The sequence below is a fragment of the Myodes glareolus genome, chromosome 8 (genome assembly GCF_982192425.1).
Source record: "Myodes glareolus chromosome 8, mMyoGla1.1, whole genome shotgun sequence".
NCBI lineage: Eukaryota > Metazoa > Chordata > Mammalia > Rodentia > Cricetidae > Myodes > Myodes glareolus.
The window spans coordinates 64,898,616-64,970,704 of NC_142033.1; positions in this window are offsets into that span (position 1 = coordinate 64,898,616).

Sequence of the window (72,089 nt, forward strand, 5' to 3'; positions counted from 1 at the left end):
GAAGGAAAGACCGGTGTGCTCCCATTTCCATGCACAATTCTAGGGTTTGTCCTTCAGATGTGCTGGATATTGCACTGGGGAAATACCATTTATGTGGATCATTGGATTTCCTGTTTTTAATCCCTGCAAGCATTCTGGCAATCTTCAGACCTAGCAAAAAACCACAGTCGTGCCGTGTAGAAATCCTAACTTGCACAGGCCACCAAACCCTACTGGGAAATTTCTCATAACCGGTTCTTTCTCACAGTCCTCTAGGTCCAGGTGGGACAGTTACCCTGGCTGCAGACCAGGGCTGTGCGGAACGACCAGGCAAACTGAAATCTATCACGTCTTAGGTTTCATCCTTCAGGGTTGAGTCTAATGTGGTATAGGATGTCTGAGCCACACCAATTTTTCCAGAGAAAACTTGAGAGAACTGGTGTTCAGAACTGCATCAGAATACTCCTGTACCGAGGCTCTGAGCCTATGGCCTTTTGCTCATCTCACCTGAAAACACTGATGACTGGAGGCCTGTGAAAATTCCTCTCGATAGCCTTCTGCATAACTTCTTTCTAGTGAGTTTTCTGCAAATGTATTTGGAGATATGGTGTAAAGCTTCGAGATAGCAATGACATATATGATTAACTCAATGTTTTCAACAGAGTCACCCTAAGTATGAATGTGCAAATGTTTCTAATGCAGAACATTTGGCCCGGAAAATGAATGTCGTCCTGAGAGATCTTTATGCACAATTAGCGCTCAATGGTTAAAGGTTTAGCATAGAGAACAGGTTCTGAAAGAATCATGGCTCCCAGGTGATCAAAATTAGGAAGTCAGACTGGTACTGATGAGAGAATGTTCAGGACCAGTGTCCGGTTCTTTGCTATGGATTCTTACTGCTGACAGCAGAAGGCCCTCATGGCTTGTCCTCATCCATCACTGAGAAGGTGATAGAGAATTAAAGCCTCACTCCATTACACACTTGCATAAAGGCCATCTTTCTGGAGGAGGCTTGTTTTCTGCTCTAGCTGAAATCACAAGCCATATCCATAGCTTCTGTTCTTCTTGTTTTTTAATGGACCCATAAACAGGCTACGTAGTTACTCATTTACCCAGAATGTTACCTCCTCCCTGTTGAATTGCAAGCTTAGCAAGGGTGGTGTCTGTGTCTGTGTGTCTGCGTATATATCCTTATATACCTACATCTATATACATATAAGCATGTATGTATATTTATTGTGCTTTGTGTGTTTCTGTTTGTATTTGCTCCATGAACTACACTCTATCATCTTAATTAGCTGGCAAACCCATGAAGGCATCACACACAAACCTGGGAGAAGAATGTCCTCCCTGGGCATCTCAGGATCCTCTGAATCCAGACAGCTACTGCACTATGGACAATGAATCTTTATCCTACTATTGCGATATTTGAGTTTCCGATTGGGAGAGTCATCTGCCAACAAGATGGCCGTGCTCTTGGAGCAGTAGAGGGAAAGTCAGGCTCAGACATGGTGTTCAGGTGCAACATAGAGAAGGCAGCATGTGCACAATTAAAAGTCAAAATCACTTTGTGATTCACAGGGCCTGAGAAAAGCAGACTGTCTACCAGGACCAAGGAAGACAAGAGAGCACGTAATGGAAAGCTAGGAGGGAGAGGACGTCTAAGCCTCGCCCGCTATTAAATGCATGGCTGTTGTCTTCCAGTCCTTCTGAGGGTAATTGTGGATTGGTTAAATTGAAAATAATATTTTAGAAAGAATGTAATTGGCAAACCACCATATTTACATGATCCTGGCATTGACCAATAGATTTTTTTGATGGTTAGCCGCTGGGGGACATGGTGGGTTTTAGTTTAGTGAGCTTGAGAATCAGTGAGTCATATTGCAAATATCACCTGAGGAGGGTAAATTTTAATCAGTCCAAGGATACAGTTTCAGACAAGTTTCACCAGACCCGAATATAAATGCCAACCTAATGGCATAAGTGCTTGCACACCTAATAAAATTGCTTCTTCTATGCACATAGAGTAATGTACCTTAGACTTTGTGTGTGTGTGTGTGTGTGTGTGTTTGTGAATGTGCATACATGTTCATAAGTGTATGGGTGCTTCTGGAGGTGTCTGCAGGTGCATGTGGAAGCCGGAGGACAACATCAAGTGATGGTCTTCAGTGCCATACACCTTGTCTTTTGTGTACATGCACGTTACCTTAGTGTTGGGGCAAAGAAACAGTCATATCCCTGGAGATCATTGGTCAGCCACTGGAGCTAATGGATTAGCTTTGAGTTTGGTGAGAGACATTTTCTTAGAAAACAAGATATGGAGTGACAGAGGAAGACACTCAGCATCAACCTCTGGTCTCCACACTTGTTCACACATGCAAAAGCACGTGCACACATGCAATGCATAGGCACACACAACATGGAATTGAGGCTTCCAGATGAAAGGTGACATACCGAAGTCACTTTAGCTGTTAAGATGAGTGGAAATATAAGTCATCACATGTGACAGACAGAATGACAAATGGCCATAACTATCTGAGAGTTAGACATGGCTCGACTCTCTCTATGAAACTCAGGCTATGGACCCTGGTTCACATTTGATTTTCTTTTCATTCCTCTGACCCAAGATGGAAAATTCTTTGATTTCTATCACAGCCTTATCATACAAGCAACATTTTGCATGATCATCTTTAAGTGTCCTGACCCATCGATTATTCTGCACTCGGTCTTTCTACTGGCCTGAGCATTAGGGCTTATGACCACAAACTCCAGTTGGATGCTTCTCCTTGACAGGGTTTCCACAGCAAATTTTCGTACACTGTGTGGTTTCAACCACACGAACTTGTTTCTCATAAGTCTAGAGGCTGTAGCTGGAGATCAAGGCATTCATTCACTGGTTTCTTCAGGCCTCGCTCCTTGGCTTGTGGCTGTCTCCCTTCTCTACGTGCCCTTGTGTGAGCACCTCATTCTCTGTAGCAAGAGCATTGATTCTCATTAAGACTGTCTCTGCCATTGACTTAATACCTGCCCCAGTAACTTCATTTTAACTTCCTCATCACCCATTTAAGACACTCATCTTTGAATACACTAGCATTCTGTGTTCTTAAGGGTTAGTCTACAGTATGTACATTTTAAGAAAGAAAAATTGAACAAATAACATAGATGAACAGAAACAAAAGTCTTGGAAACCCATGACTATTATAGCTATTTTGAACTTAGTATCCATCAGTAGCAGAGAGCTTGTATGTTGTTTACAATATTGTCAGAACAGCACAGAAAATTATGTCCTAGTGGGTTTGTTTTCCTGTAAATGGTAGTTCAGATAGGGTAAAAAAATTTTTTCAAGACTGCATAGCTAGTAGGTGGCACCAGGTGGGATATGCATTCCAGAAAGTTTCCTCAAGGTAGCAATGTACTCGAAGGCATTCTTGCTAAAACACAGTGCAAAGCATGTCACTCATAACCCCAGTATTCTTAACCCACAATGGTCAAACCCCTGGTGGTAGTAGAGAAAAGCTAAGACCAAAGGCTGCCCCGTGACTCTCAATGCTACGTATCAAATCTGTCCTTAAAGGCTTAAACCTCAGCCAGGTCCTGGAAGGATTTAAAATAGCAACCCACCACGGGCCTGAAATCACAAGGCCAACCCTATTGCCTCTCAGAGGGCCATCCCACATCCCAGGAATGTGGCCATGATAGACGACAAATTGGTATAAAGTGAGAGCCTATGCTCAGAGGGTGCAGAGTAAATGATGGATATTACACCATTGTTTATTTGGGCTTCCCAAGTGCATTGGAGTGAACAAGAGCATTGCTTTCCCTGACAGCCGTGGTCATTGTGGTGAAAAGACTTATGTTCTGACACATGAATGTTGCCTCTGTGTATATACATTTGTGTGTGCATGCATGTGTGTGTGTGTGTGTGTGTGTGTGTGTATGTATGTATGTTGGCAATATTTTGTGTGCTATGTAGGGTGATAGAAGATACATTTATCTTGCAAAATGAAATGAAAATTTCACACAAGTTTTGCTTACACGCAATTGCCATTCCAAGGATTTCAAATTCAAATGTAGAATCGTAGACTCACTAAAGGGAAGCTCTGGGACTTTGTTCTTAATACTAATTTCCACCTGAACTGAAAGCATTGCTATAACATCCTGGAGGTAAAGTTAACACTCCCACTAGTGAGGAGCTTATTACCTGGGAAGGGTTATTTGTTTCTCCTATGCACAGATTAAGGACTCAAGAAAAATGACATTTTCAGGAGGACACTTGGTGCTTTCTGGCTAGCATGCCTGGAGTTTTACTTATGTTACTTTATTTAATCTTCATCTTAGCATGTGCAGGTTGGCTCTATTGCTGTTATTGTTGCCAGCAGCAAAGTTGACTATAAACTGAATACATTGTTGTGTTATTTTATATAATATTTAAGCTCTCAAGCAACTGAGAGGTAGATACTCTTATTTCTTCTATTCGATGCATGGTGAAAGAAAGTCTCAGAAAGGTTATACAACTTGCTCATAGCCACACAGCTTGAAAGTGAATTTGAGCACAGACAGAAGGATTCAGAAACTATATTTCTTACTACTATTCACTTCTGCCTCTTTTCTTTATGGTGGGTAACAAGAATATTGAACCTGAAAGCTTTATTAAGCAGTCATAGTCACACAGTAGAAAAAGCAATGAGCTGGTGACTGCAACCTGGTTTTATCCTTTTGTTTCCTGTGTCTAGTGTACATTAACATATGTGTGCAGCTGTTTATGTGGGTGCTAGAATTGAACTGAAAAAGAAACCATAGCATCACAAACTTGCAGTTCCAGTATTCAGTAGGTAAAGGCAAGGCTTGTCCCTTCAACAAGTTCTAGAATGAGAGAAATTCTCCAAACTTTCCCAAAACTAAGATAAAAAAGCAATTGAAAAAGACATCAAGCACTCACCTTTGGCCCCCATATTCATACTCACTTGAGTGCATTTGTTCATGCTTTTACGTGTGGGGACACACACACACACACACACACACACACACACACACAGAGAGAGAGAGAGAGAGAGAGAGAGAGAGAGAGAGAAACCCTCAGACACATCCACAAACATTGTTAGAAAAGACTCCTTGTTATGAGAATTCTCAGTGAACTGAAAGTTCTATCAGGACAAGAGCAGCTCTGAGCTAAGAGGGCAGAGGCCACAGCTCTGGACTTTTGCAGGGCATAAGGATTAGAATATACCACATGAAAGAATTTGTGCTTTGTCTTATAAAGTGGAAAACCTTTGGCATGCTTTAAGTAGAAGATCTTTTCTGGAAGCAGGTGGGAAAGGCAAGAGTTTGGACCATGTGTGACACATATGCTCTCAAAACAAACAAACAAACAAAAACTCAATGGGCAGCAATATGGGCTGTGGTGTACAAATGCAATTGGTAAGACTTCCTAATTGAGTTGAGGGAAGTTGGGTATTGTACTGAGAATTTTGTTTGGGATATTTTGTTAACTCCTTGGAACTTTGTCCAAGTAGGGAAAATGTAGGAGAAAAGAAGCATGCATGTGTATGAGTGAGAGAAAAAGAGAAGGAAATGACACATAAAGAGTTGACTGTACTAGATATATAGGTATAATCGGGAGGGCCTTGGTCCTGCCTCAAAGCAATGTGCTAGACTGTGTTGACTAGCTCTGGGAAGCCTTACCCTCTCTGAGGAGTGGACGGGGGTGGGGCGATGGGGTAGGATGGGGGAAGGTGAAGGAAGCAAGAGAAGGGGAGGAAGTGGGAAATGGATTTGGCATGTAAAATGAGAAAAGATAGTTTTTTTAAAAAATAAATTAAAAATTATAGAAAAGAAAGAGTTAACTGTAAAAGTCACTCATAGGAAGAGGTAGAAAAAAGGGTTTCAGATTTGAAACACATAGATGAGAATTTTGAATGGAAACATGGGGGAATATTACTTGAATCATGTGCTACTGGATAATAGAGAGGCTGTGAAACTACAAACAAAGCAGTTAAGTATTGCTCATACCATGAGCAAAGGTGTCAAGACCACGATGGGGATACCTACAGAAACAACAGACCTGAGCTATAGTGGGAGCCCCCTGACTCTGGACTGACAGCAGAGGATCCTGCATAGGACCAAAGTAGGCCCTCAGAATGTGGGTGACAATTGTGTGGCTTAGGCAGTCTGTGAGACCACTAACAATGGGACCATGATGTTTCCCTTGTGCTTGAAATGGCTTTTGAAGCCTGTTCTTTTTGAAGGGATAACTTGCTCAGCCTAGATTTAGGGGTTAAGGCCTTGGTCCTGCCTCAAAGTGATGCACCACACTTTGTTGGTGCTCTCTAGAAAGCCTTATCCTCTCTGAGGAGTGGAGGGGGTGGGGTGCAGGAAGGTGGGACCAACAGGAGGAGGGAAGGAAGTAGGAACTGGGATTGGTATGCAAAATGAGAAAAGATTGTTCTAAAAAATAAACAAAACAAAACAAACAAAAATCTATTTTTAAAGTTCTAAGTTAATATGATCTAAGTCACAGTTGGATAGGAAGAGAAAACCCCAAGCTAGTGCTGCCCATGATGGTGACCATGAATGCTAATTATGTACTACGTACTTCTGAAGATTGAAGAAGAAGATTTAAAAACTTCTCAACGCAAAGATTTGATAAAGTTTTTAGGAGAGAAATGCCTTCAGCGTGACATTGCACAGTATTGAACTCTGTGCAATGACTACATGCAGTGAACACTCATCAGCACTCTGATAATACATACAAATTTGATGTTCTTGAAATTAGGCAAAACCTTACACATAAATAATAAATAAAATTCTGAGTAATTATTTTCTGATTAACATTTTGTGCTGAAGTTAACTGGTTTGTACTTCTAGATGGCACTGGCCCAGCAACCCTAGGTGCTTTGGGACACTTGCATGATTGATGGAGGATGGTTCAGGGCCTTGGCTCCCACTTTAAGAAGATGAGAGTAAGAGAAGTCAGAGTCAACAAGGGACAGACAAGAAAGATACTTTCATTGATTGTTGACCGAGATTTCTGTCCTACCTGGTTCTTCAATCATTCAGTCCCAAAGGAACACACAGAGGTCTACATTAATTAATAAATGGATTGGCCTAGTAGTTCAGGCTTTTCTTATTAACTAATTCTTACATCTTATATTAGCCCATTAATCTTGTCTATGTTAGCCACATGGCTAGGTACCTTATTCAGCGAGGCAGTCACATCCTGCTTCTTCTGTATCTGGGTGATGGCTGCTCTGAAACTTCCTTCTTCCTAGATTTCTTGTTGTTTCACTTCTATTTCCTGCCTGGTTACTGGCCAATCAGCATTTATTTAAAATGCAAGTAACAGGGTACAGACCATTGTCCCACAGCAATTGATGAGAGGGAGTCACTCAAGGTACTATGAAAGACTGAAAGGAAAAAATTATTTCTCTATTAAAAGGCAAGTTCAATAATGATGAGTGGTTGTGGAGGAACAAATTATTGTGTTTCTATACCAGAATATACTTGAAAGAGAATGAAAAGCCAAGACAAACAGTAATGATCTTACACTATTAGTTACCCACTTGATTAACTGAATATTAAATATGTGTGTGCAGGTCTTTCCATAGTTACAGACCTAGTTATAGAGCATGACCAGGAATTATTTTAGCATTGACAGAGAAAAATGGGGAAGACTTCAGAGATGGGTTAAAAATCGGGCAAAGACTAGCAAAGACTAGTGACAGTGCTGATTATGATATAGGGTGTCCAGAAATCCTTAGGAAAAAAAGAGGAGATGCCATAAAAGAGGAAAAGAAATAGCAAGAAGAAATCAGATGTCTGAGAGATAACTGCTTATCTTGGAATGTCTGAAGTGATGGAAATTGTCTGTGGATTCTCCAAAGTAGATCCAGAAGTGAGAAATTGTTTAAGTGATATCTTTAAAACAAAACAAAACAACAATCAGCTGAAGATGAAGTCTCTGGAGAAAGACGCCCCAAAGAAGACTTACAGTTTAGGAGAACTTTCAAGTGAATGTTACATTTCAGAGTTGCTTGCAACAGGGGTGCCTTCCTGTTGCTGTAATTATTGCTGGAAGTGGTACAGAGAAGGGCACAAGTTGTACCAGTAACACTGCCCATCAACATGTGAGCAGGAAAGTGCGGGGACATTTGAACACCACTGTAAGTTGGAGCTTAAGCATACCCAAAGATTTGCATGGCAAAAGCTTAGTTCCTATTGTGCTGGGATATTTACAAGTTCAGGCCTGCTGTGAAAGTTTTACATTATATATATGGCATCTCCCGGAAGTGCTTTATAGTACCCTGGCCTCTCTCATGCTCTCTTTCATGTCCTGGCCACGAGACACATGATTTTGTCATACATTTCTATCATAATAAACTGCCTTGTCACAACCTCAAAAAGCAGGTGGGGCAAATGATTTTGTCTCTTTTTAAGTTGATCATCTCGGGCGTTCTGTATTCATGAATACAGCTCATTCTAATATTAACAAAGAAAAACACAGAAATGTAAATCTATATCATGCTAAAATAATTATTTTTTCCTTCCTTCTTTCCTTCTTTCCTTCCTTTCTTCCTTCCTTTCCTTCTTTTCCTTCTTCTTTGTTCTCTACCACCACTATGACCACCACCATCACAATCACATCATCATCAACATCACTACTATTTGAAAGACGTGTGTGCTGTTGGAATACTGCCAATATACTGTACTTTACTGATCTTTATTTATAAAGATTGGTCAATTTTCTAAGCTATAGAAATATAACAGAGGTTAGGCGCCTTATGAAGAAGAAAGTTGTATTTGGCTTATGATCCTGGTAGCTATGGGATCTCACACTAGGAAGAGATCCCTGGCTGCATTATATACATGGGGGGGACAGAAAATAACCAGCCATATGAAAAATGATTCACATGACAAGATGGAAAAATAGTCTGAAAAATAAAGTTTTCCACCTTAGAAACCACAGAGACCAAATTCACACAAACAGATTTTATAAGGGTGAAACATTAGTAACAAATACAGAAATCAGTGAAGTTTTTAATGATACTTAATGAAATCAAGCAGAAAAATCCTTTTTGTATCTTCTAAGATAAGTTAAAATTTTATTCCCCTCTCTAGGCCAAGAAAAGAAAAAAAACAAAAACAGATTGGATAAAATTTAACAATTAGTACAAATTTGAGAGATTATTTCCTAGAAGAAAATAGCAAAAGTATTATAACAGATGCTATGAACAACTCTGAACCCTTAAATTCTATAATTTTGATGAAATTACTTAGAAACCACTATCAAAATTCACCAAATGGGTTAAAGAGAATGGTTCAGAAATTAAGAGCACTGACTACTCTTCTAAATGACCTTGTTCTGATTTTCAACACTTACATGGTGGCTCACTGTTTTCTGTAACTCCAGTACCATGAGATGAAACAGATAACTCAAATCATGTTGCAGTAATTTCCACCAAATAAAAGACAAGAAGATAAACAAACACATCAAAAGATGCTTTGTATCAGAATGTGGTTGGTTAACCCCAAACATTCATGCCACTATTGCACCACTAAGCACATCTTCCCTGACAGGTCAGAACTGTAGCACATGGAGCTCACAACTTTCGAAAATCATTGTTGGCTTTTCTCCCACATAATCCTGCATAGTGTTTTCCCACACTATAAATAAACGCTTAATCAGTCACTTCTCAATTGGATTTGAGACCAGATTCATAGAATAGAATGCATGCTGACAAATGTTTTTAAAATTTATTTATTATTATTTTATTGCATTAGTGTTTTGACTGGACGTTTGTCCATGTTACAGACTCAGATCCCATATAATATAGTTACAGACAGTTGTGAGCTGCCATGTGGGTGCTGAGAATTGAACTTGGGTCCTTCGGAAGAACACTCAGTACTCTTAACCTCTGAACCATCTTTCCAGTTCTAAACTGTTTGAAATTGTAAACTTTATCATAAGTCTATAGCTAGGGAGATCACAAGCCATAAGGAACAACTACTGAATGTTTACTAAATAGTCACAAACTAAATTCCCTATAAAATATTTATATTTATACACATAGAGTAATACTACTTTTAGTCTGGGTTAGAGAAGTTTCTTTTTGTGTAGAGGTAGTTTATAAAAAAAGTCTTACAATTGATAAAGTTGCCGATAGAAGTAATTTTGTGTGCTGAGCTTTAGATAACATATGTGTATTGCTTCCATTAAAGCCTGTGGAACATCACTGAAGAAGATGTGGGAAGACCATAAGGGTCAGAAGACAGAGAGCAAAGAGTGCACTGCAGCTCTATTTTCTGGATGCAATGTGACCGTCAGAATCATAACTCACAGCTATGGCTATGGCTGCTTGCACAAATCTTGCATACAAAAGTCATGGGATAGGAGAGTAAACACTTCGTAAATAAAACAAAACAAAACAACAGCAAAAACAAACAAACAAAAGCAAAGCAAAATAAAAAGCCCTCAGAAAGCAGCAAGAGTGGGAGAGGGATGAGAGATAGCACTGGAGAATATGATCAATGTGCATTCTCCATCTGTACATAATTGTAAAACTATAAAAAGCTGCAGAACAGAACATTTTTGGATATGAGGAAAAAACCAGATGCTCAATATTTTAAGGCACTAGGAAAAATTGACTTAACACTGAACTAGGAGAAGAGTTGACTGTGTTAATGGTGCAAAAGAATTGAAAACTGTATGAGTTGTTCGTGGATATGTGGAAAGATATGCCTGCTGTGGAAAATGTAATAGCAATTTGACATAAAGTTAAACACAATTTTCAGATGACCCAGAAAGTTTCCGATTCAGTATTTATCCTAAAGTTATGCAAACTTCTGTACACACACACACACACACTCACACACTACATAGGAATGTTTTATAGCAACTCTGTTTACAATTTCCTCAAACAATACAGCTCAAACTAATTTCTAAAGGTGAATGGATAAACAAACTGTGGTACATCCATACAATGGTATAATTTCAGCAATAAAGAAGAGTGAAGAACATACCCAACAACTTGGATGAATATCATCACAGGCTGAATGAAACAAGACAACGCTTAAAGTTTATATACTTCATAATTATGTTTGTAGAATTTTCTCAAAGAACAAAATTTTGGTGACAATGAATGAATCTGTGATTGCCGTGGTAGGTTAGACAAACATTGTGTGACCATAAAGACCCACTTTCTGGTGATGATGGACTACTTCTGAGTCTTGATTGTGTCTTAACTGCGTCTTTATAGGCATTAAAGTCCACAGAATTACACAGCAAAGTGAAGTCAGTATGGAAATATAAAGAAGACGGAGGAGAGTGACAGGGTGTGGGATCCGCGCAGAAGCTAGAAGTGACCCTCCAGCAGCAAGAACGAAAGTCTGGTGGGTCTTCCCGGACCTTGTTTTCCGCCTAGGCACAGATGTCCAGTATCAGGATGGAAACTGCTTTGGATCTACAGTGTTAGTTTATCTTCCTCTTTGAACATGGTTATTATCTCTGAGCAGAAGCCCCACCTCCCACTGTCCTAGCGTTTGAGGGCTGCTGAGCTAAAGCAGCTCACAGTTCCATATGGGGAAGGATGAGGCCTTGGCTGGACTTAGAGCCATAAAGGATACAGAGTCCAGGTGTTCTGTGAGACAGCACGTCAACTCACACAGTGATGCAGTGCAGTGGGCTCAAGAGCCTCCCCAGGTACACGTCGACAGGACGGTATTTTATGAACTGGAACTCTGTGTTATAAAACATGGGAGGCAATGAGGAACAATTAGGCATTTGGTTGCATCAAGCGACAGTGTTGAGAGAGACCAAATGGGCATTGGCAGCTTTTGTAATATTTTCCTAAGCTATGTGAATAAGCTATGAGTATTTTTCCTGATGCCCAATTTGGATTCGAGGCAATTAGGTGAGCTTTTAGTCAGTCATCTAATACCTAGGGAGGCAATCCTCTGTGGCACTGCGAACAGAAAGAAACCACAACATTTTCTCTTCAGCTCTGATAAAAGTTAAGAAATATCTGTGGCCAGTCGCCAAACTCATGTCGTCTAACCAACAGCAAGATAAGGTCCGTTCTTCAGAAACAACAGCAAACTTCAGCCTCAATAGTACTTTCCAGGTCTCCCATGACAGTAGAAAGACCAACATTTCCCTCTAGTGGTGACTTGGATATAATAACTTGCTTTTAATGAGTAATTCTGTTATAATTGTTTAAATGTGTCAGAGGAAGTATATACTTTAGGACAAGATCACTCTCGGAGGTACACACTGACAGCATTTATTGACTTTAGTATTGGTGATTTAAATGCAATGTATATTAGAAGAGATTCAAAAATATTGCACCAAATTCATTTACTATACAGATATGATTTGTCCACCATTAAAGGAGAAAACATGAGAAGAATAAAACCTTGCAGGCAGTGTTACAACTTATAGATATAAAAGGTCTTGTTTGATTTTTGAGACAGAATCTCACATAGCTCAGAATGGCTTCTAACTCATTATGCCCTCATATTTGTTCACCACCTGAGAAGATTACAGGCATGGAATACTATGCCCACTTCATGAGATGCTGGGGATCGACTCTGGGCATTGTGCAGACCAGGCAAGACTTTACCAACTGAACAAAACCACAACCAGCAGCACCCTAGTTTTGTATGTTTGCTTTGTCTTACTCTTATAAAGAAGAAAGATTTCCTTGATTGTCAAGGATCTACTAATTGCACGTTCATTTTAGGGTAAGAATATCTGTGATGTTTTCACTAATTCTCTAGTGCCTGCTTCTCTGCTTCCATGTGACACAGTTGTTCTCTAGAAGTTTCTGCTTCAGATGTCTTGTCAATTGTTAAAGATTTATGTCCAAGATCTTAGAATAATCTTTTTTTTGTTTCCCTTGCCTTCAGATAAACACAGTATTTCTCTGTGTTCTTTCTCTAAGCGTTGGCTTTGCTGCTCTATACATCCTATGTGAATCTCATCACTAATGGCAGCACGTTCAAAGTCCGAGGCTCTTGAGGTTTGTTTCTTCTTCCCTTCCCTCTTCTACTTTCTCTTTCTCCCCTTTCTTTTTCTTTCTTTCTCTAAGGAACTTCTGGCCTATACATTATCTGTTCCTTTTAAATATTAGGAGATAATGGGTGGCTACAGATTTCTAAATATGTACATTGACATATGTTGAGATGCTTCATGTATGTCCTGCTGGTTTTCCTTTATTCTGGTTCTCTATTTTTTCATTTTTGATCATATTCTTTCCTTGGCACCAACTACTCTCTGATCCCCCTTACCTCCCTACCTTTCCAAATTCATGTCCTTTCTCCCTCTTTCTCAAAAATTAAAAAGTGAATATCAAAGGTAAGAAAACACCAAAACAATACCAAACAAAAATCATATAAAAACTTTGATCATATAAAAACTTTGAGTCTGCTTTGTGTTGGCTAGCTACTCAGATAAGGAGCTTGCTCCAGAGTATGGTTGATATACCCATTATCACTCCATTGGAGGAACCTAATTTTCCCTTCCCAGCTGCTATCATTTGCAATAGCTTCTTGATTAAGAATGAGACTTTGTGTCTACTTTCTCTTCTCCATACTTGGATTTTGTCTGGTTTGAACCTGTGCAGGTCTTGTATATGTTGTCACTGATCCACACACATACACACACGCACACACACACACACACACACATACACACACACACCACATATATCTATCAATATCTATATATTTCTATCATCTATGTATCTTTATTTGTATCTATATATAGATATATATCTATATAGATATATATTTGTGGATCACTGTGTTAATTTCCATCTTCTATAAGAAGTTTCCTTGACAAATGTTGAGCAGTGTGCTAATCTATGAGTATAGCGGTATGTCATCTGGAATCATTTTAGTGCTATGTTCCTTTAGCAGAATAATAGTGCTCATGAGTCTTTAAATCATGACATTCACTCTGTAGGGCTATCCCTGATGTCTCTCCTTGGTAAACCCCCAAATTAGTACTTTTAGGATTTCTTTTTGGACTTGATCATTTCTTCTGACCTTAAGATGACTCTTTCTAATATATTGGCTACACCCAACTGCCAGTGCCCTGGGAGCTCCACGTGCTCCCAGGACAAAAGTGACAAAGCCTAGTATCTCACAGGTCATCTGTATACTTCTGCTTATCTTCTATGCTTCATTGCAGCACCCATACTCATTCCTAACTGTGACAGTCTCATTTCCCTTGAGACTTCATTTTACATTTTCTAGGCCAATAGTTCTACACCATTTTCTTCACGTGAATGAAGAGCATGCTTTCTCTCTGCTCCCAATACACCAGGAGTTACAGGTCATGGCCAGTTGCCTAGCCATTGGGGATTCCATGGAATCAATTAAGGTGCTTCTCAGCTGTTCTACTGCCAGAATGAGGAGCCATTTGTGTGAGTGTCATAGTTAGTTGTCACAGCGTAGGTATCTGCTTCCCAGCTTCTGATTGCAGTGCTGCTCTCACCACTTTGTCGTTACGAGCCCGTGTCTTTAAAAACCATTAACTTTTCTCTGTAATGCTTTTCTTTGGGGATATTGGGAAAGGGGATTGTGGTGAATGTGTGCATGTGACTTGTATTGCAGTGGGTGGAGGCTACATTCTACCCATCCATGAACTAGAAGTCTTACGATTGTTTTTCAGAATATTCCTGTCCATTCTTTTTGCCAAAGCATCATTAATGCCATTTTCTAAAATTCCATGGAAAATATTCAAACAGCAACAACTACTTAAATACGGGGGGGGGACTTTTATAAAGGAAAATGAATTTTCAGAGCCTCCCAGTTTGTGCTCAGCCCTGTGTTCTTTTCTTTGGCATTTGTCATGTTTTGCTTTAAGAAGGTAGTATAATCTTTGTTTCCTAAAAGAAACAGAAGGCAGCAAAATGAAGCACATCTATGAAGTAAAACTGGAGTATTTGGTCTGCCTGAAGCAGTGGCCTATCTTGTTACACTCCAGCAAACGGAGCTCAGCATTTGGCTGAAACCCTGCAAAGTACCTGAGACAGACACAGTTCCCACAGTTACCAGATTCTTTCTTGTCCCAAACTCATGCTTGACTTAAAGAGGGAAAGACATGGCTGAGTGTGAGGTCTCCGATTGGGAATTCTAACTCACTTCTGTGACCTTGGGAACATGACTTTACTTTCAGGACCACCATTTCTACATCAGTAAAACAAGGTCATCAGAATAAATGGTCTGTTACATTCTGATGATCTGTTTTGCAGATGGAGAGCCGAAGGTGCTGAGAGCCTCCACAACACACCCAAGTCAGCAGGGAAGTCAAATGCATGGCCACCCTCTAACTCTCTGTTTATACTGTGTGAGAAACTTCCCAACAGATAGTTGGACAGCCTTCCAAATGCCAATGGGCATGAAATAGGGTTTTCTCCTGAGTCCTTCTTCAGGACGGAATGTCTCCACACCCCCTTCAAGGGCAGCAGGGCCTCATCTAAATGTTAAGGTAAATAAATACTTCAAAATGTGGGGTAGGAAGAGAAGTCAAAGCGCGACTGGGGAGAGGAGGTGGGGAACATGGGACCCTTCACCATATGGCTTCAGGGTTTCTGATTATTTTGTGAATGTATGGCATGACATATTGGTTTCTTTAAGGCCATTCTTATACACATCTTTCATGGTTATAATTCATGGGGATTTATATAATGAGGTAATTGGTGGTAATGACTGATTCAGGAAAAGAGAAAATTTCAAATTATTTATGATAATAATAGTTACTTATCCTTGCATCGTAATACCAAGGCAAAATGTTAATAACTTCCATTTGAGAGATGGAGGAGACCAGCTGCTGTTTTAAATATCTAAGAATCTTAGGCCTAATCAGAGAAGCAGTATTACTTTAGCTAAGGTGTGAGCAATATTCTTTTTTAATGCAAGTCTTTACCACTAATTCTTAATTCAATTTTGTCACACTGATACTTCAATATGCCCTCATTGTATTAGTTCATGGTGATTTAGAACATTATGGGTGTTGTCTGTAGAGCTGGATATTTCTTTTGTTTCTGAGTATTTGGTCTAAGTTCTGAGTATTTGCCCGGTGTTCTAAACAAAGTAAGCTTTAGATCATTTATGGGGGATATGGCTACAAGCACCAGAATGTTATAATCCTAAAATCTGTTTACAAACAATTATGAAGGTTAATTAATAATAATTAACAATAATTAACACATTAACTATTTAATATAGTATCAATATATCAAGATAGTAATTATTTAACATATTAATTAATATATTAATAATAGTAATAAATAATAATAATAATAAATATTAGTAATGCTATTGTGCCTGGAGTTAGAGGACAAACTTGGCTGTCATCCCTTAGTATCCGTGCACCCTTTTTATTTGGTATAGTGTCTCTCATTGACATGAAATTTATCAAATCGGCTAGGCTTGTTAACCAGCAAGCCTCAGGGACTCACCTTTCTGTCTGTTTCCAGTGCTGGGATTACACGTGCATACCAAAGTACCCTGCTTTCTGTATTTGAGTTTTGGTGATTAATAGTACTGTATTAAAATAATGGTATGAGTTGGTGAGCTTGATGGGTATGATGATATAAGCAATTTTAACAGGAGACAAGGCTTATTCTGACACTTGATTTAAAAGGGTTCCCTCTGGGGGCAGGGCCTGCTTTGTTTTGGGCTGCCTGGAAGACAGAACCTTGTGATCAAGAGCACAGAGCACAGCAAATCTGCTTAGCTCCTAAGAGCCTGGAGTCAGAACACAATGGAGAAAGGCCCTGGTCCCCATGATCTCCTCAAGGACATATTCTTTCCCCAGTACTTATCTCCTAAGGGTTCCAGCCCTTCCAGTAGTGCTGTGGGATGGGTGATCAGTCATGCCTATAGGCCCATGTGAAAAATTTAAGATCCAAATCAAAGCATACTAGACACAAGAAATAATTTCTTAAATGTTCATTTTTATTTTCTAACTTTTTTTATTCATCCCAATAGTTATTTACATGTAGGTTAACTATTTATATACTATAAAGGGACTAATCCAGTCAATCATTTTATAATCAGGTTAAGTGGGTCTAACTACTGCCATTCTCTGGATCGTGGAGAGATGAATGAGTTTCTTTTGGTTGATACTTAACCTTTAGGAGAGTTGAGACACAAATTCAAACAGACCCACCCTGGAGCCCAGAGCATTGCTTCTCACTTGTATTCTCACCTTGAGGATTTTGATGTGGAATCACTGAGAAGGTAAGTCATATTACTGCAGTTTGCCAAATCTCTCATCAGTGCTATAGACCAGTTGTTCCATTCATCTTAGCAAGTATGTGTTAAGTTATTGGCGGTTTCCTTGGTTCTTTGGTTTCTGTCTTCAATTTTGGCATGGGTAATGGTGGTGGTGGAGAGAGTAAATGATATGCACCTGAGTTGTTTGTGTTTTTAATATTTCAGTTTGTTAGACATTCATTTGTTATTACTGTGTGTGTGTGTGTGTGCGTGCACACACACACACACACACACACACACACACACACACACACTGATGTGTACTCCATGACATGCTTGTGGAGATCAGAGGGAAACTTCTAGGAATCAGCTTTTCCCTTCAACCATGTTGAATCTAGGGCTTGAATTTAGGTTATGAAGGTTAGCATCAAGCACCTTCACCGGAGGGGCCGTCCTGTCAGCTCATCAAGGTTTTGTTTGTTTGTTTGTTTATTCTCAAATGGGAGTTCACTGTAATTTTTAAGTGCGATCCCAACTTCACAACCTTTTCTTACATGTTAAAAATATATGGTTCTCATCCAGTTTGTCATGAGAGAAAAATTCAAGAATCTATCATTTCTAAGACTAGTAAGAGTAGGTAATTCTTCAATCTCACTGTTTCTCAGAATCATTAGTTCAAAATGACATAAAATAAGTCAAATAAGATAACTCACTTTCAGTAGTTAATCATCATTTTCATAGTTAATTGCAAATAAATATTCATTAAATTATTAAATGGTTGGATCAGAAGGATATGAGTTTTAACCATTTATTAAATAGTTTCAGACACATTTTGTTTACTTTTAAATTGTTAAAAACATAGGGGTACTATGTGGGTAGAATGATGTCACATATGGAAAAGAATAAATCTCAATGTCTGTTTCATTATTAGTAATAATAGTTGTTTCTCATTCATTTACCAAAATGTAATCAAGTCCAGGGCTTACCCTTAAAGTATTAAACCTTGATCCTAAGTGAGCCAATTGCTTACAAAGGAAATCTGTTTAGACTCTCACTGAAATCTTTTGCCTGGGATGTTTTCTTTCCCATTTCAATTGCTTGCATGGTGTTAGGTCAAATGAAAGAGAGGACAACAGGCTTCATGATTTTCCTCTGAGGAGGCAGCTGCAGCAGAAAAGATGTGTCAGGAAACAGGGTGATCTGTTTGTGTGGCCACAGGTCTGTGATCCCTGACCTGTTTTCACCCTCAGCAGTAGGTATGTGTGGCCCTTTTGTCCCCAGGTGGAACTACTGAATGGTGAAAAAAAGAAAAAAAGAAGCACCCTATACATTGAATTCTTTCTTCTGATATTGTTGATGGCTTAGAAACCAACCATGGCAGATATTTTAAATCTCCTCTTTCTTCATCAGACTCCATTTTCATGTCTCCTGTCATGCAAAAGTAAAGAGGATTGTCCTGAAATCCCGACTTCTTAGAGGATTTGGGATGCGCTTGTGTATCTGCATCAATAAGAAAACAAGCCAAGGAATGTGGAAACACGAAGCCATCTGGCTGCAGGTCCACTCTCACACCGGTTCTAGGGGTCACCGAGAGCCCTCTGAATCTCCAGCTCCGGCAGGAAACATTTTGATCTCATCCAAGCAACGCCTGGACATGTGTACTCAGCTACATGACTTGTCTCTGAACCAGGTGGCAAGAGAGTTAAATTGAGGAGCATGAGGGCAGTGTTGAGAAACTGATTTTAGCGTCCTACAAGCTATCCAAGCTGTAAGTGCTGTGGTGAGCACACTTCATTACATGTCCATTTCTACACAAATGAGCAATGTTTTTATTTAAATACACTCTATGTGACTTTTTAAAAGTCCAACAATGTCCCATGAAGGCTATAATGTCATTAGTACTCTAATTTCAAAAAGCAATTAGGTTTTCCTTCCAGTTTTTGATTCATTTTTGTGTACTGATTCAAATTTTACATTCCAGGATTGTAAAAAAAAATATCAAGGCAGTCATTCCAGACAAGATTACAAAAAAATGAGGAAAATTTTTGAAAAATTAATGTAGGGATGGACACAGTGATGAAGGAAGTTATAGTTTGAAAAAAAGAGAGAGAGAGAAGATAAGTATTGATGACAAGACAGTCAGTCTGTTTTTCCATGAGTATTTGCCATAGGAAGCTTCTAGTAAATAGTGTGGGTGTATTTTCACACAATTCAGAGAGCCTTGGTAGAATCAAACAATCAAATAAATGAATACATTTTGGCAGTGTAGGATAATGTGTTAAAGGAGGTTCCAGTGGATACAAACCAATACAGATTCATAGACAGAGTGGGAATTGATTTCTAATCTATATGAAGAGCATTCAAGGGACAAGTGAGATATCTAAACATTGGATCATGTGGACAGCAATGAGGCATTAGTGCAAGATTTACAGATAAAGAACAGATCTTCAGAAAATTTGTATTGTGTTAATGAAAATCTATTAAAGTATAACTACATCTCTGATATCCCATGAGTGAGACATACTAATAGTTAAAATAAAAGCAAAAATAAATCTCTGTGTCATCATTAAGTGTACATTGCTAGACAAACCTAGCAAACTAAGTCTGCCTTTACCCCTCCCCTCAAAAAGGAACGAATGTGTTTATATTTGTTTGTGGAAAACATTAAGGTCATTCCCAGTGGAAAATAAAAAGTACTGGATCCCCAAGTGCGGTGAGCCTTTTAATCAACCACCCAGGTGTACTTCTCTCTGACCCTCCCACCTGGTGAGAAGAAAGCTGAGGAGCACAGGGGTAGGTAATCACTTAAGCACATGCCCCAAGTTCAGAAGAACCTCTGATGGACACACACCAATATAGACCATCACTAAATGACTAGGTATGTTAGTAGAGGCAAAACTTTCTCACAGGTAGCTAGGGGTAGTACATCATATTGTTGTAGTCTGAATGTCTGTCTCCTCTTATTTACTATCCTAAAATCAGAACCCCAGTGAGATAGCAAATAGGACTTTGAAAGGTCATGAAGACAGAGCTCTTATAAAAGATTAATGTACTTATTGGCACAAGAGGACTCATTCATCCTTTCTCCTACGTGAAGACCCAGGAGGAAAGTTCCATCTATGCCCCAGGGAGTAGGAGCACAGGAGGCTTTCACTCTATTGTTTTCTCCTTCTTAAATCTACCACTCTCTTAAAAATTCCAAGGTTGTATCAAACCTTCCCTTCTATTAGACTCAAAATATCTCTTGAGAAAAAACACATTATCAATTAAATTACTTTTCTTATTTTAAAAATATATTATTTAAAAAATTAAATTGTAATAGCGCAATTTCCCCTTTCTGTCTTACAATCCTGATATGAGATTATGCTGTGAATACCATTGGTTAATAAAGAAGTTACTTTGAGCCTATAGCAGGGGAGAACAGAGCTATCTGTAGAAAACTAAACTGAATGCTGGGAGAAAGCAGATGGAGTCAGAGAAGCCATTGTAGCCCCCTTCCAGACAGATGCCAGATGGAACTTTATGCAACAAGCCACAGCCGCATGGTGATACACAGATTAATAGAAATAGGTTAAATTAAGATGTAAGGGCTAGCCAAGCCATTATGAAGCTGTAGCTAATAGGTCAAGCAATGATTTAAATAAGTTTCTGAGTTTCTGAGTGGTATTTCAAGTCTTGACAACCAAGAACAAGCAAACAATCTCCCACATTTACCTTGCCCTGCTCCCTCTCAAATGCATAGCTTCTTTATCTTTAATAAACACACACACACACACACACACACCACATTCAAAGCCTATTGAGTCCTATTAGTGTTGTTTGTTTGTATATGAATTCAGGGCTGACCACTCAGCATTAGATAACCAATTAAAAGATTTACCCTGGGTGAAACAAATTCTTCCACTCTCAACATTGTTTAGCTGCCTTTTGTTCTTTCTTGGGGTGAGGCCCTATGAGAGTTTTCCCTTCCATGATATCATGCCTATTTGTATTGTCATTATTCTGGTCCTGTTTGAACAACCATATAGTTGAGATATCATGAGTGGAGCTACTCTGACATTTCTAGAAGATGCTATTTTACAGCAGACTTCCTAGACATCTGGCTTTTATAATCTTTCTGCTCCTTTTCTTTAATGTTCCATGAGATGAGTCTTAGGTGCAAGAATTGTGTTGTGTCTGATTACCCCACAATAAATTGTGGGGTTTTTTTTTTTGCATTTTGATGGCTTGTGGATTTCTGTTAACAGTCTCCATCTACTTCAGAGAAGCTTCTTTGGTGAGGAGTAAGAGCTACACTTATTTATGAGCATCAGGAAAAGTATTTAAAATTCAGTTTGTGATAATTCTGGTTTAGGGAAGTGTTGGTAGTAGGCTCTCTTCTAAAATCCAAGACCTCACTAGCTCTGCAGAGTTCATAGGGGTACAGTATCAGAAATGATTGCCTTTGTATTGAAGAGACCTTTAGTTTAGTTAGACAACTGTTGGTTACTGCTGACACATGAGTGCCACTTTTGTGTTTTTCAGGATATTTTGCCATACTGGTCACTGTTGTGGCTCATAGGCATCATGTCTTGGAGAGATACTTGGTTACTTTCCTCACTTCACAGCTGACATAGTAATTTCTGGCACTATGAATGCTAGACCTCAGAGAGAAGGCGTTCATGTCAGATTCAGTTCGAACCCTCCAAGTCATGATCTAAAGTGCATGATTAGCAGTACTAGGGATATATCTTTAACTCTGGGAGGTAATTAAGGGCAGCAGTGTTAGCTTGTATTAATTTGGAAATCTCTGGGACTCCCTTGACCAACAATTCAAAGAGTGATTTTCATGCCTAATTCTGGGGTTTTCTTTAAATTATCCATGGCTCTTGAGGAAAACATGGTCAGTTCAAGTGGTAGAATTTCATTTAAACTACATATGTGTGTGTGTGTACAAATACACTTATATATTTATGTGTGATGTGGGGAAAATAAAAGTAATATGATTTATTATTGCTTTTCAACTATTTTTAGTGATGTTTTCCCTTGTCTTTCCCTCTCATGTATGACCTCCTTGCACTCTCCCTAGTTGACACTTACCTCAAAATTTTCCATTCTCCCTTTATGTATTTCATATCCTGCTAATCCCTTCTCTCCCTTTCCCCCAGTCCCTGCAGGAACCTTTTAAAGGATGAAACGTGACAGTATACATGAAAGGTGACCATGCCACAAGTTGTATTAAAAATACTCAGTACATGTTAGCATAAGTTTTGCTCTAAGATTCAGTTCATTTCAATATATTATAGCTTATTTTTTAATTTTTAAATTTAGTTTTTTTAAATATTTAATTCATATCTGTGATGAAAACTAGTTTCCTGCAGGGGAAGATGTCATAAAAATTGAAGACATAGGTTAGTACCTGCCTCTGAGAAGAGTGCAGGAAAGAATCTTGTTTTCTTATCTAAAGAAGTGTTAAACTACTGTGCTTCTGGGGGAATGTAAAACAACAGCCAGGAAGACCAGCCTTCATAATGCTAAGGTCACATAGGGTGTATGGACATATGGAGATGTTACAAGAGAAGTAACCAGGAAGTAATAGAATGTTAAGCATAGGGGAGAAGGGGAAAGACATCAGACATTGCTTCATCTAAGGGGGTCGGTCAGTCCTGACTTTGTTTGAGGGAGCAACCACCTCTGTGGAGGGACATAAAAGCAACACTGAGCAATCCTAGCTTGAAATAATCAAGAGTTCATTGAGATTCACTTTCTTTCCATCAAAAAATGTACACAAAAGTGTTCTAAGGAACAAATAGACAGGTGCTGCTTTTCATATGTCTTGTGTGCATGTATTTGAAGGATTAATAAAGATGCTGATACAAACAGCTTCTTTATTTACAATTCTCATATCACATTTATCAACACAGAAAACAGACACATCCCTGATGTCAACAATGCAAGGTCAATGTGTTAAAACCTTCCTTGCTTAATTTGCAAAGTGGCAGCAATGACACTGTAGATTATCGGTTGAGTCAAATAGCAAAGCTGATGGAGTAGTCTTCCTTAAGTAACAGAAATACAGTTATAATGACAGGAAAGAAGTCTATCAAAGGCTAAACATCTCCCAAAAGTCCATCATGTTGTGTTCCATGATGAAGTCTGATGCATGTTGGATAGCCAGAGAACCCAATCAACTCTTGTCAGCAGGCCTGTGATGATCAATGAAGACGAAGTCAGTGGGTCTGGGATGATGGCTTCTTGGGGCTCATCTTGAAGTGCTTCGGTGAGGTCTGTTTTGTTTTCCTCTGCTTGGGATCATTTCTTTTGCCACTCCAGCTATGTAAAGATAATAATCGCACCAATAGAACTGGTGACCTCTCACCTTTCCTCCCTTTGATATAGTCTCATTTTCTAGTAAAACCATGACAAATGTCTCTTCCTCTACCGTCAGTAAACTAGCAGAGAATCTGTCTGTTATACTTAATGTGCCTACCCCCAGAAGTCATTGGTGTTTAGTTTGGATTTCTCTGAACGGGGTGAACATTATATCTCTAACCTACGAGAAAGCTTTGCTCCTTTGCAGCATCTGTGGAATTAAATTTGTTTTCACAGCTGGTTGTACTTGGAGGAGGGTTAGCCGCCCTCTTGAAGGTTCTACCACAGCAGTTCGTCACCAAATCTGCTGTGTGCTGGGGGCTTTGAGCTGTTAACGGGAGGCACAGAGGGAAGCCCAAATTAATCATTTAGGATTTATTTATTCTTTTTTCCATCATAGAGTAAAATGAGCATATGCCAACATTTCCAAGGCCAAGGCTGTCTTGATGATGTGAGGACTGATCACTGACTCCTTATATCTATCTGCCAGTAGGTGCAATCTAAAGACTAATACACCACTACGTACTTAAAAACTACTTGTAATTTACAGTTTGTTTTCCCTATTCTTGGCCTTAGTTGTTTCCTATAAATCCTGTGTTAGAGATGTTTATGCTACCATTTTATAGGTGGGTAAATCATCACTCATAGAGGGCTTTGTGGTCACAGAACTGGTAACTAGCAGGTGAGTGTCTTGAATTCCAACCTCCTAACCTTAAGACCAGAGAGGAAACAGCACTCAGGGTATTCTCTGCTACAAAGAATTGTCTGGGTGGCTCCATTTTTCACAAATCATATATTGGAAACCAACCCTTACAGTATGGAGTAAAGCTGTATCCTTATAACTGAGATGGGAATTCTTAACAAAGAGGTCAAAACAAGAAACGTTTATTGCTCGTAAACTACTTAATCTAAGGCATTCTGTTACAGAAACCTGAGTGGACTAACACATACCCCAACTCACTTGGATGCTCAGGCTTTTTCACAACAAGACCAAGAACTGCCATTGTCCTACCTCTCAGTTTTTTTGAGCCAGAAGTTTTATTGAGTACTAACCAGCCCAAGGAATATGCAAACAGGCAGCTATTTTGAGGTCTGTTTTGGGAGAACAGCCAAGCAGATACACTGATAGTAGAGAAGGTATATTCTGGTGTGGGAGAGTATATGGAGGTGCCACCTCATAACATGGAGAAGCCAATAAAGGAATCAAGATTGAATTTAAGGTGTGAATCAGGAAACAAGATGAGGAAACCAAATCACTGTATATAGATAAATAATTACACGAAGTTAAGGAGTACTTGCATTTAAGACTTTGGGAAGAACATAGAGCTTGATGAAACATTTTAGATATTTTTTAAAGATTTCTTTATTAATTATATATAAACACACCAGAAGAGGGTGCCAGATCACATTATAGATAGTTGTGAGCCATCATGTGATTGCTAGGAATCTAAATCATGACCTCTGGAAGAGCAGCCAGTGCTTTTAACCCCTGAGCCATCTTTCTAGCCTCTACATTTTGAACTCTCTATGAATGAATGTTTCAGGTTACATACTGTGCAAATAAAACAATAAATGTTGTGGAAAGCTGCAAGTCATATGGAGCCTAGAATCAAAAAAGGGAGAAGAATGAGGGAAAATTCTAGGGATTAAAGAGAACTTCTAAACTCACATGACATGACTGAGAATAATAGTTCAAAATTGTAACATGAGGGCCGGCTTGTTGGGGTATCTATCCCGCCTGGTACTCCACAGCTGGCAAACCCCAAAGAAAATCAATCATACAGAGATCTCTATAAGTTATAAAGCTGATTGGCCCATTAGGTCAGGCTTCTTGTTAACTCTTATAACTTATGTTATCCCATTATTTTTATCTACGTTAGCCATATGGGCTTAGTACCTTTTTCACTGTGACAGCTTATATGTTGCCTCTTCAGTGGTCTGTGGAGGAGTGATGAGGAATCTCCTTGCTTCCCAGAATTTTTCTGTTTTTATTGCATCACCTTTACTTTCTGTCTGGTTTTCCCACCTATACTGTCTGCCTGGCCAATCAGCGTTTTATTAAGATATGATTGACAGAATACAGACAATTCTCTGGCATCACAAAATGTATTCAATGTCCCCTTCCCAGGGAGATCCATGCATCCCCCTTTGAGCTCTCCTTGTTTCTTAGGCTCTCTGGCTCTGTGGATCATAGCATGATTATGATTTACTTTACAGTTAATATCCACTTGTAAGTCTAAGTGAATACACATCATACTTGTCTTTCTGTATTTTCATAAAATCATACAATATATTCTTATTTATTTACTTATTGACTGATTGATTTTTGGTTTTTTGAGACAGGGTTTCTCTGTGGCTTTGGTGCCTGTTCTGGAACTAGCTCTTGTAGACCAGGCTGACCTCAAACTCACAGAGATCTGCCTCCCAAGTGCTAGGATTAGAGGTGTACTCTACCACCACCTGCTTCTTTTCTAGTTCTATCTATTTCCCTTTGAATTTCATGATGTCATTGTTCTTAACAGCTGAGTGATACTCTGTTATGTAAATGTACTACATTTTCTTTATTAATTCTTCGATTGAAGGACATCTAGGTTGTTTCCGGTTCCTGCTTATTAGAACAAAGCTTCAATGAATATGGCTGAGCAAATATCCTTGTGGTAAGACAGAGAGTATCCTTTGGGTATATGCCCAAGAGTGTTTTGGCCAAGTCTTGAGATAAATTAGTTTCCAATTTTCTGAGGAACCATATTGACTTTGTGAGTGAATTGAGAATGGGTGTGGATGGGAGCAGAAGGAATCAGGTTAGGGTTGAGGAAGAGAATACTAGGAGAGACAACTGGAATTCAGGGGCATTTGGGAGGACAACGTAGATACCTAGTGCAGTGGAAACTCCCCAGAATCTTTGAGAATGATTTTAGCAAAGTCTCCTAGTAATAGGGGATACATAGTTTGAGCTGGACCCTTTCTATAACCAGGAAAGGCTCCCAGTGGTGGGACTGGGACACCAACCCAGCATCAAAACCTTTGACCTACCATCTGTCCTGTCTGTAAGATGTGCTGGGGAAATGAAGGTGCAGAATTTGTGGAAATGACATACCCATGACTATTTCAACTTGTGGCCCACATCCCAAGAAGAGACGAGGCCTAACACTGGCAGGATATCCAGGAACCAGAGGCAGAACAGCTCAGAGATTCAGAATAGAATCATACATTACTGGAAAAAAGTCAATGAAATGGTTTCTAATGCTATTCTGCTGTACTAATAGATCAATGCCTAGTCCAATGCCCAATTGTGAGAGAGGTGCCATCCAGTCACTGATGGGAGCAGATGCAGAGACTCATAACCAAACACTAGGTAGAGACAGGAGAACCCCTCAGAAGAAGGGGAGGAAGGATCATAGAAGCCAAAGGAGTTGAGGACACTATGACAACATGACCCACAGAATTAACAAAGAAGGGCTCATAGGGGCTCAAAGAAACTGAAGTGACAAACATGAACTCTGTATGGGTCTGTGCTAGGCCCTCTGCACCTATCTTATGATTGTATTTCTTGGTGTTGTTGTGGAACTCCCAACAATAGGGGTGGGATGTGTCTCTGATTCTTTTGCCTGCACTTGAGACCCTTTCCTTCCTACTAGGCTGCCATGTCCAGCTGCAATATGAGGGTTTGTATCCAGTCTTATTTTATCTTGCTAGGCCAGTTTTTGTTGTTATCTCAATGTGGTCTGTCTTTTTTTAAGGGAAATAGAGGAGAAGTGGATCTTGTGGGGAGGGGAATGAGAGGTCAAAGAGGGACTGGGAGGGTGGAGAGTGAAGAATCAGAGGTCAGGATGTAATCTTTGAAAAAAGAGTATTTTTTTTTTTAAAAAAAAGAGTTTCAAAATGTGTAGAGCCAGTATCCAAGTCCAATACTGCTTTTGAATCCAGCATAATATAAGTGGAATTGTGACTGTAAAAATATATATCTAGAGGCATATGAGATCTTAGCCATTGAGGACATCTGTGCAGAAAAGGGTAAGTAGAGGCTACAGTACATAACTCTTTCAAGGCATTTTGTTGTGAAAGAGAGCAGAATAATGAGATACATGCTGATAATGTATCATATGAAAAACTGTGTATTTGAAATATTACCATTTACATGTAGTAATCTTTTCAAATTAAGGAGGTGTTTAATTCTTTTTAATGCAACCAAGTCTTTACAATCTGGCGGTGTGTACTTCATGCTCAGAACCGTGTAAATCATACCAGTCACATTGAAGTAAAAAAAGGCCACACTTAGCTTGAACCTGTGCTGTGAGATGGGACCAGAGACAGATTTGGGAAGCCTGTTCGTGGTCTGTGGGACCATTTGAAGAGTAGAAGCTACCTCTGGTATATTTCAGAAAGAACTTGCTCCTGTTTGGATGAGATGGACTATTATCTGATCTAATCACTTCATTCTTGTTGTATTATTTTAAATACATTTATTTTGTATGACATTTTTTCTCTTTCATATCTTTCAAAGTCTCTATTAATATAAGAAATTTTTCATGTGAAGTTTTACGCTAAATTTGACGTAAGCAGTTGTGTGTGACATTGGAGGTGGTTTCTATGTAAGAAAGAGAAAAGCAAACCAGGTGTGATGGTACACACCTTAACACCACCATTTGATTCTATGACTGAAAAATCATGAGTTTGAGGCAAGTTTGGGCTGTAGCGGGAAGCGTTGTCTCACAAACAAGAGGGGAAAGAGAAAGAGGGGGAAGATGAAGATAAACAATAAGAGCTACACATTTTCATGTCAGCAATGTAAACATGTATGGATAACTGTGGAACATAAATAAGTATCAATTGAAGAACTACTAGGGGAGGCATTCATGTACAGTTCTTTAAAGTTTTTTGTCTTTTTGCATTCAACTTATATCTTACATGGGGGACAGATATGATTTCTCATTCTGGGATACAAGGTTCTTTTCTATGAGAGTCTGAAGAGTCATCACAGATATGAAGAGGTTCAGGTCATAGTTAGAAGCAGAGCTGGGTTCAGAAGTTCAACAAGAGACAATCAGAGTGCATTGAAAAGCATAATGAAACTACTTCAGTCAAAATAGTCTCCAAAATTAAAAATACACAGGTCAACAAATTCTGGAGCATTCACTTAGTCATTGTGTTTGTTCATTTTGACTAATATTGGCATTATTTACTAATTCTACATTTCAGTGATTTGGTAAATGTTTATCAAATGTCATTGTGCTGATCCTTGGCTGTGCTTTGACAATATGAAAATGATTGGCAGTGCTAATTTCCACAGCTCTGAAACTGCATGGAGAAATGGATAACCTGACATTCAGGCAGAAGGTGACATGTTTCTCTACAATAGCTGGCAGAGTATGTCACAGGAGATTGATGTCACTTTTAAATATGAAGGATTTAGCACAATATTTATGGTATAATGTTTAGTAATGTTTCATTAGTGAAAGAAATAGTGCATTTTTGAACAAATATTTTGATAAATTGTGAATGTTTTTATTTTCTACTCCATTAATCCATATACCCTTCACTGTTCAAATGCACTTGTGACCTTGTTCCAGCTGAATGGGCCAATCAGTTTATTTCTTTGGGTGTGTGCCAGAAAGCTGATTGCAGTGTATTGCTCCAAAATATTTATATGTCAAGTGATGAGAAAAAAATAACCTAATTACAGGCTGAGTAAAAATTCAGCTGGTGTGGCCAGAATTGAAATAAGAAGAAAGTCAAAAAAGAAGAGGACCAAACAAAGTGTGGGGGAGAAGTAAAACAAGAGGAACCTAGTGACAGAAGAACCAAGCCAAAGGACAGTGTCTACGTGTCGTATCTGGATAAATAAATTAATACACCAATGACAAAAAATTCAGGCTTCTATACTTGTTAAAGGGAGTTGGGACTATAGAAAGAGAGTACAATCACATCAACCCTATGGAGAAAGTTTGAATATGAGTTATTGAATGAGATCAAGAGTTTTCAAAAGGTAAACACAGAACTAAATGCAAAAACAAATGTGGCTATGTAAGAATATTTGCATATTCAGACATGTGCCCAATTTCTGTTCATTAAGTCAGCCTGAAAGCAACAAAACCCAATCAGCATGATATATGTGGAGGTCAAATCTTTTTTTATATATATATATATATTTAAAATATTGTTTGCTGGTGTGGGAAGTCCTTCTGTCTATGTGTTGCTTTTATTGGTTAATGAATAAATCTGTTTTTGCCAGTGGCATAGCAGAGTAGAGCTAGACAGAGAAAACTAAACTGAATTCTGGGAGAAAGAAGGCAGACTTGAGTAATACCATGGAGCTGCCAGAGGACAAAGAGGCAAGCTTTCAGGTGGAACCTTGCCGGTAGGCCATGAAGCTCGTGGTAAAATATAAAATAATGGAAATGGGTTAAATCAAGAAGTAAGAGCTAGGCAATAAGAACTTAAAGCTAATAGGTCAAGTAGTGACTTAAATAATATAGTTTCTGTGTGGTTATTTCAGGGCTGGGAAGCCGGGAACAAACAGGTGGCTTCCTACAACAGTTCTCTGTGAATAAGAGTACAAATTATTGGGGTAAATGGAAGATTCTAGGTTTGGAACAGTAAAAATAGATACTAACTGGTGAAGATCAACTCATGGTCATATAGTAAATTATAATGCTCTGGGTGGCATAATAAGGAAATATTTCACCCGGCAGTGATGGTGTATGACTTTAATCTCTGTGAGTTAGAAGTTAGTCTGGTCTATGGAGCTAGTTCTAAGACACCCAAGCCTTTATAAAGAAACCCTGTCTCAAAAACTGTAAAATAAAAGTGTCCTCTTTTACAGTAAAATAACTTGCACTTTATTTTACTACAACACTACAATATTTAAAGTCTATATTTTAGTTTTCTTGCTTTCCAATTGATTTCGTAAAGAATTTTATGTTTGAGTATTGCATTTACATATTTTCCTATCCTACCTGTTCCCTTCAACTTCTCCACACCCCTCAATTCACGACCTCTTCTTTTAAAAGCTATTGATTGATTAATAAATGTAATTACAGCATTCTAAATCCATTCTGCGCTGTCTATATGCTTATGTGTTTTAACCACTGACGATCAGAAAAACTGTTGAGGTGCCCGCTCCCAATTAAGACCAATTCTCCTTCTCTCAGCAGCCACTCACTCCTTGTAGCACTTTGTGTAGTGGTAGACATTGGTGAGAGTTCTCCTCCATGGTGAAAATGTGCAGCTCTTGTATAAGTGACAATATTTTTGAGATTTCATGGGTGTACCTTTTCTATCATATATAAAAGACAGTAGCATCTCACAGCAGAAAACCTGAAACTCTGGCTCTTCTTGCTTCTTCGTCTTTGAAAATATTTCATCTTCTTCATCTTCCTACTTCTTCATCTTTGAAAATATTTCCTGAGCCTTAAAATAAGGGTTGTGTTGTAGATGCATCAACTGTAGATGCTGAACATTCATAGGGGTCCATGAATGACTGTACTCTGCATTTGACCAGTTGTAGATCTCTTTAATGGTCCATGTTTGTGAGAAAAAGACACTTCTTTGATGAAGGGTGAGACCTAGGGGAATAGCGAACAATGATACTCAACCACCTCCTATCTGAGGTTGAAACCTGGGACCTCCTTGAAGAGTCATTTGTGTGTGTTCACATAGGAAGGCTGAAGAAGATGGAGCCTGGTGTCCACCAGTGATGGCAGTACCCATATACATCCTCAATCAGGAAGAGTGAAGCTTGTTCACAGTAGGTAGGTTTTTCACGTTTATCCCACCAAAGACCCCAGAATAGAAGATGGTACCTCCTGCATTTAAGGTGGGTGTTACTTTCTCATGTTTGTGTCCTACATGCTAATCCTGTCTAGAAACACTTTCACAGACACATCTAGAAACAGTAAAATGGGGCTTTTACTGTTTCTCTAGGTATCTTTCGATCCACTAAAGTCAACAATCAATTTGCATAATCTTGTTTAGATAGTCACAAGTTCCAGAGAAAGTTGGAGAAGGCAATTCAGGACCTTAGCAGCATTTTGTTATAAAACTGACACTGATAGCATTTCTCCTTTCTCAAAACAGTTACTAGTGGAGAACAAAAGAAAACTTATTTTCCACTTACTCTAAAAAGTCAGCAACTAAGTATAAAATTCATTTTCAATTTACTGTAGAGAAAGATCAACTTACTTAGAGAGTAAATTTAGAGTTCAAAGGATTATTTAAACTTTTTAAGAAAACAACAACTTGTATTGTTTATTTATAAAACATTGTTTAAGATTTGTGTGGAATTTCTGAATATAAAGGTTTGATTTTATTTACTTTCAAAATTACTGTATATATGTAAGCTCGTGTGCAGGTTTGTGTATGTAAGTGCAGTGCCTGAAGGTACCAGAAGTGGGCATCAGATTCCTTGGCGTTTGCTATAGATACAGGTGTTAGTAGCAGAACTATCATCCTTTGCAGGAGCAGTCTGAGCTTTAGACTGTTGAGCTGTCTCCCCAGCCTCACATTTGAACAGAAATTTAATAAGAGCACACAAAGAATGCTTACTTGTGAACAAGTTCAGCATTACATTTATTCTAATATGTGCCATATGCTAGGCATTAAAGAAGCACTTTTTTTATGGTTTTATAAGAGGACCCCTACTGCCTGAATAATATATACCAAGACATAGTTATATATTATAGATAAAAGTGGTTTTGCTGAATTCTTGTGAATTAATTTTCCTTCCATTATTTACATATAAATTTTCTATGGAGCTGAATTTTTCCATTTTCTCAAATATGAAGTTAAATCATTAGACTTTACATTATTTCAAGGATTCATAAAGCATTGTAGTTGAACTGTTCTCTTAGATATCTTGGAGTTATAAATAAAACAACAGAACAAGTATCTCAAATAATAAAGTAAATGACAGTAAGCGCCTTACTTGTCAGGACATGAGAAATGATAATTTGCAATGGATCTTTGTAGACAGATTCATTTTATAAAATCATAACCAAAGTTATTTCATATAAATAAACCTGTCTTTTGTCTAATGTTGGAAAGTTTACAAGGACATTAAAAAGATAATCTAATAATGATCTTCCAATCAACCATGTGATTTGGACAGAGAAAGAAGGTAGACCTTGTCCCATATTCCTTCAATGGGTTCAGAAATGGTTCTTAAGTAAGAGTTAGTAGTAGATTCCAGGTGATAAGAATAGCTCATAGAAATGCCACCATTCAAGCTTGGTTTTCATGATACTGATTCAAATATATCTACCCCAGAATTAATTTGATTTTCTAGTTTATTTATTATGTTTTTATTTTTATACAAAATTCCTAATGACTACAATATATCATGGAATATATTATTCAAAATTCTGTGGAACTATATAACTTTCTAGTTCTCACAATTTTTCTTATCTATTGTGGTTGTAGCTGTAATCATCTTCAATTTATGATTAATGTACAAGATTTGAAATAATATGTGCTGGTCAAAATAGTTATTCCCCAGCAAAGCTTGAATTGAAACCTAGGATAATTGGATCCAGAACAGACTTGTAAAGTTTCTCACACAATTTCCTTAGTGACCAAATGGCCATTTGGGGTCTCCTGTGTCCTGCAGTTACTAAACACTTCCACTTCCTATGCATCTACATACACACTCTCTTAGCATGCCAAAGCAACAGAGGACTTCACACGTTTAGTGATAGCCATAAGTTAGATAGAAACTGATCAGTCACAAATAAACTCTGCCTCTTCACTCTTCAGTTACTTTTTGAATATCCTCCTTATTTTTGACTTTCCTTTACTCTTGCTTGGAAGGTCAGGACTGGCTGAGTAGATATTTTGAGTCTCATCCCTTCTCTCTGAATTCAGGAAGAGTGCCAGGCAACCTCCCTTATGTGCAATTCATTGCTGCTGTTTTCTTCCAGGTATCACTGTGGTCCTGAGGGGTCTCTGTAAGCCTCAGCCTTCATATGCGGAAAGGTCCTCCAGTCCATGGTCTTTCAGCTATATTGGGGATTAAGGCAGAAACCAGAAGAATAAGTTTAGTTAGATAGGGTGTTCCTCCCTGTGCTCTGTTGGATGAGGTGGTCAGTGCACTCTCATTGAGAAGCTGGGAGAGGGCAGACGGGGGGAAATCATGTTGTCACTATGAGACAAGTTTATTCTGTCATTTTAGGGAGACTTAAAATCCTCTGTAAGGTTTTGTATAATTTCTGCACAAATATTTCAGTATGCTACCCAGTTTTCTTTTCACATTACTTAGGATTACACTACCCTAAATCTGCAGCTGCCACTTACTTACTCACCACAGTCCCTATATTCCCTGTAACACCCTCTGTTTCATTTGGCCACCTCCTTCCTCTTCTCTATACAACTTGCCCTCTGTCTTCTGAAATCCTTACACACGTAGTCACCACTGGACTTCTAGGACAATCTCACAAATGAGTGTAAGAAGAGCAATAACTTGTTCACATTTGTAGTTCTTTAAGACAGAGTCTGAACACTGGGGATTGCAGCAGCTGGACTCCTGCTGGACACTCTTCCTATGCTCTCTTCAGTGACTCCCCAGGTTCACTGACACGCAGCCTTGACATTCTTTCCCTGCAGTGCTTTTCTGTGCAGCAGAAACGTCTGGTCCAGCACCATCCCTGAAGTTAGCTCATTATTCCTCAGGGTTTGGAGGTTGGTTTCTAGTCCTCCCTCCGATGCTAGATGTTTTCAGGAATTATTTTGTGATTATTTTTTTAAATCTCAGTTTCTTGGGGGACTTTTTCTGTCCAACTCTTTTATTTTTGTTTGTTTGTTTTGTTTTGTCACTTTCTTGAGTCTGAGCATTTGTCATGATTAGTTACTCACTTTGGTATGTGTACTCATGATTTCTTTCTTTGTAATTTAGGCTTTTGTCTTCTTCAGAGAACCATGGGACTCACCCATAGTGCTCACAAGGTGCAGGACTTCTGGGGATTGGTGAGTGAAGTATTCATAGGATGTCTGCTATGGAGGACTTGGATGAACTCTAAACACAGAATGTGAAAAATGTGAACTACTGTTAAAAGTATTCTAAGAGGACAGAGGACAAATGAATATTTGAAACTATCCCAAGAGGACAGAAGACAATTGAATACTTGAAACTTCCAACTGAAAGAGCGGGGCAGATGGTTGAATAAGTAAAGCATTTGCTGTACAAACCTGAGGACATGAGTTTGATCCTTAGCACTCACATAAAAGTTAGGCTTGGTGGCACACACCTGTAATCCTCTACAAGGAAGATAGAGATGGGCACATCTCTGGTGATTTCTTTGGTGTCTGCTTAGTTGAATCGGCGAGCTGCGGATTAAGTGAGAGATCTTGTCTTAAAAAAGAAAGATAGAGAGTTACTGTAGGAGGAAGGGTCACTTGTTGGTCTGGCCACCCAGCTAGCTTAGACCCGAAATAACCACTGAGAAACTATATCAATTAAAACACTGCTTGGCCCATTATCTCTAACTTCTTATTGGCTAACTCTTACATCTTAATTTAACCCATTTCTATTAATCCATATATCACCAAAAGGCTGTGTCCTACCAGAAAAGTTCTGGCATGTCTGACTCTGGCAGAGACTCCACAGTGTCTCTGTCTCCCGACCCCACCCTTTCTTCTCCCAGGATTCAGTCCAGCTTTCCCTGCCTACCTATGTTCTGCCTTGCTATAGGTCCAAAGCAGTTTCTTTATTCATTAACCAATCAAAGCAACATATAGACAGAAGGACCTCCCACATTAAGTAACTGATGAAGTCAACTGATGTCAGCCATTGGCCTCTACGTACAAATGTGCACACATACTTAAATGTGCATATATATACAAACATGTACACAACCATACACAGGTAATGTTATAACTGTAATTTGAAAAAACAGTGCCAGAGAGATAGAGAGGGAGGAAGGGAGGGAATGAGATAGGGAAAGAGGAAGGAAAAAGAGAGAGATAAATAGGGAGGGAGGGAGGGAGAGAGAGAGAGAGAGAGAGAGAGAGAGAGAGAGAGAGAGAGAGAATGGAGACCTGCAGGGTTGCCCTTTTTGAAGGGACAAAGATGATAAAGTTTTCAGGACAATGAGCAGATCAGAGTACTGCCTGAATATGGGCAAGTGCATGCTGCTGGGTGACAGGGGATCAGAACGCTTGAACACTAATAGACATACAGTGGCACATACAAAGAGTAGAAGAAAATTACAATAAAAAATGCTGATGAGTGTAGGTTTGGCAATTTTGTGGCTTTGTGCTGGGAGGCACTCCTCACAATGAAGCTGGGAAAATCAGCTTTACCAGCTCAGGAGCCAATCAAGAGAATTGAGTTTTGTAAGAATGTTAAACAACAAAAAATTGGCCATGTGTAAAAACCTCTGAGTGATTGTGAATACTACTGGGAGACTATTGAGAGCTCAGGAAAGAGCAAACAAAGATAAAAAATCGTTCTGTAGAGACAGGGCTGAGCTGAGAAAAATTCACAACTGCTGATTTTTAACATATTTTCATTCCCCAAATATTGTGAAAATTAGAAGCCTTGCTGGCTTAAAGCAGAGAGGACTGAGTGGAAACAATATAAAAGACTGGGAATTAGCTGAGAAATTCCCAAAATCAAGGGACATGTGAGCAAGTTAACAGAACCTTCAGCTAGATGCACTGTACAAATCTATGTCAATGATTTGATGAATGATATATATGAAAGAGGGGCTCAAGGGACCTGGTTAGATCAGCAGCTGGAGCTGTACACAGTATGGAGACTCTGGTTGTTTTATAATATGGAAGATAGAAAAATTTGCATTTGGTTTCCCACAAGGTAACTGTCTCCTAGAAATAAATAATCAGAATCATATAAGAAAATAGAAAGTAGACCTCCAACAGTATCTGCACTGTTAAGACAAAAAATTGAAAGAGCAAATGAAGTCATACAGAAACAATAACATGTTATTTATATGGAGACAAGAAGAGTCCAAAGAAGGAAATGTTAAACACACCAGATGTTGTACCTAGAAGACAAAGAATGTATTATAAATGCGTTTTATTTTCTTTCATGTGTATGTATGTGTACATGTGTGTTCTTCAGAACCCATGTAAATTCTGTATAAACTTGGTACATAGAAGACAGGAGGTTTCTGGAGCAAGGTGACTATCTGGACCAATCAAATACACACAGTTTAGTTTCAATTGAGAGACTGTGCCTCAATATAGAATCAATTGAAAGGACTTCTCTCATCAACTTTGGGTATGCACATACATTACGACATCAAGATTACACTGCATTTATTTGGGTTCTGAGTTTCTGAACTCTGAGTCTCACATCTATGCAGCAAATGATTTCACCAATGAACCATCTGCCTAAACTTCAATATGTTCCTGAAATGAAAAGAGGGGCTAGAGAAATGGCTCACCAACTAAAGGAGCTTGCTGCTCTTCTAGGGGACCAGAGTGTGGCTTCCAGCATCAAAGTGGTGGCAGTTTATAACTGCTTACAACTCCAGATACAAAGGATCCACTGCCTTTTTCTGGCCTCTTCAGAAACACTTGAACTTGTGGGGTGCACACATATGCACACACACGCACACAATCCAAAGATGCAAACACATAAATGAAATACATCTTAAAATAATAAAATAAATGCTAAAAATCAAGAAAAAGAATAACTCCCATGAAAAATAAGAACTTTTGAATGAAGAAGTAGCACTTATAAATAAATTAATGAAAATTTACTTCTGAAGTAGAAATTCTGTAGCTAGATAAAAAGAAGAATGTTCTGTGAGCTTAGAGGTAAAAGAACAGAAATTACTCCAAAAGACAGATAAGGAGAGAAACTCATCTTACCAAATATTAGTAGATTTAGTTTAGAAACAGTACCATTCAGTAGCTTGTGGATATACACATTATTTTATGAGCAAGAACTTGGGGAAAAATGACAGTGTTGGACAATTGACAGTTTGTATTAATATTGGTCCCAAACTGTCACATTCCTGTATCTAGGTAATATGTAAATCCTAAGGGAAGTACATCACAGAACTCATGGCTTTTATTCTCCTTTCGTTAGGAGTTCTTTGGCCAGATATGGACTTGTGGAAAAGAACCCAAAAAGGTTGTACAAATGTTTGACTTTGAATCCTGCTTAAATGTGTCCTCTACCATTTCCTTGAGATTAACTTTCTGGGCTGGCCAGCACTGGAAGGAGGATGAAAGGTATGAGCAGAGCTTCCTTGGCTAAGTGGACCCCTCAGCCCACCCTAGAGAAAGCTCATCTCAACCTCTGAGATCATTGCAGACTTCACATTATGTCAACTTAACACAAACTCAAGTCATTCTCTCAACTGAGAAAATGCCCTCATAATATCTGTTCATAGGCTATGCTACATTTTCTTGAATAACAATTGATGTGCTGGGCCCACCACACTGGAAGTGGTGCTTGGGCAGGTGATCCTGGGTAGTAGAAGAGATCAGGCTCAGCAAATCATGGTGAGCAGATCTGTAAACACCATTCTTTCAGAGTTTCTGCACGAGGTTCGGCCTCCAGGTTCCTACCTTGAGTTCCTGTGCAGGAGAATTGTCTGTATTCTGTCAATCATGTTTTAAATAAACGCTGATTGGCCAGGCAGGAGGTGTAGGCAGGAAAACCAGGCAGGAAGTAGAAATGATGCAAGGAGAGCAGGAGAATTCCGGGGCGGAGGAAGTTGATTCCTCCCACTCCTGCCCAGATCACCAAAGAAGCAAGATGTGAGCTGCACCCACTGAAAAAGGTACTGAGCCACATGGCTAACATAGATCAGAAAAATGGGTTAATCAAGATGTGAAAGTTAGCCAGTAAAAAGCCTGACCTAACAGGCCAATCAGCATTATAATTTATAGAGATCTCTTGTGTGATTTTTCTCTGGGACTAAATAGCTGGGGAACGGGGCGAAACAGAAAAATCCCCAATAAACAGGCCCCCTCATGTTATATTCCTTCCCAGACTTCCTTGGATGATGAGTTACAAGCTGAAGAGTGAAATAAACTCTCTCCTCCCAAGTTGTTTTTGGTCCTTGTATTTTTGTCACAGAACTAGAAATCTTAACTAAGACAAAAGAAATATATGGGTCCAGTCAAAGCCAACAGTCACTCAGTTGAAAACAGATCAATAGTCAGCAGCACCTTGCACAAGACACACATGTAAATAATAATAATTAATGCTAGTTATATGGTAGTAAATGGATCGTTATTAATGTATTTTAGAATTGAAAGCAAATATTTTATGAATTTATCACGTGGAATAGTGTTTTGAAGTACACATTGACTGTAGAACAAACAACTCTAGAAAATGAACATATTCTTTTCTTCAAATGTTGTCCCGGCTGCTTTCTATTGCTGTGATAAACACCAGGAATGAAAACGACTTGGAGAGACAAGGACTTGTTTTATCTTTATCAACATTTGTTGTGTAGGGTAGTAAGGGCGAGAACTCAAGGCAGGAAACTGACGGCGAGAGCTGAATTAGAGGCCCTGGAGAAGCAGTTTGATGGCTTGACTTCCATGAACTGCTCAGCTTGCTTTTTTATCCCACGCAGGACCACCTGTGCAGGAGGCGCCACACCTCTCACTGATCAAGAAAATTCCCCACAGGCTTGCCTGCCAGTCAATCGGATAAAGGTGTTTTCTCAGGGGAAGTTCCCTCTTCCTAGATGGCACTGGATTATGTAAAATTGATAAGAAGTTAAAAGAACAGACAGTTGTCACTTTTGCGGTGAAAGCAGTTAACACTGACTTTCTTCTTTTTTTCTTTTTAAAAATTTAATTATGATCTATGTTTGTGTGAGTATCTCTCTGTGTTATCTCAATATCTGCAGTTATACACAGAGGTTATAGCAGGTACACACACACACACACACACACACAAACACACACACAGAGTTATGAGGCCAGAACAGGACATTCGATCTCTTGGAACTGGAGTTGCAGCTGCCTGATGTGGGTCCTGGAAACTGAGCTTCCTATGAAAGAGCACTGAGCTCTCCTAACCACTGGGCCTCCAGCCCCCTTTCTCCTGTCTCCAAATGCAATATGTTAACAATATGTCCCATGTTGTCGGACAAATATCCTACATGTATTTCTACTGAACTGATATTTTGTGTCTTTTAGTCCGCATCTCTGCTCTTCTGAATCCCCCAGTCCTTTACAGCTGTCATTTACTTTTAGAGATAAACTTTAGTAGGTTTTCCTCTCTTAAAACAGAACTTTGAGGTAGATTTGTTCCAAACAGCTAAGTATACAGTGTTTTAAACATGACAGGCATTCATATTTACTACATTGCTTGACAGTTTTTATTATATTGACACCCTGGTGAAGGAGGTACCATTGTTGTCCTTACATTTTTCAACAGTTCATTTGCAGATAAGAAAATGGACCCCAAATGTTATTAAACTTGGCAAAGTCATATGGCTACAATGAAAAGAAGCCAGGATTCAAGTTTAGTCACCCTGCATCAGATCTGCTATGCATATAAGAGTTTGTGTCAAAGAAGTCTTGTCTGTTACAGATTTTTCTCTCTCCAAATTGTCAGGATGGCATGCTGAGAAAGGAACCAAAAATAAACCATGCCGAAGAAATGTAGAACTTTTCTCAAATATGTTATAACAAGACATGTCTTTTTAATCTTTCTCTTTCCCTACACACCACCGACATACACAAAACACCCTAATACAAATACTTAAAGTAATGAAATACTAACTTCGATGTGTGTTTACTTTCAGAGCCAGAGTGTGCCAGGAAAAACATGAGCCTGCTGCTGCGACTGGACATTAGCTCCTGGGTCTTAGGGTTGAGGCCCACTTGCTGGTTGTCATCATCAACATTTAAATTTTGTCCCCTACTTACATCCTTCAGCACTGCCTAAAATAAGTGGGAAAAAATTAAACATTATCCATTCTGTCCTAAAGGTTCAGATATATAAGACGGGGAAGAGTCTACAGGTTGGGATGTAGGAGGTTAGACTCAACCTTGTCTATGCAACCTGCTCACCCCCTGCTCCATTTAAAAGCTTGCCATACAGCACACAAGCAGCATGTACCACCCCTTATGTGAGGCAGAGAATTAAGACAACTTTCCCAAAAAAATTCTCAGTGTGGGAAACAGGGCTGTAGACAAATACAAAATAATGCAAAATTTGAATCGGGGAAAGTCATATTTACTTACTGCTCCAGGTTTTTTAAATTTTTCTTTCTAATTTTTTTTTTAAATTTACATGCCAAGCTCAGTTCCTCCTCTCCTCCTCCTGTTCCCTCTGCCTACCTCTATTTTACACCTCCAGCCACCCACCGACTCCTCGGAAAGGGTAACTATTCCCATGGGAATCACCAAAGCCTGGCACATCAAGTTGAGGCAGGACCAAGCTCCTCTCCACTGCATCAAGGCTGAGCCAAGCATCTTCCCATAAAGAGTAGGTTTCAAAAAGTCAGCTGATGTGCCAGGGACAGAACTTGGTCTCACTGCTGGGGGCCCCATGAACAAATGAAGCTACACAACTGTTGCTCACAGCCAGAGAAGTAAGTTGGTCCCGTGCAGACTTTCCAGCTATTGGTTCAGAGTCCCATGCAGACTTTCCAGCTATTGATTCAGAGTTCCTGACCTCCCACAAGTTCAGGTCAGTTGTCTCTGTGGGTTTCCCCACTACAATCTTGAACCCCCTCCCTTGCTTATATAATCCCTCCTCACTCTCTTCAACTGGATTCTCCCAAACTTGGCCAAGTGTCCAAGTTGTTTTTAGGTAGCCTATTTTAAAAAACTTTCTTTTTACTGTCCTAGAGGAGACAGCCATCCAGAAAACACATAGAAAGGACTTATTTTTGTGGTCAGAGCAGTTTCTCGGTTTGTACTCACTCTCTTCCTTTATTTTCTTCTTTCTTTTTTTTTGTGGGGGGTGGGGTGGGAAAGGTGGCAGAAAAGTTGTTTTGTTTTTCAAGAAAGGGTTTCTCTGACTATTTTGGAACTCACTCTGCAGACCCGGCTGGTATCGAGCTCACAGAGACCTGCCTCTGCCTCCCAAGTGCTGGGACTAAAGATCTGTGCCACCACTGCCCGACTTCTTTCTATTTTTTAAAAATAAGCTACCGCTACTTGATATCTCATGCTTTGTTGATATCCATGGATGCCCTGCCTCTTTCTGAATAGAAACAGAGGAGGAGTGGAATAGGGGATAGTGGAGGCAGAAGGGAGACAGGAAGGAGGAACAGGAGGAGAGGACATGGGGGAAACTGCTGCAGGGATGTAAAATAAATGATAAAAATTAATAAAAAGACTAATTTTATCCATGTGTTTTTAAGGGTATCTGTGTATATGCCACAGGCATTGGGGTGCCCAAGGAGGCCAGAAGAGGGCGATGTCCCTGCGAATGGGATTCCAGGCATTTATGATTATTTAGCATTTGTCATTCATCATATTTTTTCTGCCACTGCTCTTTTGTTAGTGGAAAACCTTCTATCAAAGTCCAAACTCACAGATAAACTTTGGTAGGAGCTGTGAGACGACCACCCAAGAGCTCTCTGAAAACCTTCATAAAGTTTTCAAACTGATAACAAGTCACCAAAAGACAGACACCGTGTAAAATTGCCATGGACATGCCTCTTTTAAGAGCATCCATCAGTACTTTCATGGGAAATTCTGATTGTGGTCCCTTCATTCCCAAATGGCTAGTACTTTGAAATAAATATATTTGATGCATATCCCCAGTAACTGTCTCCTCAGCCTATAAATTTTTAGGAGATTATATAAATTTAAAACAACATGAAATAAAGTTTTTATTTGACTTTTCTAAATCTGGTTCAACATGCACAATAGTGCACAAACTAAATTCAAAGTCATATGAAAACCTTTATCCATAAATTACGCAAAGCCAAAGAGATGAAACAGAAGAATACAGAGTAGCGGAACAGATCATAAATAAAAATCCTTAACATGATTATGAAAACTTTTATGGCAATAGGCATTCATTTCTAGAATGGATTAAAAGACAATCCAGTTAGTATTTGTTTAAAAAATGCAATGAAAGTAATGTAGAAAAAAATCTAAAAATGAAGCACAAGTTTTCATTTTCAGTCAAAAACGAATATCAAGGCACAGATAGTCAAGTCAGAAAAAAAGTCATTAAATAAACTTCATTAATTAAAAAGTATCACTATATACCATGAGGACATTGAATTGTAAAATTGTGGTATCTGTAAATATATTAAAGGGTGCAAAGTCTGAACACAAGAATAAATTACTTCAAAGACATGAGGAGAGATTGACAGACTCAGACTTGTAAATAATTGCCTCTATATGAGTGACTGTTTTTTAATCAAATCGCACCAGATTCTATATTCCAGTCTTTTTGTTCTTTTAAGGGGTACAACTTATCTCCTTTATATTTTTTCAATAAGTGTGTAAGACCAATGGTAAATATGATGAGCAAATGGAAAAAGAAATCTTATGATCAATAATATTTAATTCGTAGCTTTCTAAAGACTTCTACAGATCATGTTCATTTAAAAGATATGCTGATTGATTATTTTCTAAAATAAGGATGCCACAAATCTAATTCACAAAGATACTTTATACGTCATTTGGAATATTGACCAATATTTTAGGTCCCAAACAATCAACATATTGGAAAGAAAATTATGCTAAATACAAAGGTTAGGTCAAGTAAGAAGTAATTTGTCACACAACATAGAGAAAAGGAATTATAAAATATGTGACAACATATTTAAAGACCAACAGAAAAGTATAATTTGAAATAGTTAATATATTTAACTTTATTATGTAGTAAGGAAAATAACCTTACAAAAAGGTTACAAAAATTCATTCCAGTTACAAAAATAAAATAAAAGACACCATTTTTGATAAAAATACAAAAGAATGCACTCTTTTTGATAGACTTTTTGACAATTCCTTAAATTTTTCCTTATGATTCAACAAACAGAACACAGTATATCCATAGAACGGAATATTATATATATCAGTAAAAGACCGAGAATGAACAAATGCATAAACTACTAAATGCATTTTCTTGAGTGCACAGATAAGATTAGAAAAGGCATGAGTGGCCGGACAGTGGTGGCAAATGCCTTTAATTCTGGCATTCTCGAGGCAAAGGCAGGTGAATCTCTGTGAGTTTGATATCAGTCTGGTCTACAGAATGAGTTTCAGCACAGTCAGGGCTGTTACACAAGAGAAACCCTGTCTTGAAACACAAGGCAAAACAAACACAAAACAAAAAAAAATAAGGAAAAGAAAAAGAGGAGGAGGAGGAGGAAGGAGAGGTATGAGAAGGTCTGTTAACAGCTATGGAACTTCTTTTGGGAGAAATGAACATGCCTGTGGCACCTATGTGGACAGCATCTTGTAGTACTTCAGAGCACCTCATTAATGCAAGAGGAGAGTGGAACCTTCTAAGAATGACAGTCACATAGGCCATAAATGCAATTAGATAAACATCGACAAAGAAGGGAGAGAGGAACAAAGTATTCTGCACATCTTTCTCAGAAAATAAAGTATTGGGAACCTTTCATATCATGTAATGTATAATTAGGATGTAGACAAAAGAAGACACATCCTTTGATATGTTGTAGATAGCTAAGTTAAGGTGAATGTTAACCCTCTGGAAACACAGAAGTTAAGTGAGTAGGAATAAGAGGTAGGGTGTGTTTTGAGTTTGTAGAAGTCAATAATTATGTCATTGGTGTCAGCATTGGCTCCAACTTGTGGAAAGTAATGCACCTGCCAATGACCAGGCTTGCTGAATTTCCTCATCTGTGACTTGTGAGTTGCTGAAAACTGGACTCAGTTCATAACAACCAGAAAACTTGTCTCCCAGACATTTCTAGTAGGTTCACTTTGTGTCTGCACTGGTTGACTTAATTTTACTATATGGTTATTTGCGGGGAGTAGGGTTTCAGGTGTACGTAGTTCTGATTGGACTGAGTTTGACTCAGTTTCTCCTCCTAACTGAATGTCAAACTTGTTTGTCTACAGTTCAGACAAAAATTATTGTCATATGTTGAAGCAATTGAATTCATACATTATCACATTCAACTATATGATAGTCTATCTTCCTTTTTCTTTATGACAAATGAGCATGTGTTTTTTGAGAAATTTTATTTTTTCTACCCACTTAGTTTTTTAATTGAAATAACTGTGTATGTGTGTGGTGTACACATGCATGCAGCTGTGATCATGGCATTCTTGTGGAGTTAAGAGGGCAATTTTTCGGGTATCAGTTCTTACCCTCCACTTTGTTAAGCCAGATCTGTGTTGTGGTGCTTCATAATGCAGTCTAAATTAGCCTGGAGGATTCTGGATGATTTCTTCCTCCCCATCCCCACATAGGAGTGCTAAGATTACAGATGTGCATAAGCATATCTTGCTTTTCTTTATGTGTTAGGGATTGTACTTGGTCATCAGGTACCTTAAAATTAGCTTTCTAAAAAACTTACTTTATATCCCTTAAATCATCCTTGAGTTCACTTTTCTGCACTTCATGTGATTGGTAACAGAGATGATGATGCATTCTGCCAAGTCCATAATGGACTTGAACGTTAGCTTGTGGTGAGCTTATTAGATTGGACTCTTACTTATATTTAAATATGTGTGTTATTAAAAAAATATTGTCTTAAAAACACACACTTTTAAACATTGAACAATAGTAAAAATGACATGGTTTAACCACTGCAAGGTATAGGAATAATAAAAAAAAAGGACATCAAAAGAATGTAAGGGACAGAGACTAGGGGGATACACAGAAAGATGCATCTAGACATGACCTAGCTGTTGCACTCATAAACTCACACAATCTATGTTCTTTGCACAAGTCCTGTACAATATTGGGCCCTTCAAAACTTTGTCATGGATAGGGTACAGGTCATGAGACCCTAGCCCTCTGTCTTAGTTAGGATTTCTACTGCTGTGAAGAGATACCATGGCCATGGTAACTCCTATAAAAGAAAACATTTAATTGTGGAGGCTCACTTTCATTTCAGAGCTCTCATTAGATCATTCCCATTGTTTCAATGGGTGGACACACCCCTTGCGGTTCTGACTTCCTTGCTCATGTTCTCCCTCCTTCTGCTCCTCATTTGGACCTTGGGAGCTCAGTCCAGTGATAATGGAGATGTAGGAAGGGTGGATATGGGAACAGGGAAGAAGTTATCCTAACCAAGGGAGCCATTTTAGGGTTGGTTAGAGTCTTGACTCTAGAGGGGTTCCCAGGTGTCCAAGGGAATTTCCCCAACAAATTCTGTGGACAGCAGAGGAGAGGGTACCTGAACTGGCCTTATCCTATAGCCACACTGATGAATATCTTGCATATCACCATAGAACCTTCATCCGGCAATGGATGGAGATAGAGACAGAGACCCACATTGGAGAACATCTTTTTTTTTATGCTATTCTGGAGTGAATCATTTTTCTTTCTCAGAAGAAAAGGATAAAATGTAATGCTTCTTTCTCCGTCCCACCAGCCAGCTCCCAAATAATGACATGGAAACTTAGTATTTAATTATAAAAGCTCAGTCTATAGCTTAGGCTTATTCTTAACTAACTCTTATTACTTAAATTAATCCACATCTTTATTAATCTATGCTTTACCATGTGACTTTTACTTCTGTTTCGTTCTGTGTGTCAGACTTGTTCCATGTCTGACTGATTTCTCTGTCTCTCTTTTTTCCAGTATCCTCTCTGTGCCTGAAAATTCCACCCAAATCTTGTGGCTATTATTAGTCATTTAGCTCTTTATTAAACTAGTCAGGGGCGCCTTGACAAAGGCACATCTTAACAATGCACAAAAAGATTATTCCACAACATGAAAATTGGTGAGATCTGAAGTTACACCCAATGAAAGATCATGTGGCAATAGAATTGGCTATGTTTGCCTCATATATGCAAATAGGCATCAGATATCTTCACCATAAATAATGTATCTGTATGTAATTTGTACCTCATTGTTCCTTTATTTTTGAATCTGTTTTTAAAATGTTATTCTTTAAGAATTTCTTAAATGTATATAGTATATTAGGCCCTACCCCTGCCATGGTCACCTCTGGCTACTCCCAATACTTCCAACTCCCTCCTTTCCTGCTGTTGCACAAATTCAAATCGGTCTCAACAATATAAACCTGGAGTAAGATTTAACGGAGTGAAAGTTGAAAGATCAGAGAAGTAAAGCAGCCAGCCACTATAATTTTTACCTCTATGAAATTCTAAGGCCAAAGGGGGCAAGATTCTGTTTCCATGAACTCTCAAATTAAATGCCCAGACAGAATGGGGTGAGCTCCTGCCTCCTCCTGCCTTATATTACTCTTTCTGCCCAGTCATATCCCTTCTTGTCTCTACCTCCTTAGTGCTGGGATTAAAGGCATATGACTCTTAAGTACTGGGGTTAAAGGTATGAACTACCACAACCCAGCTCTGATTCTCTTTTGGACTGGATTGATCTTGGTAGCCAAATGTAGGCTTGAACTTGCAGAGATTCATCTTTCCCTGCCTTCTGGGTAATGGAATTAAAGGTGTACACCACCACTGCCCAGCCTTTATGGCTAACTAGTGGCTAGCACCTCCCTCTGATCTTCAGGCAAGCTTTATTTGTTATATCATAAACGGAACATCACCACACTTTTTTACCTTCCTTCCTTCACTCCCTCTCTCCCTCCCTTTTTGTCCCACTGTGCCCAGTTAGTAGTGCTGGCTATATGTGCAAGGGCCATTCAGTCACCAATATACAATAATTTTTAATTGTATTTTCTATTAAATTTGTTCTTTGACAATTTCATACATGTTTATATAGTACATTCAGATTATTAATTTCCTCCATCGTCTCTTATCTTCTTCATATCCCTATTACCCTCACTCCCTGCCTGTCTCTGTCTCAGGTTCATGACTTCTGGTTTTGTTTTATGGCCCATTTCGCTTAACCAGGGCTCTCTGTGTAGACAACAGTTTGTAACTATAATTTGAGCCTGATGGTGTCACCAGTGGGTCCACAATTGAATGACTCCCTCTCTCTATGAATCTCTCAATAGTTATGGGTATAATGTCACACATTAGCTAAATTGTTTTTGGAAAGAACAATTTATCCTTGAAATCATTTCTCATTAAATCATGTTTTTTTAAATAGAGAAGGAGAATCATGATTCTATATAAAACATCTTAGAACATAACTTGTATTATCCATAGAACAATAGATGTCATGTTCACATTAATAGCAGTTATTGCTGCCAAGGGTTTTGTACTTGGCAGGCACCAGCTAAGCAGTTGCAATGTACTTTCTCAGTGAAGAATCACAGTAAGCTGACCAAAACAGTACCATTATCATCTCTGTCTTACAGATGAGAAAATCATAGCACCGACTCCGAATTATACAAAATTGCAAAGCTAGAAAATGAGAGACTTAAGATTTGACCTTAGGGTTGTCTGCTTTTTGCATCTAAGCTTTGGCTTCCTTTGCTCTGTCAGCCCAAGGGTGAGACCTATCTTCTGGGACTGAAGGGGCTGTTGTAAGACTTGCTGTTGCTAGGATCATTTTCTCAACAGCTCTCCTAACAGCACAGACAGGCAAGCATGGACATTATTCTCATTATGTGGCTGACGTGACCAGTGTTGACAGGAAAAACACTCTGTTCCTAAGTACGTATTAGGGAAAGAAAATAGTAAAACAACAGGATTTGCTCAACTCTGAATTTCAACTAAGATCCCCAAACTGAAAAACATCTGTGAAAGAGTTGCAAAAGCATTGTTACTAAATAGATGTTCTTGTGGTAGCCCATTTCCCATCTCAAAGATGCACATTCTAGGTGAGTGTTTTGCTAGGAGGGAGCCTGGCAATGAGAATTTGCAAAGACCTTGTTGTTCCTAGGGTAGGATGCTTAGCCTATATTATAACTCAGCTAATGCAAACTAATACAACTAATACAACAAATACAGAACCATCTGAACAGTTCTGCAAACATAATGTGTGACATAGAGTTTGGAATATTAGACAATCAAGTGAAAATAAAATTCAGTAATGAAATATAACAGAAACTGGCAAGATGATCTCTCAGCGATTACAGCAGGAGACAGGGCTCCATTGAGAATGCATGTACATATAATATTGAGGGATTTTGAAAGTGTGCTTTTTCCTTGGGTAGAATTGTTGATAGCATTCAGTTCCTTACTTGTGTAGAGCTGATAGTCAAACTTACTGCTGCCTGCCAGCTGTCACCCCCATGCATAAATCACATGGCCCTCTTGAGTTGGCTACTTAATGCTTCAAAGTCACATACAGATGATCCCAAGCAAGTCTACTGGTGGTGCAAAGTCCAATATAAGGTGAAATAAGGAAAGCAGTGACATCCTTCACTCTTGAATGTTCTACTGATTAAAAAAACATCACTGAGCTTTATCACACTTGAAAGGATTGCTTATTCACGCAAAGATGCAAATACCAGAGATGAGAAAATTTGGGTCAACTTTTAGGTATCTTTTATTTTTAGTTCTCCTATGATAGTGTTTCCAGAGAGCTGCTTTTATGAAACAAGGTATGAAATTCACGGAGTAAACTCAGCACGAAAATGTTAAAGAACCAAGTACTTCCTACATCAGCTGACTTTTCTTGTGTTCACAGTCTTTTAAGAATACAGATACACATGTGAATACAGATGTACAGATATACAGAGAATAAGAATACACACGTGAATATCAACTCAATTTTACAAGAACATACCTGCAATTTCACAGTTTCGCAATAGCGGGTAGAAGTTGCCATGGAAGAGTTGATGAGGGACTGAGAGGAAAATATAATGTGGATTTATAATTGACCCAACTAAGCAAAACTTATTCTAAAATAAAATTCCGTATTTAGTAGCAAAGTTCAGAGTTCAAACAATCTTTTGTGATACAGTCTCTTGATTCTGAAAAAAAAATACTGTTTTCAGACACAAATAGTAAGCTGTGTTGGTATGCGACATAACTCACAGTTCTTGATGGCTTAACACTCTGACATACATGTGTACACACACAAGCACATATATCTTTGATATTTGCCTTAAACCTTTCTCCCTCTCCTTTGTTCTTTATTGTTGTTGTTTGTGTTTTCATTTGAGTGAGACAGGGTGTCCCTTTGTAATCCTGGATGGCACAAAATTTTAGATCTCAGTGTAGGCCAGTCTGGCCTTGAACTTGTGACAGTCCTCTAGTCTCTGTCTCCTGAGGGCTAGGATTACAGGCATAAATCATCAATCCCTTCCTTCCTTCATTTCTTTCTCCCTTCCTTTCCCTTTCCTTTTTAAAAATTCTTTTCTCTCTCCTCTCTTTTCCCCTCCCTTCCTCTTTTCTTCTCTTCCTCTCTCTTCTCTTCTTTTTTCTATTCTTCTCCTTCTCTCTAAATACTTGTAGGAAAGCAGCTTAGCTAGTAGAAAGGAAAAAGAGCAAAAATGAAAGTATAGTATAACCTCTCTCTCGTGTGTGAGTGTGTGTGTGTGTGTGTGCGCGCGCGTGTGTGTGATTCATCTGTGGCAAGGGGATAATAACACTTACCTCTTGTGACTTGGGAATTAACTGAGATGCCATGGTAAGTGTGCACCATGGTTGATAGATACCTGAGGGGACTCCTGTATGTGCTTGTTTCTTTCCACTGCGACTCTTTTCTTTTTAATCTAGTTTTGTTCCAGAAGGGACTTGTTAACCAATACATAGAATTTCTAAACCAATCCATTTATCAAAAAATCATCTGAAATATCATAAAATAAAATATGAAAAATCCCAACTCTATGATAAGTGGAAGAAAACAATCTTTGCATTCTTATATTCTTTTAGGAAGCAGATTCCACTTGCTTGGATAGTTCTGGACTCAACCTGCTGCTCCCTTTGCATCAAGCAGCTGAAGAGTCCTCAAAGCATCAGCCAGCATCCACATGTTTATTTCAGAACTTAGGTGGGAGCTAAGAAAATAAACACTGTGAATGTGTTTGGCATTAGGGTGGAAGGCACCGGGTCCCTCTTTTTCCACTTGTGGCATCCCTGCTGATGCCTTACAGCCTGGGATATTAGCAGGCCTGAGCCTAGACCCTGAGTAGAAGAGGAAGGTGTAGGGTGTTTGTACAGCTGAAAACAAGATGAAAAACCCCAGGTTCCCTCTCACACCCCATTAGACCCTGGAGTCCATGGAGTGTTGCACTCAACACATAAACACTCTGCTTAGGGAAGCCCCGGCTGGGGTGTGAGAGGGAGAGGCACAGTCTCCTACAAGAACAATGGCATCTCTGTGAGAAGGCAGGCATCCTCACCATGAGCGCCCTGGTCTGGGGCACATTAATCATTGCTTCTACCTTGTGCATTTCAGTAAACCCCAAGGCCTTTGGGGATCAATAAAGAAACAACAGGTAAGGAGATATCCAATCAGAAAATAAACATTCAGGGTTATGGTTTCCACTCACTCTTTCCTTCTCTCCAGTAGCAGAGTGGGAGGAAAATGCAATTTGGAGTAAGAAAGGTTCATCATCACTGAGTCTGCCATTGTTGATAATTGATGGAGTTTCTTTGCCCACAGTGGTTCATCTTTGCAGAATAATCCTCAACCACACATACTTTTTTTTTTTGCCACATCCCCACTTATCTTTCTAGACAGAGGTTCTACATGCTTGCCTCAAGGGGGATTTTTAAATCTTTTGTGCATGCTGAGATATCTAATGCTTCAGAGTCTCCATGCCATGAATAAAATAATATTAAAGTGCCCCTTCGTTAGAATTCTTTTGTCTGCATATTTCTCTAGTCTCTGTATAGATAAACAAACATGAATTTTCCATTGCTGAGATTATTTAGACTGAAAGACAATGTCTCATTCATTTCCACTCTTTTTTTAATGATTAAATCTACATTGTCCATATTTTGTTTGCAGGTCTTGTAGGTTAACTGGGCCTTTTTTATGTTAAAACTATAACCAACCAGTATTAATGAATGTAACTTTACTAAGAAATAGAATCTGGTCATTGTAACAAATTAACCTTGGGGTGATAATGACCATTGAATCCCATGATTGACTGTATAATTTTTTCAGTTCTAGAGATTTAACCCAGCGTCTTGAGTATGTGAGAAAAGTGCTCTATATTGATCTATTTATCTCCAGGTTGTAAATTAAAGCTTGGATGTTTCCCAAAGGTAAATGTTTTCAGATGTCATTGGCTGAAAGCTGGAAGAGTTGATCTCTAACAGGAGACTTCCCATCATTAGAGGTATGCTCTCAAAAGAGACTGAAGGACCATGGCCTACCCTCACTATCTTTCTTGTTTCCTGCCCATAAGGTGAATTCTTTTTTTCCTCTGCCTCCTATTCTCCTGCTGTGATGAACTGCCTCACTCAGGACCCAAACAATGTGAAAGATCAAACATGGACTAAAACCATTAAAGATATAAGTTAAAATGGACCTTGATGAACTCTCATTAGATCAGTCCCCTTGTATCAGTGGGTGATCGCATCCCTCACAGTCCTGATTTCCTTTTTCATGTTCTTCCTCCTTCTGCTCCTCATTTGGACCTTGGGGGGCTCAGTCTGGTGCTCCAATGTGGGTCTCCGTCTGTATTGCCACCCATCGTCGGATGAAGGTTCCCTCTGGTCTTGCCTTCTTTGCTCACGTTCTCTTTCCTTCTGCTTCTCGACCAAGGCCAGTTGGACTGGGACTGAACGAGGACGTGATCCAACCAGATTCTCTGAATGTGGCCGGATTCTCTGAATGTGGCTGGCCTGGAGTCTTTCTGAAAAGCCATTGACAATGACACTGGGACTTGTTTACTCTGTATATACTGGATTTTTTGGGATCCAGTCTGTTTGGATACTCACCTTCCTGGACCTGGAGGGAGGGGGGAGGAACTTGAACTACCCACAGGGCAGGAAACCCTGACTGCTCTTAGGGATGGAGAGGGTGGAGGAGGGGGGGAGTGGGAGGGTGGTGGGAGGAGGGGCGGAAATGGAAACTTTTATAATTTTATAAACTTTGAAAAAAAATAAAAAAGCAAAAAACAAAAAAAATAAAATGGACCTTGATGTTTAAAAGTTAAATATCTCAAACAGTGATAGTTATGGCAGTGGAAAGAAACAAGCGAGGGTTCTTTTCTCAAAACTGCTAAGGCTACTTGGCTCTTCTAAGACCCTGTTCTCATATGCTTAGCCTACCGACCTTGTAGGAATGACGTGACACTGTAATATAAATGGCCTTGCATTATCTTGTCCTGGCAAACATTTTGATCTTTACTTTCTTTTAAAATATTTCCCCAGTTTGTAGAACTAGACACTGAGTTAACATTTCCCTTTCCAAAGGAGTCTTTCCAATAGCCAACATTGATCCTTGAGACTCTGATATGGCAGAGCCCAGCTCCAGTAGAGTTTCAGTACTAAACTGGAGTTAAGGAGTTTGGCAAAGGGAAGGAGACTAAAACAATCTAAGGGTGAGTCAGGACGGCTGCCACTTTATTGAAAAGTGCCTGCAGCTTTTATACTCTGATTGTACAGAGGATTACAGGAGAAACAGGACACTTGGGCTGTGGTGTGGCTTGTGATCAGGGATTGAGGAAGCCAGCCTTGACCTTGATATGTTAAAAGGCACCACAGTCATATGTTAATGGAAAGATCACAAGTTCCTCTTGCCAGAGATAAGAATTGCTCACTGGCCCAGTTTATCCAAATAACTAAATCTTAAAGTGAACAAATATTACTATGAACCTAAGTAGAACCTCAGGAATTCATAAATATTGATTATCAAACATTTATACGAAACATATTCATCATCAAACAAATCTTATTTATCAAATATACTTCATTTATGAAGTAAATGCTGTTATACTTCCCTGTCAGCTAGGTACCCTGTCTCTTTAAAAGACAAGCTCCAGCCAGCCCCCATCTCCCCCACCCTCAATCTCCCCCCATCTCCCCCACCCTCAATCTCCCCCCATCTCCCCCACCCTCAATCTCCCCCCACCTTCCCATCAAGGCAAGCTCCTCTCTATCTGCCCCCCTCTCTCTCTGTCCCACTGCTTCTCCCTTTCCTCTCTCTCTTTCTCTCTCTCTCTCCCCTCCATAATCCCTTACCCTAATACCTTTCCTAAGAACCACAAAATAAACTCTATACTCAAGCTCTCTCCATATGGCATAGCTTCTGTCTCTCACTTGCCACCGTGCGCCAGGGACCTGCCAGTGCACAGCCAGAAATCTTTCATTGGTGCTGTGAACTCTGCAGGCCCTCCCTTGCAGCCGAGGACTGTTAAAGATCCTGTAACCCTTACCCCTTCTATATGGCTGTTTTTCCAACTGAAAATCAATAGTTGGAATTCTACACCCAACATCAAGCGGTAGGTTCCTTTCACACATCTGGCCATGCCTCTATGAGTGTGCAATCACTACAGTGGTTTCGCCGCTACTGGTCAACCACTTGCCTATTGAGCTTAAAGTCCATTGCTGGACTCCCAACTCCACATGAGATGTAAAGGTTCAGTTTGTGCCCACCCGTTCTCATGGTTCCTGGACCTTATAAGTGACAACTCAAGGCCATCCTGAGTTGCAGTCCACACTGAACCTCTGAAACTCTGGAATGTCGGAGTTTGGTCTCTGGACCCTTTCCTCACTCATGGAGACTGTGCCTCTCCTCTCAAATATCAAGATGCATAACTGCCTATCATCAGCTTATATTCTGCCACTGATTGCTACTTGAAAATGCGGCCTCCTTTCTCTGTTTTTTCTGTCTGCCTATCGTTCCCAGAAGGTAATCACAGCCCTACTAAACTCTGCACCTCGCCCCCCCCCCCCCCCCCAGTGGTGCATCTGGTTTTTTTTGGCTCAGGGCCTTCGGATCTATGAATCCTTTTCGGGATATTATCCCCTCTCAGGGGACTGCCCTTTCTTGGCCCCTATTATCTTGTGAATGAATAGATAACAGGCTGAGCCAGTCATTCATTTTTCTGTCTTCCCCATGGTTAACAGACTGACAAAACTATGTACATGAACTTATAACAGTAGATGGTTAAATGTAAAGAGTTGCCCCACATGGGCAATCATGACTACTGTCATTTTGTTTCAGTTTAAGAAAGGGAGGAGCACAGATTCATGAGGTTCTGCCCCTAGCTAAACCACAGCACGTTCCCTACATGATCTGTTTTAAGCTTTTAAAGATTACTTTTATGCTCTGTTATGTATGGTGTATTGGCGTGATGACCCACCTTGGTAGGATCTTCTGAGGCATGCATTACACACAGAGACCCACCTGCAGTACACATCTTCTCCCCTGCAGCGACTCTGCTCTCCTGATAAAAAGCCAGTTTTCTCTCACTCACTTATTATTTCCCAGTCCTAATGAGCTCTGTTCATTGTATCTCATTCCTGACTAAGAAAGCAACAAGTCTCAAATATTTTAAATTGGTATGTACTTTTAAATCTCTTACAACATACCATATATGTAATCCAACCCTGCTTTAAAATATATTAAGCTGTTCTCCACTATTGTCAGTTTTACTGTTGAGCTGCTATTGCAAACAGTGTTTCCTTTGTCTTTCACATGTACAAATATCACCTGCTAAGTTAAAAACCATCTCTCCAGGCAGATTCTATATTGTAGTCATAACTTAGTTATACCTGATAAACAACTCTCAAGTGCTCAGAGATCTAGAAAAATATGACATTTAAACGTTTAAATATTAAAAGTCTTTTTATAAGGAGAGACAGGTTGGCTCTTAACAGCAGCATCCCATTCCTTCAATAAAGACAGAAGACAGATGCGCATAGAACAATGTCTATCCACAATTTGCTTCATTAAGTAAAAGTGCTAACCACTTGCCCGAACTGCCTTTCATCTAAACTGAAGATCTCCAGACAGTGGATAGACTGATTGGAATAGATGGCCTAGCTGATCAGGGAAAGGTAGACTTGTCTTCCTACAGCCTTAACCCACAGGATCTTCTAAAGCCTGGCAGGCCTTGCCCTTACAACAGAAGACTGTTGTACAACAGCCCTGATGACCCTGCCCTTGATGACCATGGAGGACCCTGAGGAGTGTCTTTAGGTAGTCAATCAAGTGAGTTCTCTGTCATTTTTAAAGTCAATTTTATCCTTTTCAAAGATCTCTGATGTAGTTTGACAGCTGAGAGGTTTGGCCAATTTACAAAGGACAATCTCACCAAACAAATTTCAGTATTCTAAATAAAAAGTGCTTTAAGATACACAAATTTAAATTATTAAGATGTATACCTTCAAGTTATAAAGCTCTGAGGACAAATGCAAGCTATCAAATCTCTCTCTCATTATGCTGTTGTTCATAGTCTTAATATTTTCATAAAAATTCCGAAAAGCTATTAATCTAACTCTAACAGAGTACTATTACTTCCAGTACTGCAAGATCAAGATTTTAAATTCTCTTTGGTCCTTTTCTAAATATACTTCTCGATGTACAAAACGTCTGTCACAGTCATTCTGGCATAAATATGCTGCTGTTTATGCAATACATGTGTCTAAACTTATATTTTACAAACTCAAAGAATTCTTGTGAGTTCCAGGGAACCGAATTAAAGGACTCACTTTAACAGGTCAGATACATCCTTCTCACACTTAAACAGGTGAGATATACCCTTCTTTCAATTCCCTGGTCCTGACACCCACCTCCTCAATTACCAGGACATGAAGAAAAAAATTTTCTTCCTAAACTGAACCTTGTCCTCTGCTTTGCCAACATCTTGACATTTCCAAGAGACACCAGACAGTTCCACACCACAAATCTTGGATAGGAGTAAAGCAACCAGCATCCCCAGGATGTGACTAGCAACCCACTTTCTTGGGTTCTCCAAGACTGATGCCCACAAATAAGCAGGAAGCAGTCTTGAGAGCCTGATGCCCCCATCCCCTTAACCTGCCTTGCCTAACTCCTTACTGTTTTTATTATAAAAGAAAGAAGGATATGTTATCATTCTGCTGGCCTTCCCTGTCACCTGGGTACCATATTTCTTTAAGAGACAAGCTCCACCCACCCCCATCTCTCCCCCTTGCCACGAGGCAAGCTGATCTCATGTCTCCTCTCCATATCCTCCTCTCTCTGTCTGGCCTTCTTCTGAAGAGGTAACCACTGTCTCTTCCATTCTCTGTCTCTCTCTCTCTCTCTCTCTCTCTCTCTGTCTGTCTGTCTCTCTCTCTCTCTCTCTCTCTCTCTCTCTCTTTCTGTCTCTCTCTCTCTCTCTCTCTCTCTCCTCCATAACCCCTTACCTTAGTATGCTTCCCAATACCCATTTGACAAACTCTATACCCAAGGTTTCTCTGCATGGCGTACCTGTCTCCCCCTCCGCTGCAGTCTCCCACCCACCAGGGGCCTTGCCAGGCTTGGGCTGCTATTAATCTTTCATCTGTTACTTATATAAATTTTCTAGCAGCTTGGTGTTAACTTGTCAGGGAGTAGTCAGAGTTATCACACTATATGGTTTCATGGTGGCAGGGACTCTTTTTTTTTTCCTCAAAGATATAATTCGTTGTAATAGACTGCCATTTTATGTATTTTCATCCTTCAAAACCTACACAAAGATGAAAGCAAGAAGTCACTTGGTGTTTCTAGGCCTGGTGGGCTGCAGAAGATGAACACAGATCTACCTCTTTTGCCTGGCACGTGAGTGTGGTAAAGAATGGGCTGAGGTAGATGTCCTGCCTGCCACCCAGAACCATAGAAATGTCTGGGCCTGGGCTGCTGCCAAGAGGTATGGCTTGGCCCATGATGCTGATGCAGCTGCGGTGGTCTGTATTGATGATCACGGCTTCTGTTATCACCAAGGGCCCTGTGAACACCCAGTCTGGGTCCCTACCTGTGTCCATGTTGATGTCCAAGAGATACGCCTTCACAGGAGCTATCCTGATCCAGGATTCCTTTGCTCCCACCCAGGACTATGGTGACATCTGTCCCAGATTGCTTCCAGGAGCCAGTTATCTGGGTCTGTGGCCCTGATGTAACTAGCCTCTGAGTTGAAGTCTGTGACTCTTCCTACCATTGATGGCTTAGTGGATGCCTTGGGTCTGGGCTGCCACTTGGTGACATGTTGGTATTTGGGATCCACACTGTCACTGGGACCATGCTAATCTGGGCAATCTGCAATGTCAACTTGGGATACAATAACATCTGGACCTGGGCTGTTGAGAATACTGTCTGGGTCTGTGGTTCTACCACAACCTGAGTTTGTGCTTATGTCTCTATCCTGTGTGGCCACCAAGGGTCACACTGATGCCCATGATCTGGGTCTCTGCCTGTGGCCTTCTTGGTGCCCAAGGGCTGTGCCACTGAAAGGTCCATAAAGACCTGAGTGACATATGTTGCTGCCTAGGGCCCAGACATCCTATCGGCCTGAGATGTGAGCTGGGCCATGCCTGGGTCCATGACCATGCTACAGCCAGCACCTGCACTGATGTCTGAGGCTTCTGTTCCCATCAAAAGCTGTGTGGACAGAATCTAGGCCCACACCTGGGGCCATGTGGGGGTTCAAGGGCCATCCTGCTATTGAGTCCATGCCAATATGAGTGACCTGCTCTGTCAACTGGAGACATTGTGACATCTGAACCCAAGCTGCTGGCAAAGACCATGTCTGGGTCCATGGTGAAACTACATCTTTGGTCTGTATTGATGTTGATGGTCCCTAGAGCCACTAAGGGCCATGTGGACTTTAGGGGCCTGCGCTGCCACCTACAGCCAGATTAATATGTGAGGGTTGAGCACCTGCTGGGGTCATGCAGAGCTAAGAAGCCTGTACTGTCACCCAATTCATGGTGTCATCCAGGCCTGGTCTGCTGCCAGAGCCATGTCTTGGTCCATGGTCAACCACAGTACAATCTACATTGATGTCTATGGCTCCTCTTACTACTGAAAGCACTGAGGACAGGGCTGCACAATGTTGGCCCTGCCCCTCATTGGTTGCAGCACTTGGAAAACTGGTTCTGTACCTCCCCAGGGCAGTATAGTAGAGTTGTCCCTGGAAACCGGGGTACAGGTGAATGGGCACAGAAAATCATCAAGTGGGAGGGATGGCCTCGTGGTCTATCATGAAGTGATGTGGGCAAGCGAAAGATCCATGCTCCTCACCACTTGTCATCTACTGCAAGCAGGAAAAGCTGGTCTCAGGGTCACAAGAGTCGGAGATCTGATCCTGCCTCTCACCAGCACTTGGGAGAGCGGGCCCTGCACCAACTCTGGGCAGCACAATAGAGCTGACCTTGTTTACAGTGGTGCCAGAAACACACATGGGAGATGTGCCATATGGTGGAATGGGAGAGGGAGCAATGATCTCTCCGCTCACCTGCCCCTCATGGCCTGTGGTGGGTGGGAGAGCTGGACCCAGTTCCCCATTCTCCTACTTCCACATCCCAGTTCCCATCCACTCCTCAGAAGGATAATATCTCCCTTGGAGTATCCACAAAGTCTGATGGTGTGGGAGAATTGTCTGTATTCTGTCAATCATATTTTAATAAAACACTGATTGGCCAGGCAGGCAGTATAGGCGGGGAAGCCAGACAGGCAGTAGAGGTGGAGCAAAGAGACTGGGTACTCTGGGAAGCAGGAAGCTTCCTCCACAGTTCTCCCCAGACCACCGGAGAGGAAAGATGTAAGCTGCCTCACTGGAAAAGGTACTGAGCCATGTGCTAATGTAGATAAGGATAATGGGGTAACATAAGTTAAGTTATAAGAGCTAATAAGTAGCCTGACCTAATGGGCCAATCAGCTTTATAACTTATAGAGATCTCTGTGTGATTGATTTTTTTTTCTGGGACTTGCTGGCTGTGGGGTACCCGGGCAGGACAGAAACCCCAACAAGCTGGCCTGTGGAGTCTTGTGTGTGATTTTCCTTGGGAGTTGCCAGCTGTGGGGTACCGGGTGGGGCAGAAACCTCAACAAGCTGGCCCACATGTTACAGTCTGGCATACTAAATTAAGGCAGGACATAACCCTCCCCCTATGTATCAAGGCTGTACAAGACATCCCACCATAGGTAATGAGCTCCAAAACGCTAGTTCATGCACCTGGGATAAGTCCTAGTCCCACTGCCAGAGCACCCCCAGCAGATCATGCCACATAACTCTCACCCACATTCAAAGGACTGTTTGGGCTCCATGCAGGTTCCCCAGCTTTCAATCCAGAGTTTGTGAAGTCCCACTAGCTCAGGTCAGCTCTCTGTGTGATTTTCCCAATCATGATCTTGACCAGCCTTGCTCATATGAACCCTCCTCCCATTCTTCAACTGAACTCCAGGAGCTCAGCCCAGTGCTTGGCTGTGGATCACTGCGTCTGCTTCTTTGTACACACAGAAAATTACTTAAGTGATTTCAGATCAGAATCCTATGTTTACACCAGGATTCTGCTTTTGTTCCTGTAAAATAAGAAAATTCAAATCCCAAAGGAGCCTTGAGTATTGGTTGATTCAACTCCTAACCCCTCTAGCATCTCTCTCTCTATTCTGAATATGAACTCCTTTTACCAGTGTCTTTCTAGTGGTCTGGCTAGTATTTGGTGTTCTCTTACTAGGGGGCCCTAGTGGATATCCCTTCCTTCTCATTTTGAACATCCATTCCAAATACATAGCTATCCTCAGATTTCTTACATGCTTCCCTTTTTTTCTTTTAGTATTTGATATCTTTATTAATCTTATGGTATGCTGTAACTATGGGTGTATGCCTACTTACCTACAGGCATCAGGAACAGCATCTCTTTAGTTTTTCATCACAACATTACCAGTGTTAATTACTATGGATCTACCAGCTCTGTCTTTTAAAACCTGTTCTTTTCTCATTCTTCTTTTGTGCAATTTTCACCTGATAGTTCTGTCTGGGATTTAGTTCTAGGTTTGTCATATCTTCCCTGGAATTTCCGATCATGTTGTCACATCATAAAATGGGGTTCCAATCCCTCTCACTCTGAGTGTCTACTTGGGAGTTTTGGACAAGAGTATTTACTGAGTAGATCTGTAATCTGACTGAAATTTCTAGAAGTGAAGAATAAGACTGAAAACTATGAAATAGCATTGTTGAAAGTGAAGAGAGACATAAAGATTGGGGACAAAAGGAACGTGTGTAGTCTTAAGTTTGGCACGTATAACTGGATGATGTGGTGTCCAATAGAGGTTGCCCTAACTGTGGAAATTAAATAAATGAGAGAGCTAAAAAGTAAACTTATTAATAAAGAGAGGAAAGAACAGTCTAGGTTTTTGGATGTTTTGTACACATAGAAAATCACCTAATAGATTGGAGATCAGGAATTCTGTGTTTACAGCAGAGATCTGCTTTTGTTCCTATAAAAGAAGAAAATTTGAGAACACAGTCTTTTTGACCCACCAAGCTTCAAGTCTGTATGTGGCAGTAAATAAATATTAGTTGAATGGACTTATGGGAAACACTCTACTAGTGCTTGTAGGTATACCTCTGAGTCCTGCAATAGATACCTTAAGTAGAATAGGTGTATTTGCCCAGTCATGGAGTCAGATGTGTGGCTCTAATGAGTGAGTTACTAACTTTCCCTGACTTGGCGCTCACACAGCTCAGTAAATAATAAAGATGCTATGTAAGCAGGTGGAAGTTCTCATAGTTAACATGAAAGCCCAGGAGCCATACTCAAGCACATTATGGAGAGTTTATGGACCACATCAGATCATAATGTGAGACAAATTGGCACTGGGGATTCAAGTGGCTGTAGGCCAAGAGGACCACCAGGGTAAGGAAAATGAAGGGCATGCCAGAAGGAGAAGGCTAGAGTCTCCTCTGCTCAGAGTACAGGCTCTGCTTCTGCAAGATATTCCTTTAGGTTGAAGCCTAGGCTGTAATCCCACTGCAGTATCCAATTGTTAAAATAAGACATGCAAACATTCATTCATTCTCTTCTTCATGTATTTAGTGAATATAAATGTGAGCCCCTGATAAATTTTAGGCAGTATGATAGGTACTGGGGTGAGGGTCATGGAAGAAACCCTGCATGGTCTCTGCGCAAATTAAACAGAGTCAAACACAGAATAGGAAGGCTTGGCAGCATGAGAACACAAGGTAGATGGGCTCAGCGTTCTCACGGGGGTGTGCCCCTTGACCCCAAACAAGAGTCAAAATCAACATTATGAGTATAAGTTTAGGGATGTCGAGGCTTGAAGAAAAATAATGTGTGAACACAAAGTACACCTATAAGAAGGAAGAATATGCCCCTAAGATAAACAGGATTAAGGGCCAGAGAGACAGCGACTTTATATGCTTCAGAGAAACGAAGTGGGACAGACCTTCAAATCTTGTCTGAAGTTCATTTTTCTTTGTGATAATAAAATATCTGGGATTAGATACTGATGTGAGATTCCCCTCTGTATGCTGTGAATACTGTTGGTTAATAAAGAATGTGCTTTGGGCCTATTATAGCGCAGAGTAGGGCAAGGTGGAAATTCCAAGCTGATAGAATTGGAGAGAATAGGCAGAGTCATGGAGAAACCATGCAGCTGCCAAAAGAGACATACACACCCTGGAAAATTGCTGGTAAACCACAAGTCCTGTGGTATAATATAAAATGATGGAAATGGATTAATTTAAGATATAACAGCTAGCTAGCCATATGCTTAAAATATTGACCAAGCAGTGTATAATTAATACAGTTTCTGTGTGATTTTTTCAGTTCTGGGTGGCTGGGAATGAATAAACAGTATCTGTCAACAGGGTACATTTCCCCAACACGTTTATTTTGCGATATTATAGCAGTGTGGGCAGGTATAAGAAGGAAAGCTCTCATTGCAAGGCAGGAAGTCGAATGCAGGAGGCCTCTTTACTGATGGCTAAGTTTTCAGCACATAAATCTTTGGAAAATGAATCACATATGAGATGTAGCATTCTGCGCTTGAACCTTCTGGCTTCCAACTTCATAAGAGATAATCCAGTCATGCCAGGACTGTTAAGAACCCCAGCCCAAAGACTTCTCTAAAATTCAGCTATGTGTGACTGTGGACCTCTAAAAAAGGAATATAAGTTTTATTTCTAGGATACAATAGAAGATTAGAGGAGGAGTAAGCACTTAAAATTGAGAAATAGAGAACAAAAATCATAGCAAGTTGAAAATTAGACCAAAATCTTGCTGAGCACACATCAAGTTCAAGATCTAGGACATAATGTGAGGAAAAATGAATGCCCTAAGATCTGGTGCACCTAGTCCTATGGTTTTACTCTTTATGTCTTTATGCTTTTTATAATTAAATAAAATTATATTTCTCCTCTTTCCTTTCCTTACTTCAGTCCCTCCAATGCCCTCTCTCTCCATTTCCTATGCTCTGACTTGCTTCCTTTCAAATATATGGCCTTTTTTTCTTTATTAGTCTCTCAATAGCTCTCTGTCTCTCTTCTTCTCTCTCTCTCTCACACACACATATGCATGCACATGCATCCACACACCCATGCAAATATCACCTTCTCAGTTTGTTTAGTGTTAATTATGCATACATTCTTTCAAGGCTGACAGTTATTATTAGGTAACCAATTAAGAAGCTCAAACCCTGGAGAGAATCAATTATGTCTCTCTCAGTGGCAGTCACTAGTTTCCTGTAGTCCTTTGTCTTAGGAGGACATTAGATTTCCATCATTCATATTATCATGTCTGTTGATTTTTGTCATAGTCTTGTCTTGCTTGTGTAACCACATTGCTATAGTATTACGGGTGTAGCCTCCCTGTCATATCCAAGAGACAGGATCGCACAGCAAATTTCCCAGTCCTCTGGCTCTTACAATCTTTCCATATCCTCTTCTGTAATGTTCCCAGCTTTAGGCGTAGAATTTATTACAGATTTATCCATTGGACATCAGCACCTCAAGTCAAGACGCTCTCTGAATTTTAACCATTTGTGGTTTTCTTCTATAACAGTTTCTGTTGTGAAGAGAAACTTCTCTGCGGAGAGTGAGACTACACTTACCTGTGAGTGTAAGGGATAAATATTTGGAATACAGTTAAGAATTATGTTGCCTAATAAAGTGATGGTTCTTAGGTTCTTCTCTAAGATCCACAGCCTCATGAACTCCAAGTAGTTGGGTAGGCTTTCAGTACCAGGCATGGTTTTCTTTTATTCAGTGGGTCAACTAGAGAGCTGTTGGTTGTCAAGAAGATTTGAGTTTAACTATTGGCACCTTTAGGGATGTTTTGCTGTGCTGGTCATTGTTGTGGTTCATAGGCATCAGAACGGGGAAGAATTAAAAATCACTTTTCTCATTTGGCCACGTGATTAGAAATATCCTGGTGGCAAATTATCTATTCCTGAAGGAGGAGGCTTTCAGCTCAGATTCAGTTCAAATCTGCTTCATGTTCAAAGTACATTATGTCATTAGCAATAGATATTTTCCTTCAAACTCTGGGGAGCAAACATACATAACTGGAATAGTTTACACTGTTTTAGGAGTCTTTTAGAATCCCCTAACCAACAACTTAATAGAAGGTATCTCACACTTGGGGATAGGGGTTTTATTAGACAATTTATGACTCTAAGGGTAATACACACACACACACACACACACACACACACACACACACACACACACACGATAGAAAAGACAGATGATACCTAGGATAGACATGTAGGTAGTGTTTTTGTTATTTGAATCTGAAGCATCCCCCACAGTTACCTTCTCAGAGCAGTCATCTTTCAGCTTGTGCTCCTTAAATGAAGTCAATATACTCATGAGAAGTAGGCTCTAACTGGCAGATGTACATCACTAAGAATGGGCCTTTGAAGGCTGTTCCAGCCTCTGGTTGCATTCTGGTGGGACTTTAGAAGAATAAGGATGTCAATAAGAACAAAGAGAGTAAAGGCAGTGTTTATGAGGAACCGATAATCCATAGTTCATCAGCCTGTGTTCTGAGGATTTGAATGAATACAAAAAATATAATATATCTGGCAAAAGAAATTTCAAAATCCCAGCCATTAAGGCTGTAGCATGATTATTGTCCACTGTGTGTAGCTAGTTTTACAGTGAGAATCAAGAGCAAAAACTTGACAAAAAATACTTGAAAAGAAACAGTTTGAGAGTGTGAATGTGTTTAATTATTGACAAAGAAAATGTTGATGAGATTGTTGCCATCAGATGAGAACTGAACTTTGCCTCGAGATTACAAGAAATGTTTGGTGAAATCCCATCTATTGAAGACACCAGACTTTAAAATACACTAATTTGAAAGATTTTATTTTTGTGTAGAACTTAATAATTATTTTATTTATATCATTATTTTGTTCTTTAAAGTTTTTTTTTACTTAATCTTTGAAAATTTTGTTCATATATACATCTATTTCCTACTCCTTCCCCGAAGTCCCCTCTACTTTCCAATTTCATGTCATGTCTTCTGTCTCAGTCTAGGTTTCTATTGTTGTAAAAAGACACCATGAACATGTGTATAAAGGAAAAACATTTAATTAGGACTGGCTTACAGTTTCAGAGTTTTAGTTCACTATCAACATGGTGAGAAGCATGGTGGCATACAGGAAGCTATGGTACTGGACTAGGAGCTGAGAGTTCTACATCTTGATCCTCAGGCAGAATAAGGGGATTAAGTGCCATACTTGGTGTGGCATGAGCATAAGAGACCTTAAAGCCTACCCCCACAGTGACATACTTCCTCCAATAAGCCATGCCTTCCAATAGTGCTACTCTCTATGAGCCAAACATTCAAGCATGTGAGTCTATGAAGGCCATTCCTATTCAAATCACCACATCATTTTAATTTCCTCTCTCTCTCTCTCTCTCTCTCTCTCTCTCTCTCTCTTTCTCTCTCTCTCTCTCTCTCTCTCTCTCTCTCTCTCTCTCTCTCTCTCTCTCTCTCTCTCTCTCTCCCTAACTCATTAAGACCAATGATTGGTACTGATGTATAGGTCTGGTTTAGGAAATCATAACTTCTATGAGTCAATGTGGGTAATATCCATGTCCTATTTAGAGGACAGAATTTTACAACACTCTTTCTCATCTTCCAAGCTTTCTTGTCTTCTTTCTTGATGTTCTCTGAACCTTGGTTGAATTTGATAAAGATGTCTCACCTTATTTTTAGTATGTTGAACAATAATGCATTTCTACCTCAAGCAATACCTACTGTAATAATAAACTTTGCTTACTAAATCCTTAGGGGCAGCATAAATCTGTGAGTATAAAGATAAATATTTAGAGGGTACTTTTTATTGCAAAGAGAGAACAGAAGCAGTGCCCTGATGGTAAAGGGTTGCTTAGGAAAATGCTTTCTAGTATTTAGCCATGGAGGCATCCAGAGGCTACAGTAGCCATGGTCCAAGGGAGCCTGGCTTCATCTTTAATTGACAGAAAATTTTGGCATCATCTAAGTGGTGATGGTTTTGCAGACTTTAAAAGTGCAAGAGTAGTGGTGTTGTGGATTATTGCACTGAAGAACCAGAGAGAACTGGTGAGGACAGGCAATGCGTAGAAGGTTCAAATACTCTACAATAAACTCACAGAGTGGGCTGTACAAGGATCTTTGGGGTTAAAGCCTAAGTTGGAATAGACATCCCAGAATGTTGTAGATATCAGTAACAGGGAATATTTGCAGAGGAAATATTCCTGTTTTATAAAACAGTTATACACAGTGTATAACTGCTCCTAGAGAAAACCTGTGTCTTCTCCAAGCACAGAGCCATGGTTGAGAAAAGTCTACTGCATCATAGTACAGTGAACCCCAGACCTAGACACAGAGGTATAGGCTTTAAATTTTATCTTGCTGGATGTAACCTTTCTTTAGTCTAGTTTAAGTTGATTTTTTTCCTTGCTGTTCTTCTGTTTCTCTCTTTAGGGTAAGAATGCTTGTTCTGTGATATTGCAAGTTCAAGGTATATAATTTTTTGATTGTGCAGGGGCTTATGTTATTGTCTTGCTACACGTAATTAGAGGTTTGGAAGTTTGGAAGCTGTGGTAGTGTTAGGATCCCTCATCATGAGACACTTTTGAGGATGAACTCAATGTGTTTTGCATTACAAGATGACTATGGGAGCCAGATGCTAAACATGGTTTGAATCTGAAATCTCTCCCACAGGCTTCATTTTCCTCTCTTGCTTCTGGTACAGAGGCCTGAAGGGGCACCAGATCACCTGGAACAGGAGTTATAGATGGTTTTAGACTCTTTAATGAATGTTTGAGACTGAACTTTTGTTCTCTTTAAGAACAGCAAGTGCTTTTGCTGCCTTTTCTCCAGTCCTTCATTAATTTTCTCCCAATGTTGTGGTGTATTCTAGAGTCTTCCCCAGATCAGGCACCTTTGCTGAATTTCTTATTCAGATTATGAATTAACCTTTTAATACTCTCAGTTTTCTGCTTCTTATTGTACCGTAATTATCTGGAGTTCTTATTTGCTGATTTAAGGCAGTGTGTCTGTATGTAACCCAGGCTAGCCTTGAGCATGTGATCCTTTTGCTTCCACCTATCTAGTAGTGCTAAGATAGCTGCATGCCACCACACTTGGCTTGAGTTGTTTTCTCACACAATACTTGAGTTTATGTTTAGGTGTCTTATTTTCTATTTTTTCTATTTCAGTTTATTTTCTATTGCTATGATAAAACATCAACCAAATGCAACTTGTGGAGCAAAAGGTTTGTTCCATCTTGAAGGTTATAATCCATTTATTAAGAAAATTCATAGCAGCAACTGAAACGAGAATTGTGACTATGAAGAGACACTGTTTACTGTTTTCTGGCCCTGCTTTACTCAACTACCTTCCTTATACAGGGCAGACCCTGCTAGGTGTTGAAACAGCCCACAGTGGTCTGGACCCACCCACATCCATCAGCAGTCAAGAAAATGTGCTAGAGACAAGGCTATTGGCCAATCTGGTGGAGGCAATTTCTCAACTGAGATTTTCTCATCCCAAGTGACTCTAGTTTGGGTCAACTTGAAAAAAAGTAACCAGAAAAGTCTGTAACTATAATGCTCATTTCTCTGAAGGAGCTTTCTTACCTTGCTCTTCATGCGCCCAATGTTCCTACATTGAGAATTACTCATCTATTAGTATAGTTTACTATGTTCGTTCTGTAGGATGACTTTTGGCATAGCAGATTTTTTTCCTGGAATGATTTCTACAGTGTGAGTTGGACGGAAGACTGAGTCCAGGTGGCTTCATTAACAGCACAGCTGCTGCAGGTGTTGCCAACCTGAGCGATGCTGTGGAGCTGTCCCAGGGACCAGTATTTGTGGGAATGGTCACGTGCTTAGTTGTAGCTCTTTTAGGGGAGAGTGAATTCACCCATTGCCATTGTTAAAGCAGTTTGGGTGAAAGAGGAGGTCACTTGTGGGTTTCTATGGGCTGCACAGTGCAGGCCTTGAAGGGAGATACAGCTGCAGCGGTAGCAGAAGTACCACACACGTCAGTGTTTTCCAGGTCATACTGAGTGGCCAGACTAGACAAGGAGCACTTTTGTGTGTGAAGAAGTCTGCAGGACATCCAGGGGTCCTCCTGCTTTGGCTAGCTGCTAAGCTGCCTCTCAGAGTAAAGGGTGATTGGTTCTGTGTCTGGGACTCTTAGGCAGATTGCCTGATTGCTTTCTTGTAGGTAATGGGAGGATAGGAAGCGTTGTTTGTTTCATAGTTCCCTAAAGGGACATGGTCTCATGATGGTTTTGTGTAGTAAGATACTGTATAATAAAGGACAGTGTGGGCTGGGCTTTCGCCTAAGGATCAGTAGTGGCGAGGGTTCCCAACATCACTCTAAACTGGGCTCATGGTCTGAGAGGCCAGGCAACCTTTTGAACAGCAAATATTTCATTTGTCCATGGGGTTAGTAAGGATTTCTGGATATTCACTTTCCCCACTGTACAGTTTGGCTTGGTTCAGTGTCAACATTAAGTAGAGAGAGGTACATGTTGTTTGTTGAGTTCCATCTTTAATAGGCCATCTTATGCCTGCAATACCTTTACCACATTCTCACTGTATGCCAATGCTCTGTTTCAAATCAGTTAAATAGTTATTGGACTCTCTCTCTCTCTCTCTCTCTCTCTCTCTCTCTCTCTCTCTCTCTCTCTCTCTGTGTGTGTGTGTGTGTGTGTGTGTGTGTGTGTGTCTGTGTGTCTGTGTGTGTCTGTGTGTGTAGACAAGCATACAGGTACCACTGGTCAGGTATTTGCTAATACATAAATTTTCCAATTTTCCCTATTCTTATCACCTAGAAAGATAGAAAGCTATCTCCCAGGTTAAACTGTTTTTGATTCATTTTATAGTTGGTATCATACAGGGTTTTTGTTTCTATTCTGGTTGCACTTGTTTATTTTGCTTAGTGTGATAGCCTCTTGGTTCTTCCATTTTGTTCCAAAAGAAAGAACTATCTTTTCATAAAAACTAGGTAATATTCAATCACACGTCTTTCTTCTACTTTCTTTGCCTTTTCATCTTCTGGTGGTGATTTTCTCCAATTCTTGCAACTGTGACTGATGCCACAGCAGGCACAAAAGTTCTGATATCCTTTTGGGAGCCTTATTTCAAATTCTTATATATATATAATACACATCCAGAGAAGAGGAATTGCTAGATTATATAGTAGTTATATCATTGGCTAGTCACTCTCTCTTCACCAAAGTAAAAGCAAGGTAATGATTATTGTGCAGTACTCCTTTATTCAAGAGGGTAACAACAATAGAAGGGTAGCCCCAGTTTAGGAGTGATCAGTGCAAACAGCACTCAAGGAGTGGTCTACTGATTGTTGTCTGAACAGATGTACAGTGAAGTCTTTTCATCTTGGCATTATGACTTCCATTATGACATTTAAGTGGTTAATGCAATCAAAAGAGAAGAAGGTAACATCAGTTTTTGTAATTAGAGTTGTCATGACCTTTCCTCTGTATTAAATTAGCAAATTACTGTTCACATTTATGATTCTTGAACAAATATTATTCTCTTGAAGATAATTTCTCCCCTTCCCACGGTCATCCCCTGTGTTCTCATGGCGTTCTTAGACTCCGTGCACCTCATCTGTCAATGGTTGTAATCACCTCTGAGACAAGGCTCTTTCTCGGCACCTGTGTGTGCCTATAAACATTACATTCTGTCTGGTAAACCATTAGGGTCTATGTGATGATACTCACATTCCAGTTATCTATCAAATCCTCAAAGCTATCAGGCCTTACATAGTCCTTTTGATTGAATGAAGATTGAATTCAATGCTGAAGGGTGTTTAGTTTAACTCAGTCTAAAATAAAGGGTAGAAATGACTGATTGTTTCAGCAGAGGTGAAAGAAGGAAATCAGTGAACAGTGCACAACACCTCTCAAGGAACAGTTTCCTTTTCTGTTCAGAAGATAAAAATAATGCATACAAAATAGACTTAACCTACTCCTATTGAGAACATAGGGGCATTAGGTAAAACTCCATTTATATATGAAGTGACTGATCAGTTGTCTAGAATGCCTAATGTGTTCAGTTTTGTGCAAAATGTCAAGTCGTGAGTGACATTAAACACCCTCTGACTCTTCTCTCATCATTTTTCTTTACACATAGTCACGTTAGGGGACAAAACTGGCTTTCCTCTTTTTCCAGATGGTAGCATAAATTTTCAGGTCAAGTGATATTAAAAATAGATAATAGTCAGGACCCCATGAGTCTCTACAGAAAGACTAAACAGTCACAATGGGGAATATCACTGTTTTGGTTTTAGTTATGAGCTTTTATGTACTCAGCTGCTTCTTGGGCAGATTTTTACTGCAGTGGGACTGGGAGCTCTCTGAATTCCGGTTCCACATCACTTCCCGTCCTTTACACTCTCTCAGCTCAGTGCCACACAAGTCACAAGGAACAGTCTCGCAGCTGCACTCTGCGCAGAGCGCGCTTTCCCCAAGGCACTGGTTGGGTTTGGCTCTCTGAACCAGAATCCTCCAAGTTGTCTCTCTAGTTCCTGTTCTCCGCAAATACTCAGGTTTCCTAAGAAACATGAACTCATAAAAAAATGAGAACCAAATTATTTCAAATCGACTTAAAAGGTTCAGTTGGTTTTGGTAAAGTGGACAGGGATTACTATGGATTTCCATGAATGACTATGTCTGACAATCTTAGTCCACCTCTCTAAGGCTATTCCCATTAGGAAAGGTTCTCAAACTCAGCAACCTGAGTGGTGTCATTATTTCTTTGTTAGTAAAACCCATCCATTTTTTGAGTTTCTTTCATCTATAAAGCACTTACTTCATGGGAGCTCACTGCCTGTATTTTTTCCTGGTGTCCACTGTGTGGCTAATGTAAAGAAAGGAACACTTGATTCACACTGGATAAATTGTGTTAAAGGCAATCATCTGATATGGGCTGACAGTGATGTAACACACATATTAATCAGAAATGACTAATGCTGAATACACAAGTCACTTTGCCATTGCAGTGATGATCACCTCTGTTTTCATTATCATTATTTGCTTGTAGTGCACATTCTAATAATTACTACTAAAAATAAAAAAAAAGTGACCTGGATTAGACATAGGATATTATAAAATAAGGAAAATATTATTAACATTTCATAAAAGTTGAAACTGAGATGGGCCACATAAATATTCTAAAGAACAGCTTAGCTTCATGACTGAGAAACATGGAGGCTGGGGTATTTGTGACCCACATTAGATCACATAGTCAATTGGTAATGGGTTGTAGGCTAAACTGAGGTTTTCTGAAAATATTACTTAAGGCAATAAGAGAGTTATGCATTCCTATCCCAAATTTCATTACCATTCTATATCTTGAAGAAATTACTCAAGAATCTCAGTATTAAATTCTCCCATCTGCAAATTATGCCAACTCTGAAATTTTTCTATGAAGCTAAGATAACGTAACAAACAACCAGGCACCTGCTGCCCAATGGTAGATGCAAAATGATCACAAAACTCTATGGCAAGATTGATGTATCATGTACTTAAGATATAATCCCCATATCTGTGGAATTATAACTTTATCCTCATGCTTAATCCCCTTTTAGTACCTAATACTTTATGGTCAAACATGAATGATAAAGTGATCATAATATTTTCTTGAAGAAGTGTGTGAAGAAGTCTTGTCAATCACACATTACTAAGAGAAAGGTGATTTCATCCACGACTCTTATGAGAGATTATTCTATCCATATAACTTATGCTGCCATTGGTTGTATATCCTTGGCTACTCCAGCCAAGCCTGGTCAATGGGATCATGTCTGAAATAAAAAGTAGAACAGAACCAAGTAAATGAGTGAATTAGAGTTGTAGAAATGGGGAAATGAAATTGGTTCCAATTTTGCCAATATCAGAAGCCAAAGCCCAGAAACTATATTAAAAGAAAAAGAAAGTCCTTAATAAAATGGAGGAAGTCAGTTGCAGAGAGAAGTTGGAGCACAGGTAACATTATAGTCCTTAGAAATCAGACGTTGACTTTGATGTGAATGATGGTATAGTCATGTCCTTCACTGAAATGGACCAGAAGGCAGATTCTCATTCTGGCAATCACAATCCCATGAGTAGAGATGATGACTAGTGATATAGATAAGGCTCCAAGAGCAAAGGAAGGAAGTATGTTAGATAATTCTATGTTAACTTGTCACAAGCTAGAATCATTGGGAAGTACGAA